Raw genomic sequence first — 72,089 nt, 5'->3', positions numbered from 1 at the left:
CGAAATGTGTTGGCACCCTATCAAAGTGGTTGAGTGCACGCATCTTGCCATATGCTCACAGCTATGTATTACAAGGCAGGACAGGTTAATGGCAGCAGCGCCTCACCGTGTCCAAGTCCAGCTCAATTCCCCTCTGGCAGGTCTTGCATGAGGATTAATGCGCCTGCTGCTTATGTGCTTAGCCTGGTTAAACAAGACCGAGTGCTGTGCTCACAGTGGTAAGTTTAGTCTAGTTTAACCAGGCTTCATTCATATGCATAGCCCATCTAATGAGATGTGGCCTTGTTCAGGTTCATTATGTTCTCTCTCTTGACTGAGTGCTTCTCTTCTGGTGTTTCTTTACCTGGTATGCACCCTGTGTGTTCTCACTAGGTGCACTTTCTGTGGTAACAATTTCTGTGAATCAAACCATCTGTGTAATCATGTATTGTGAATGCATTTAATAGCATCTTCTGGCACACCGTCATGCATTATTAGGCTTGCTATAAGCAATCGTAATTGCTTGCTGTTGTTTAAACGGCATTTATAAACACACAGCTATATATGCACTTGGCCCCTAGGTGGTGAAGATCATTATAAGCCTTGCTATAAACATTCATAACAGCTCATGACTGTTGTGTTGATAATGCAACACTGTTGTGTTGATTATGTGATTAATAGTGACTGTTACTTCAGCACATTTGTAGATGTAACATGGGGGGAAAAAAATCTTCATTATGCAACATTGTTGGAAGAAAGAGAGAGGGCTGTATGGACGGACGTTGCGAGGCGCAGTTAGCTGCGAATGTGTCCTCCTACGAAGCACACTCACCCAGCGCTCTCCACTCCTACTCCGTGGACCCTGGCAGTACTTGAGCGGGCCCGTAAAGCAGGAGAGAGGTAAACACCACCTGTCAATGACTACTGTGTGTGGAGGAGACTAGAGACAATGTCAGGTACTGACTCTCAAATGAATGTCAATGGCAGGAACTCCATACAGTATATGACTCGCTAAACACTAAACATTACTTGGGGAAACAAGCATATTCCTTTGAATAGATCAAACTGAATAGGTGTTTTCCTAAATGTAATGTGAGAGATTGCGAGACCAGATTCATGGGTTGCTGCTTGGCCTAAGGAAATATAAAGTCCTGTAAAGTATTGGTGGGAGGAGGAGGAGGAGGAGGGGAGGAAGTAGATTTACCTGCTGAGGGAGTCCTTTCTATACCATGGACCAAATGTACAACAACTTACTGTAGAACAATGCAAAATATGTTAGGATAATGTTTTTTAGTCCACATACAAAGGTAATGAGTCATGTCGAATAGGAGGGGTGGAGGCGAGCTATTGTCTGCCGGGCTGTAAAATTCCTGCCAAAATCTGCCCATATGTTCTTAAGGTTTTCAAGCATCCATTAATAAAACACCACATGCCACAGATTGACGTGTATTATATCTCCAATCAATGTTTGTTATGTTTGTTTACAGGTGTTGGGTTTAGGAATTGTAGAACGCATTATATTGTTCACGGTCCGTTGATTTCAAGATGGGTGTTGGCTCGAGGGCGAAACGACCAGCACGATGTTCTCCATGCTTACATCTGCTTAGTCTAAGCCTTAGAGCTTACCTGTCCTCCAGAATGTTATTTCTACAAGTACGCACGTACATTCAAGTGGCGTGAATCAGAATCGGTCTAACAAGAAAATCTGCGTTTTCTCCACAGTGTACTTTGGCCGGTAATTTGGGGGGGATTTGAGGCTTTGTTTTTGTCAATACTTTTGGATAGAGTCAGTAGTAGTGCTGTTGAAATGAGGGATAATCTGTGGTCTTTGTTTTGCGCCTTTATGTACTTAGTGTCTTTGTTACCCCAGACACAAAAGACGTATTAGTTTCATTTCACCAAAGCCACACTTGGCAATGGGAGAAAACGTCACAAACTTACTAATAGGCTTTTAAACACGGGGGGTTGGCTAGTTCTGCAGCTGCTTGGCTTTCCCACAATTCCCAGGCGTGTTTACCATAATTGAATAGGACAGGCCTGAAATATTCCAATGAAACTTTACAATGAGGTTAATGTTAAAAAATGTCTATTTCATTTTATTATGGCCTCAATTAACAACACATGTCCAACTACATTCCCTGTCCAGTGTCCATTGAGGCACACTCCCAAAATCTGCCTTCTGTCAAGGGTGTAGTGCATGAGCTAAACCTGTGTACACAATGTGCTAGTTGGAAGCTTAGTCAAGCTGTAACGTTGATGCATTTCGCTACTCTCGCAATAACATCTGCTAACCATGTGTATGTGACCAATAAAATTAGATTTGACTCGGGAGTCAGGAAGCCGGTGCAGTTAGTGAGTTTAACAATAATGAACGTTGAACGATGCGAAACAAGAGAAACGGCTGACAAGGAAACATAACCAATACTGCCTGAAGAGTGATGCTAGGGAGTGCTAGATAAAGGGGTAGTTATCTCGGTAGTTATGGAGTCCAGGAGTGCCTCATGATGGAGCGCAGGTGTGCGTAATGAGGGTTGCCAGGTGTGCATAATGATGGGTTGCCAGGACCGGTGGTTAGTAGACCAGCGACATCGAGTGCTGGAGAGGGGGCGTGGGAGTAGATGTGACACAAGCAGTATTCCTCAATGCAGACTGTGTATTGCCATGTGTGGTTCTCTCACTCAGCTCCGAGTGTAGGGGTTTGTATCATGTTCTTAAATTATGAATAAACTGGGTCAGGCTTTACTGTGTACTTTTTACTGTGTAATTATTCTTGGAAAGTGTAAAAAGTATTCACTCGTTACACTTCACTAGCCTTACACTAGGTAGGGTAAGGGTTAGAGCTCAGGTTATGGTTACAGCTGTATGTGAAAACGAGTAATTACAGTAGTTGTTGCACAGTACTTACGAGAGTAATTACACAGTAATAAGAACACTGAATTGTTACCCGACATGTGTTATTGTAATTAAGCATGGCCACTGTGTACATTATGACAGTATGACCAATACAAAAGTTTTTTTTACCACACAAGAACAGGTAAAGAACACAAAATCCAAAGCTGCATTCATTTTAGCACCACAAATGTCAAATACTGTACATCCTCAAATGCATCTGCGGGGCTGTTTATATTGGTCGAACTAAACTTCACATTGAAACTTCGCATTGCAGAACATAAGGCTACTATTTCAAACAAATACACAGACTATGCTATTGTGTGCCACTTCATCAAAGTCGACCAAGGCCCACCTTTCTCCCTGCGCTTTGTAGCCATAGAACACGTCCACTTTCACCAAGAGGTGATATCGTACGTAAACTAAAACAAAGAGAGGCATTCTGGCAGTACTCAGACACTGTTGACCCAAAAGGGATAAACAATGATTTTTCACTGTCCTCGTTTCTATAATGTTGTTGCCTTGATTTTTTGGGGGGTCTCTGTGTCTCCGGATTCACAGACACCCAAATATCAGCTGTGTATATTTTCACATGGCCTATTGATTAACAAGACACGTTATTTATATTTGTTATTTTGTGCCATAATTTGCCATTTAACCTTGAAACATATTATCATTCTAAATGTTTTGAAACAGATGATGATTCTTTTCTTACATTGTTGTGTCTCAATGAGCCACTAGGCGATAAATAGGAGCTAAGTGCAATGGTCAGGTCACTCTGAGGAGGTTACGCCTGCTCCTGCTCCCTCCCGCCGGCGCCGGCCTACTAACCACCGGTCCTGGCAACTTTTATTACGCACAGCTGCTCCCCATCGTTATGCATACTTGGTCATTATTTACTCCGTGATCACATCAGTCATTAGAGAGTATTGTTTTCTCTCATGTTCTGTCCGCTTCTCATGTTTCTTCATTGGTATCGTTTCTTTACTAAACTCACCTTCTGCACCTGCTTCCTGACAGCATATATGTGACACAATACTACCTCTAAAAAAATGGAAGCATCTTCCAGACAGTCAAGGAACATGGTCATCTACTCCACCAACACCACGACCAGCTGGCGCAACTGGGTAAGGCCATGGAGGAGGTCCTCCACATTCTCCACTGCCTCGACACCACCAGCAAGGCTCTCCATACCAGTCCTCCAGCCTACCCAGCCGTCCGTCCAGGTCAGGGATGCCCGAGTGTCCCTTCCAGAGAAGTATGAAGGTACTCCATCGAAATGCTGTGGTGTCCTACTCCAGTGCTTTCTCTCTATTTCGCCTATCAGACGGGAGCCCCCACCACAGAAGGTCTAGGATTGCCACGGTCATTTCCCTACTGACCAGGTGGGCGTTGGAGTGGGCTATGGCTGTCTGGGAGAGAGGAGGAGGAGGAGGAGCTGGGTTCCTATTGGAGGTTCATGGCTCTATTCAGGGCGGTCTTCGACCATCCTTCAGAGGGCAGAGAGGGAGGTGAGTAACTTCTCCAACTCCTGAGGAATACGCCCTCACCTATCGAACTGTGAAAGTCTCCAGCGGATGGAATGAGCCAGCGCTCTGCACTCTATTCCGGAGAGGACTGCGCGAAGAGGTCCAGTCGGTGTAGGCAAGTCGGGATGACAACCTATCAATGGACGCCCTCATCGTTGGCCATCTGTCTGGATAATCTTCTTCGGGGAGCGCCGGTGCCCACCTCACCACTCGCCTCCCTCCTTTGGCTGTCCGGATACTGAACCCATGGAGGTAGGGGCAACACACACCTCTCCTCGGCAGAGCAGCATCGCCGGAGACAGCTGGGGCTCTGTCCCTATTGTGGCCAGAAGGGGCACCAGCTTCAACAGTGTCCAGTGCGTCCTAACCAAGGGTCCACTAGAGCAGAGGGGCGGCCCCGTGATCTTCCGTCTCCCAGGGCAGGCCTGAGTATTTCATCATCATCATTTTCCGCCAAACCCTTTCTGGTACCCATTTCACTGTTGGCTGTCCCTCAGGTGTTGTTTCTACAGCTCTAGTGGACTCCAGTGCTGCCGGGAATTTCATCGACCAGGCCCTCGCCTCCTCCATGAACATAACTTCATACCCTCTCTCCTCTCCTTTTCCTGTCCAAGCCCTGGATAAGCGATCATTGGGATCCGGCACATCACACCTCCACTCACCCTCAATGTAGGACTCATGCACCAGGAAAGCCTTCGCTTCCTCATCATCACCACACCCGTACAAATCATCCTCAGCCTCCCGTGGCTTCAACTTCATAACCCCACTATCTCCTGGTCAAGGATGAGAATCACCGCCTGTGGACCAGGATGCCGGAGGACTTGCTTGCCCGCATCCTGTGAGTGTCCTCCAGCTCATCAATCTGTCCTCCTGTATAGTTGGCCCCGTGTTTTGGGACGTAGATGTGGACATCCGTCAGGCTCTGGAGAGGGATCCCGCTACTGCCCTCCAGAGCTTATCTACGTCTCCGTGGGGTGAGAGATCGGCTGTTGACCTGGGCACACACATCCCTCACCCCTGGACACCCAGGTATCATCGGCACCATCCAATCCCTCTCCGACAAATACTGTTGGTGCAGGACGTCACGCACTATGTCAACTCATGCTCCGTATATTCCCAATCAAAGTCTCCCCTGAACGCTCCAGCAGGGAAACTACTTCCCCTTCCCGTGCATCAGTGGCCTTGGTCACATCTGTCCATAGACTTTGTAATTGATCTTCCCCTTTGGTTCTCCACTATTATGGTTGTTGCTGACATAATCTCTAAATCCTGCTGTTTCATCCCTCTCTCTGGTCTACCTACCGCTCTCCAGGTCGCTGAGGCACAATTCCAGCAGGTCGTCCGGCACCCAATTTTACGTCACGGGTCCGGAAAGCCTTTATGGAGAAGCTGGGGGCCACGGTCAGCCTCACATCCGGGTGTCAGCCTCAGTCCAACAGGCAGGGGGACAGGACCAACCAGGAGGTGGGGAGGACCAACCAGGAGCCTAAGGAGTCACTGCCAGGACTGGCAGGGGAAGTGGGCCCGGTTCCTTCCCTTGGCGGAATACGCCCAGAACGCCCTTCATCAATCCTGCACCAAGCTGACTCCCTTCCAGTGCAGAAGGATCAGGTGGACCGCCACTGCAGTGAGGCGCCTGTGTTCCATCCTGGTAATTGCATCTGGCTTTCCACCAGGAACCCCCTGCTCCGCCTGCCCTGCCGGAAGCTGGTTTACGGGGCCCTTCAAGGTCCTTTGGATGGTCAATGAGGTAACCCATTGCCTAAAATTCCCCACAAACTACAGGATCTCACACTGCTTTCATGTTTCCCTCCTCAGGCCGGTGGTTCCTGGTCCCCTGTCTGATGCCGTCCCCCGCGACACCCTTCTGCCTCCCCTAGCGGGTACTGTGATGCTTGCTCCTGCTCCTTCCCTCCCTCCGTCACTCGACGTCATTGGTCTACTAACCACCGGTCCTGGCAACTATTAATATGCACACTTGTTCCCCATCATTACACACACCTGGTCATCATATACTCCGCAATTACTGTTATCTCTCACATTCTGCCCGCTTCTCATGTTTGTTTATTGATGTTGTTTCTTTATTAAAAATTCACCTTCTGCACCTGCTTCCTGACTCCCAGAGGAAGACATCGAAACGTCAGTCACCTGTCCACATCACAGTGAGCAATAAGAAATCAATCTCTGCCTTTTTTTTGTGTTGAGTGCTCCAACTCCATTTTATCTCGAATTTGTCCTTTTGGAAGTCTTGGTAAGCCCTTCTCATGATTTTTGTCATTGTTGTTGAGCACCCCTCCTTTCCTTTGTTTGCTGAAGTGCGAAGGCCCACCTGAACTCTGTGTTATTGTAATGTTATTCACATATTGGTCACAAGGAATGCATTTAGGTTAGAATTATACAAATCAATTCTTGGGAGTGCCTTAAAAATAGTGGACTGTACCAATATTGATTTTCAGGATTTATCTCTAGTTGGCCCGCTAGAGATGGGCACTTAAAAAATATATAAATTCAAAAAAATATATAAATAAGTAGCTACTGACTCTCGAGCAATCAGAATAATGTACTGTAAATGCACACGGCAAAGGTAAACAGCGGACATAATGCCTCCAGACAAACTAAACACCTTCTTTGCCCGCTTTGAGGATAACACAGTGCCATCGTTGTGGCCCGCTAACAAGGACTGCAACAACGACCCGCCCCCCCACATTTAAACCTCGCAAGGCTGCTGGCCCAGACGACATCCCTAGCCGCGTTCTCAGAGCATGCGCAGACCAGCTGGCTGGCGTGTTTACAGATATATTAAATCGCTCCCTATCCCTGCTGTCCCCACATGCTTCAAGATGGCCATCGTTGTTCCTGTAGCTAAAAAGGCAAAGATAACTGAACTAAATGACTACTGCCCCGTGGCACTCACTTGTCATCATGAAGTGCTTTGAGAGACTAGTCAAGGATCACATCGCCTCCACATCACCTCCACCTCCACCTTTGATGGGCCGCTCCCAGGTGGTGAAGGTAGGAAACAATATTTCAACTTCGCTGATCCTCAACACTGGGGCCCACAAGCGTGCGTGCTCAGCCCCCTCCTGTACTCCCTGTTCACCCATGCCTGCGTGGCCATGCACACCTCGATCGGGAGCATTCTGTCGGACTGTATCACCGTCTGGTACGGCAACTGCACCTTCCTCAACCGCGAGGCTCTGCAGACGGTGGTGCAGTCTGCACAACATATCACCGGGGTCAAACTACCTGCCCTCCAAGACACCTACAGCACCCGATGTCACACAGGAAGGCCAAAAATATCATCAAGGACAATAACCACCCGAGCCACTGCCTGTTCACCCCGCAACCATCCAGAAGGCGAGGTCAGCACAGGTACATCAAAGCTGGGACCGAGAGACTGAAAACAGCTTCTATCTCAAGGCTATAAGACTGCTAAACAGCAATCACTAACTCAGACTGCTGCCTACAAAGAGACTCATATCACTGGCCACTTTAATAAATGGATCACTAGTCACTTTAAACAATGCCACTTTAATAATGTTAACATATCTTACATTACTCATCTCATATGTATATACTGTACCTTATACCATCTATTGCACCTTGCCTATGCCTCTCGGCTATCCATATATTTATATGTACATATTCTTATTCCATCCCTTTAGATTTGTGTGTATTAGGTAGTTGTTGGGGAATTGTTAGATTACTTATTAGATATTACTGCACTGTCGGAACTAGAAGCACAAGCATTTCGCTACACTAACATCTGCTAACCATGTGTGTGTGACCAATACAATTTGATTTGATTTTAATTTGATTTTTTACGGTAGTTTGAAAAGCAACAGCGAAAGAGAAGTCAGATTTTCGCCATGATATAACTGACTCTGTTGCAAAAATGTTTTCTGGTGAGTGTTTTGCATTGTGTCAAGTTTTGTGGAAACTCTGTTAGGTGAGTGTCGTGTGATTGCTATTTGAAGTGAGGGAAATAGCATACTGATGTCAGGGCAGCCTGGAGGGAATGTAGTTTGTCAACTACATTCAAAAGTTTGTTTTATTAAATTAAGAATTTCAAATATTATGGTATGTCATTGTCAGTAAAAATGTCACAAGGATTATTCTTTATGAACACTCACTCAAGTAATTGAGTACTAACGTCCGTTCGGATATCCGGATATTCGATTAACCATGCCCATCCCCATTGCCCACTGCCAAGTTAAATGGGAGTGCCATTCAAATCTAGGAGCAAAGAGATGCAACTTCCACTTCAGGGGACTGCCAACACCCCAAGGGAGCCGGCCAGCAGATGCGATCATCAGTCTTTCTGATACAATCAACCAATATTGGTCATTGCCATTATAAACTGGGTGGTTCGACCCCTGAATGCTGATTGGCTGACAACCAATTGGCTGTATACCAAGGTTATGACAACTTTTCTTTTTACTGCTTTCATTACGTTGGTAACCTGTTTATAATAGCAATAAGGCACCTCAGGGGTTTGTGGTATATGGCCAATATCCCACAGCTAATGGTTGTATCCAGGCACTTTACGTTGCTTCATGCAGAAGTACAGCCGTTAGCTGTGGTATATTGGCCATATACCACACCCCCTCTGGCCTTATTGCTTAAATATATCAGTTGCTGTCTAACCTAACAGCAGCAGAAGGTGATGGATGGCCCCACTATCCTTCCTCCCCATTCTTACTGATGCCAGCCCTTCTTTAGCCAATGTGTCTGATAGGTGTTTTTTTAATAACACAAGTAATGTAATTTAATGTATACAATATGTTGACTGTAGCATGTACTGGCAGAGAAGGACTATGTCACACAGGCTTTCAGATTTGACAGATTCAAGGCAGTCCTTTCGGCTCAACGGTCTCTCTCACGAAGAGTAGAGTACAAACTGAATAAATGTTTTCAGGTTACTTTTCAAAGCATGTTCAGAGACATTTATACAGTAAGCCATCTCTCAAGTCTCCAGGCTGATTGTTGGATGAGATCGGTTTTATTTGCGGTATGAGGCTTTGTACGGTGTGACCAAAATCCGTTTGTCATCCACAGCATCACAATAAGAGCATTAAGAGTTGTGTTTTGTGAGACCAAAGGACACAGAGACACACAACAATGCTGCTGTTTGGTTACAGTTCGATGATCCCTTCGGGGGGGTCAAGGCTTGTGTAACAGTTTTGGGATCGGGGCCCTCACAGTGCGTGACATGACCAAACCCTTGAAATAACAACTGTCACAAAGCCTGTCCTTCAAACATCCCATGAGCTGGATACAGTACACAAAGGGACAGGGGTCACTCTGGAAAGGAGAGCGATAAGTGTTAGAGGTCATAGGCTGAGAGGGATATTGAGTAGTGCAGGTCAGCTCAGTGTCAGAGGGGATGCTTAAAATGAGCTCAGTGGAAAGGACCAGGTTAAAAGTCATAGAGATGGACATACAGTACCCGTGTGTGTGTGTGTGTGTGTGTGTGTGTGTGTGTGTGTGTGTGTGTGTGTGTGTGTGTGTGTGTGTGTGTGTGTGTGTGTGTGTGTGTGTGTGTGTGTGTGTGTCTGCATGGGTGCGTTCGGCATGAGTGAGAAAGAGAAAAGTAAGTAAAGCCCCCTACTCCTTTACTTAACAAAACAAATTAGGCCCTTCACCTAGATTTACAAAATTCTAAATAAATGATATTAACACTGAATGATCTGCATCCATTCCAAAAAAAAAAAGAAAAACAACATTTAACATGATTGACAAATACACCACATCCCCTAGAATCAACATGACAAGCTATTAATCACAGCCTGTCATTTTCCTGGAATACTTCACCTTAGTTTCAGGAAAGAATGTGCACTCCCACAACACATTCAAAGTCAAACAGATACTAACCTCTGGCTGTCTATGCCCTAAAAGCAAATGTACAAACACTAGGTCATCCACAAAGCAAAGGCGTTCAGAGTCATCCCTTGTACTTTGCACGACGATGTCATCTCTGTATTTTGGAGGACGAAACAATGCCTACACGCCAAATTGATTTGATGGACCCTGACAGGGGTGTTCATAGAATAGTCTGCAGACGGGGCAAGGGCCCCTAAAATACAGAAATGACGTGTAAAAAAAACCCACAGACAATGATGTTTTTCAGTGAGAGGAATGCATTGGTTGAACCACACCCCCCCTTAGACAAACTCAGTGGACAACCGTGCATCAGCACACTCGTAAACATGTTGGTTTCCATGGCCAATAACATCTGATAGCACAAAGGAAAGGGGCATGAATTCAAATTTCACCAAAGTACTGTATAATCTAGTAGCCCCATAGACAATCGTCTGGATTTATTTAAACCTGCACTGCAGTTATCCTGTGCCTCCAGAAATCATTTAGCACATCCCCAACTGCTCCTTTTTGTCATATCAAAACACGGTTTGTTGTGGTTAAACCAGTCAACACTGTCAACCAAATCACATTACTTGCCCATTAACAATGTTGAACCCTATACATAAACTCAGTGAGTCAGTAGCCTTTAGTAAAAGGTCTGGTCAAAAATAGAGCTTTCATCGTGATCATGATGCAAATGATTAATCGGAACCTACAAATCACACAATACGTCTTGCAAATGAAAAGAAGGTCAAAGGTGGGGTGAGTTATAGCGGGGTTGTTGCGGAACCACACTCGGTGATGAGTAACCTTGTCTGGGACCTAAAAACATACCTACTGTAGCTCAGCAGGCTAACACAGTCTTGTGGCAAGCAGGAGAACCAGGTTTGAATCCTGATCAAAACACACATGAACAACCACATTGCAGTATTGCACCGGCATAGCACAATGTTAATCTAAATATCTCCCACTGAATTAACCATAAAACCATAATGACATGAGTCATGTGTCTGGCTAGGCAGTTATACTGTCAATGCAGATAGGATGCAGAACACTACGTGATGGATGGAGGCAGAGTTCAATGAGCTGGGGACAGACGAAAGGATGGCAGTCAGGCTGCTCCGTCAGAGTCAGCCCTCACATGTCTGGCGGTTTCCATATAGTCAGCCAGAGAGATTTTGTTTTGCAAGGCTGATTCCTGTATGAATCAGCCTGACCTACATTAGATATCATTAGTGCCTGCTCTCTTCCACTTGTTCAAAATTACAGCCATCTAATTTGGCTTCTCCAGGGAGACGCCAGGGGCTGATTCCATGAGTCTGTTCTGGAACAAACCAACACAGCAGGCCAACAGATCCTCCATCACCAGGGTCGCATTCAGTGTAAAAGCGCATGCAATGGAAAAGCGCATGTAATGGAAAAGTGCATGCAATGGAAAAGCGCTTTGAAACGTAATCCAGTCCTGTTTCAGTCCGTTCTCTTCCATTTGGTACCAAATTAATACAACCAATGCAAGTAAAAAATCTGACTTATTGTCGGAATGTATATATTTTTTATTATAAAAACGAATCAACTCAAAATGTAAGATAGCATGTGAGAAGACCTTGTTTTCAAACGCAATTAACATTTAGAGACAGTCTCGACAATATCACTCTTGGAGGTCTAAAATCTAACTTGAGATGAGCTCACTCACTCCAAACTTAAATATGGTAATGCATCAAATGTCAATTGGTGCATATTTCAAGTAAGTAAGGATTTGACCCTCTATGAAATACTGTACCTTAAATGCCGAAGAGTTGGAAAATATCAAAATCAGCAAAAAAATATATAAGATCATTCCCCTTCTGCATACGATGCTGTGTGTCTTTCTTTGCGTGAGTGTGTTTCATCGTTGACTGATTGACATCACAGTATGCTCACTCTACTAGAGTGAATTTAAAAAAATAGGCACTCACAACAGGCACCCCCCCCCCCCATTTTGAAATAGGTCTCCAAAACGACAGAAGGGTATGACTGTGTTGGAAACAGTGCGGTTGTTTGAAAATAAAAATGAGTTTGAACCAAGCATGAGTAGAGTGCTGGAGGCCACATGACCGAGTGAAATGAAATCTGGGGGAACTGTGGTCGTGTTTTCCATTGTGCATCTCGTCCAAAAATCACATTACAAAGGTGGACCACTAAACTAACCTAGCCCCTCGTACACCCTACACATACACACATTGGATAATAAAGTTGTATTATATTATATTTTGACACAAACACATTCACGCCCACCCACCCACCAGGGCGCACACACACTCCTCCTCTCAGTCTATGCTGATATCAGTCAGAGCAGTGACAGCTTCCAGCCCCCCACCTCCCCCAGCCAGGAAAGCTAAAAAGGGTGCAAACGACAACACATCTGCACAAGTGAACATGGGCCTTGCATTCACTGCAGACAGACTCCCTACCACAGCAACCAAGCTGGGGACATAAGCACGTGATAAACGGTTTGTGGTCTGTCTAACATGTCTCATCATCACCATTGAGTTGGCGTTATCCAATGAATATCATGTTTTTATATGTTGTCTGCTTTCCAAGCAGAAAGTTACACGAACAGTTACGGCTCTGTTTTCTTAATGCTGTTATTTGGAGTATGTCTAGATAGTTTTTTTTCTGGAAAGCTTGCCATTCTTTCCAGTTACCATAGGAATGAATTCAGACCATGGAACAGTTTGGGAGTTTGATTGTACTGAATTTCCTTCCAAATCGTACGTTTCCAATGTTTGAACAGAAAATTGCCCTCTTTCATCTTTCAAATGCACTCTGCTGCTCTATTAAAACAATATGGTCTGTTTACATATAATATCACACATTTAATATATACACTACCATCTTGAAAAAACACAAACTTAAAAAAACGACTAATGAAACAATTCAATTATCAACACTAATATCCCATTTATGTCACTTCCTGCCTCCTCCTCTGATCTTGTTCTCTGAAACCCTCCAATGGGCATGCTAGTATCGGAGCGTAACCATAAACCGAGGGATAGAAGTCGAGCTAGTCTATAGGCTTACCCTACGCCTCCTACACACAGTCGGGTCGCCCTCCATCTCCCACTGCCTCAATTATATAACCTTAATGCAAGAGACAGCTTGACTAAGACATCACGGGCCCATCTTGTGATTGCAGTTTAATTCAGCATGCTTTGGAATTCATTCATTACCATGTTGAGGGAGCCGATGACCTGTGTGTTCGGGAGTGACTCATGTGGAAGGGGAGGAACTGGCCTAAGGGGGAGGCAGGCGGGCTCCCTCCCTCCCGCCTGCCATCCCTCCTTGCCAGCCTGCCCTGCTTGACTACATTAACCTCCAACCCCCTCCTCCCTCCTTTCCTCATTTACCCTCACCACCTTCTTTGTGCCCATGTACCATGCCCATGTGGGGGGTGGGCATATGTGTGTGAAAAGGGGGGGGGGTTAGGGTTGTGGGGTTCACGGTGCAACAGGTCAGCCCAGCCCGGGTTCTGTGTGGCAGATACACAATGGTGGAGGTGCGGGCTCCCAGAAACCCTTGGTATAGCGTCCGTTCGGGCAGAGCAGCGGGCAGAACGGGCGGACGCAAGTCGTCTCACGGGAGCCGGCCACAGGAGTCGGCGGTGACAAATAGAAGCTGACGGGTTCTGCCCCAGTGGCGTTCCCGATCTCCCCTCCGCTTTCTCCCTCAATGACACAGAGAAGGGAAGCACTATAGTCAGATCTCAGCAGCTCTCTGCTACCCAGGGCAAAAAGAAACATCTGAAATATTGTTCTCAAAATAAATAGTATGTAAATTCGAAAAGTGAGTCACATTTGAAACATCTTGAAGTACATCTAATGGAGGCTTCATTAAACACACTATACTGAACTAGTATTGTCTCTGAGGGTGCTCTTGCAAAACTCTGAAATGGACACAAATATTGTCCGTAAATTACCTCATTGGACAGAAAGGGCCAGACCGCCCCACTCATGAGCAAAATATTTCACAAAATCATTCAATCATAACATTTTACAATATAATTACATATCATATATATAGGTGACATAAACGTTATGCCACATTTGGCTAGGGCACACTAGACAGAAATACCTCGTGTCACCCTATCCTCTTTGTAGCAGTGTTTTGGCTAGTCTGCAGGGAGCTTGAGGGCTGCCATCATGGCTCAAACTCGAACACTTAGCAGAGCCAGTCACTCTCCAATTGGTGAAATGTAAATAAGTGACATAATCAGCAGCAAAATGTGAAGTCAGCGCTTCACAACACCCTTGATAACAGTGTAAAAATAGCCAAAAATATAATAAGTAGTCCTAATGTTGAGGCAGTGAACTGAAGTTGGACCAGACTGATAATTGATGGATCTTCTTTCAGGGATAATGAAGCCTGTCCTCTCCCTGGTCTCATGTTCATCATCCACTTTGTGTAGCGGACCCCTTACTGGGATTGTGTGTTTATGTGTTAGTGATTTAAGTTACTTTTTAAATGTGTGTGAATGCATTTGGTGTGTTTTTAAGTATAGGACATTGAGAGTATGTTCTGAATAACGTGCATGGACATTTCTTCTTTTTAATGATGGATAGTGTGTCTCTGTATAATAAACACGTGTATGTGGGCATGTGTGTGTGTGTGTGTGTGTGTGTGTGTGTGTCTATTAATAGCAATGGCAATGTCTCTTTGGGTGAATGTATGTGTGCAATGTGAATGTAGTTTATGAGGCTAGACAGGCTGAGACTTGCAGATATGTAGATTTATTTCACGACTAAGGTTGAAATAGATTGTCTTCACGCTAGATATTTCAATTAAATTTCAATTTCAAGTCTGCAGCTCGACAGCCAAAACAAGAGCATCCTTTTTTTCCTCCATTTTATAGACTGAAGGCTGCCATCTACAGGGCACAAGATAAACATACACAAGTCTCCACTGAATTATGCAAAAGTACTGTATCTTAAACAGTAGGCCTCAACTCCGTAAATCCTAAATAAATTAACACATGGCCAGCTTTTTCATAACGGTCTTTTCGTGAAGCTGTATAAAAAAAAATACATTCAAAAAATACAACGCTTTTAGAATTTTGAATAAGATGGAAGATGTGCTTAGGTGACACACACCTCTACGTCGACCCTCTTGCACACCATGACCCAAGACCCCTCCCCCTGGCTGGTGAGTTACCCTGAGGGGGAATGCCTGCGGGGACACCGAGTCTCCATCCCTGTTACCAACCCCTGACAACAACTCCAGGACAAATTATACAAGCACATTATCGACCACTGTTTGTTTCACCACCTGTCGCTATGGAAACAACAACACCTTCCAATAAAGGTCAAAGGTGAGGAGTATAGAAAGGGAGCCACACCAAAAAATAATTTCCAAACACGTTTGACCTACAGGGCAAGATACACAGTTTGGTGTGGTGGGTGCAAATTACTGGACAACTGCCCCGTGAGGTATGCTTCTGTCCGGATGAAATATTTGCGAATTGTCATGCATGGCATTTCTAGCGTGCTAATGGTGCTTGATTTAGGGCTTCGGAGTGTTGGACAAGTAACCAGCATTCTACTGGCAGCAGGGCTTTCATCCAGAGAAACTGCAGAATGGGAATATAATCAGTACATTTAAACTCAGATGTTCACAATTCCTGATATTTCATCCTAGTAAAAATCTCCTGTCTTAGGTCAGTTAGGATCACCACTTTACTTTAAGAATGGGAAATGTCAGAATAATAGTAGAGTAGAGAATGATTTATTTCAGCTTTTATTTCTTTCATCACATTCCCAGTGGGTCAGAAGTTTACATACACTCAATTAGTATTTGGTAGCATTGCCTTTAAATTGTTAAACTTGAGTCAAACATTTTGGGTAGCCTTCCATAAGCTTCCCACAATAAGTTGTTGTGAATTTTGGCCCATTCCTCCTGACAGAGCTGGTGTAAATGAGTCAGGTTTGTAGGCCTCCTTGTTCACACACGCTTTTTCAGTTCTACCCACACATTTTCTGTTGGATTGAGGTCAGTGCTTTGTGATGGCCACTCCAATACCTTGACTTTGATGTCCTTAAGCCATTTTGCCACAACTTTGGAAGTATGCTTGGGGTCAATGTCCATTTGGAAGACCCCTTTGCGACCAAGCATTAACTTCCTGACTGATGTCTTGAGATGTTGCTTCAATATATACACATTATTTTCCAACCTCATGATGCCATCTATTTTGTGAAGTGCACCAGTACCTCCTGCAGCAAAGCACCCCCACAACATGATGCTGCCACCCCCGTGCTTCACGGTTGGGATGGTGTTCTTCGGCTTGCAAGCCTCCCCTTTTTCCTCCAAACATAACGATGGTCATTATGGCCAAACAGTACTATTTTTGTTTCATCAGACTAGAGGACATTTCTCCAAAAAGTATGATCTTTGTCCTCATGTGCAGTTGCAAACCGTAGTCTGGCTTTTTTATGGTGGTTTTGGAGTAGTGGTTTCTTCCTTGCTGAGCGGCCTTTCAGGTTATGTCGATATAGAACTTGTTTTACTGTGGATGTAGATACTTTTGTACCTGTTTCCTCCAGCATCTTCACAAGGTCCTTTGCTGTTGTTCTGGGATTGATTTGAACTTTTCGCACCAAAGTACTTTCATCTATAGCAGACAGAACGCGTCTCCTTCCTGAGCGGTATGACGGCTGCGTGGTCCCATGGTGCTTATACTTGTATACTATTGTTTGAACACATGAACGTGGGACCTTCAGCGGTTTGGAAATTGCTCCCAAGGATGAACCAGACTTGTGGTCTGCAAATGTTTTTCTGAGGTCTTGACTGATTTATTTTGATTTTCCCATGATGTCAAGCAAAAAGGCACTGAGTTTGAAGGTAGACCTTGAAATACATCCACAGGTACACCTCCAATTGACTCAAATGATGTCAATTAGCCTGTCAGAAGCTTCTAATGCCTTGACATTTACTGGAATTTTCCAGGCTGTTTAAAAGGTACAGTTAACTTACTGTATGTAAACTTGACCTACTGGAATTGTGATACAGTGAATTATAAGTGAAATAATCTGTCTGTAAACAATTGTTGGAAAACTTACTTGTGTCATGCACAAAGTAAATGTCCTAACCGACTTGCCAAAACTGGAAGAAGAAATTTGTGGAGTGGTTGAAAAACTAGTTTTAATGACACCAACCTAAGTGTATGTAATCTTCCGACTTCAACTGTAGATAGAATCCAATGGACAATTGTCTTCTTCCTTTTTCCCCAACACCCCGAGACAGACAGATACACATTTTGAAAGCCACAGGATCAGTCGATGTGCAGCTCCCATGGATGGGGAGCACCAACCTGGTCTCAGGGAAATTCATAGGACTTGGTATGTTAATCTCTTCCCTCCATTAAGTACAGTGTATTTCAAACTTTTTCAGCAGGGATTCAATTTTTCCTGGCAGAATATCTGGGAACCCCATTTTAACCTCGAGAATTACTCTCAACCCTACCCCAAATCTAATGACACCCTAAACATCTGTACAATTCGATTTTTACATCAACAAATAACCTTCTAATCTCCTTTCAAAATTAAAAGAAACTAATAAATGCATTACTCAATCAAATTACATTTTTTCAAATATTCTTTCTTTAAAAAAATGATCTTGTCCCATATAGTAATCTGTACTGTTAATGTTTTGTTCCCGAAACAAATTACAGATTTGTTTATTTGGTAGGGGGGGTGAACACAATGCAGTTCAACCCCAACCCAACTAGGGGTCGCAACTCCACCTTTGAATACCACTAATTTAGTATGGTGTGTTAGGTCACATTATGAATTGAATAGGGGTCTTACAATATCATACGAATTAGAGGTATAGTATCATACATCTTACCTGGTCGTACAGTAGCATATACATTGGTGACGTATAGTATTATGGTATAATTTATGTAGCAGGTTAGGTGAAAAGGGTTAGCTAAAATGCTACAATTGTCCCCAATGTGACCCAAACAAGCAACCTTTGCATTGCTAGTCGTTTGCTGTATGTAAGTGATCAGAAATACTGTATGTATAGTATATTCCGCAGGGGCACAACTGTCACTGAAATTGCATTTTTGTCCCCCCAAAAGCTTTATCATTAGAATGTGATACAAAACGAGGCAACGGTATGGTTTAGGACCATGCCGACGCCTCCGAGCGGTCCGGTAGGCTGTTTGTGGAGTGTTTATCAGACTTAATAAAATGTTATGTCCCCCCCACTTCTAAAACCAAAGTTGCACCCCTGATATTTCATATGGCTCGGAGTCCAGGCTGGTTCTACAGATGGTCAGCCTCAGAAGGCATCCTACATTGGTCCATGTGCTGCATTACTTTTTATCCAATGATAAGAAACTATTAGTCATGATTAGCAAACAATGACTCACCTTGCGGTGTTCACATGAATGTGTGCTATTCAAAAGACCTCGATTCATAATTGGCTTATTGTCTATTATGGACGGATGTTGTTATTTTTTCTGGACATTAGCGCAGTAATAATTAGCACAGTGTAATTTGACCTTTACTTAAAAGGTTTTGTCATATTACGCAGGGGGTATGTTCTTTAGCGTGTTACGCAGGGGGTAGGTTCAACAGAGGAAATCCTTGTTCACCTACAGAATTCATATTGAAGATTTGGAGGCACTCTTTCCAGTTGTTTTCATCAGACTGTGTCACAAGGTACAAAGCTCGAGAATAATACTGTACGTTCCAAGATAATTATCTGGCAAGTGCTGCCTCCTGGTGTTTGGAAAGAGTGATTGCTTTTTGGGCAGCTGCTGCTGAGTTCATTACAGAGACCCACAGGCTGTGTTTACACTGGCAGCCCAACTCTGATATTTTCTGTAACTAACTATTTTGACCAACCAGATCAGCTCTGAAAAATATCTGATCTTATTGGTCAAAAGACCAATTAGTGGAATAAATGTCAGAATTGGGCTGCTTGTGTAAACGCATGAGTCGTATAAGTAAATCGTATGACCTGAAAGTCAACAGCTTGTAATACAGCCGTCATCTCAACGTCGGCTTACATGTCAGTTCTCCTCTTGTCAGAGAAGACAAGAGGGACATGGCCTAAATGGCAAATAATACACAAGCACAATGCAGTTAGATGAGCTTATTGATATTAGGGCTATAGGCTAATGTAAACTGGTTCAACTACAAGAAGGCTGCTATGCCAAGGGGGGTCCGGAACTCAGCACCTTTAATAAAATTAAAAAAAGACTAATAAATATATTTTCAGTCAACTTATCATCGAATACTAGGCTTGGGCGGTATACCGTGGTATTTGGAAATCGCCACAGGATGGTTTTTCCAATAGCGTCAATACTGTTGAAACTATAAAAAAATAAAAAATAAAGGTTTCTCTATACCTATTATTTGTAGCTACTTTTTAAGTAAATACCTGCAATCAACTTGTGCAATATGTTGGAAGATAAAGCAGATTGCAATTTTCAATTCACTGGTCACATTATTATACATTATGAAGTTGACCCCAGAAGAGTTGAGTCAGTCACGTCTGTTTGTAAGTTTCACAACTGGAGAAAGCAGGAGCAGGTGAATCCAGCTGTGAATTGACAGGGGTCCCGTTGTATATTGACAGACCAGTTTTTTGTTGTTGTTGCTTCAATCGAGTGATCAGGGACGTGCAACTACAGTTTTCCTTCACAGAAAAGACATTAGTGCAACACATTGTAGAGAAAATATCTTCAGTTATCAGATGACAACAGAAGTGCAACGCTATTTGTCTGGCAGCCACACAAGTAGGCTAAATCAGATTACAATGAAAAAGCAAGGATTTTTTTTTTGCATATTTCTGTTTATCATAGAAAGAATGTAGCCAGCTACTTTTCCCTAATGTTTTTCTTAAAGTTAGAAATCACAATAAGCATTTTAGATCTGCGTTTGCAAAACAAAGCAATATATTTCTTGTGAGTTTAATATTTTGTTTCCTGCATGAAAAATTAAGAATTCTGAAAGTTAAACTAAGTTATCTAAGTGGCTGAATTATTAAGGTGACGGGGGAATCATATTGTGTTGGTTTTCCGCCATGTTTGAGAAGTCAAAGCTCTTTGGATGAGTTATCTGTACAGCTGCCACTGCTATCTTTTCAGCCTGTCTGAAGTTTGCTAGAGAGCATTCGGATGATCCAGAAGAAGATTGGGAGAATGTCATATGATCAGATGAAAACAAAATATAACTTTTTGGTAAAAACTCAACTCGTCGTGTTTGGAGGACAAAGAATGCTGAGTTGCATCCAAAGAACACCATACCTACTGTGAAGCATGGGGGTGGAAACATCATGCTTTGGTGCTGTTTTTCTGCAAAGAGACCAGGACGACTGATCCGTGTAAAGGAAAGAATGAATGGGGCCATGTATCGTGAGATTTTGAGTGAAAACCTCCTTCCATCAGCAAGTGCATTGAAGATGAAACGTGGCTGGGTCTTTCAGCATGACAATGATCCCAAACACACCGCCCGGGCAACGAAGGAGTGGCTTCGTAAGAAGCATTTCAAGGTCCTGGAGTGGCCTAGCCAGTCTCCAGATCTCAACCCCATAGAAAATCTTTGGAGGGAGTTGAAAGTCCGTGTTGCCCAGCAACAGCCCCAAAACATCACTGCTCTAGAGGAGATCCGCATGGAGGAATGGGCCAAAATACCAGCAACAGTGTGTGAAAACCTTATGAAGACTTACAGAAAACATTTGACCTCTGTCATTGCCAACAAAGGGTATATAACAAAGTATTGAGATAAACTTTTGTTATTGACCAACTACTTATTTTCCACCATAATTTGCAAATAAATTCATTAAACATCCTACAATGTGATTTTCTGGATTTTTTTTCTCCATTTTGTCTGTCATAGTTGAAGTGTACCTATGATGAAAATTACAGGCCTCTCTCATCTTTTTAAGTGGGAGAACTTGCACAATTAGTGGCTGACTAAATACTTTTTTGCCACACTGTACACCTTGTTAATTTACCCAAAAACATAGTCAAACAGGTTAAATTGTGTTTATTTCAGCTAAATACTTCCACGTATAGAGGAAAACCGACAGAAATACAGCAGTTTATTCGTTTGTGGCGTCTTTGAGGCACACTTATAATAAAATCCTCCTATTGGTCTGTTAAATACACAATAAAATAACATTTATGGTTTGAATAAAAGCAAAACTTAATTAAAAAAATTATCTTCAAAAGGCACACAAAGACAATCAGAATATATACTGAACAAATATAAAAACGCAACATGTAAAGTGTTGGTCCCGTGTTTCATGAGCTGAAATAAAAGAGCCCAGAAATGGTTTAAATTCCTTTTTGTGAGCATTTCTCCTTTGCCAAGATAATCCATCCACATGACAGGTGTGGCATATCAAGAAGCTGATTAAACAGCATGATCATTACACAGGTGCTGGGGACAATAAAAGGCTACTTTTAAATGTGCAGTTTTGCCACACAACGCAATGCCACAGATGTCTCCAGTTTTGAGGGAGAATGCAATTGTCATGCTGACTGCAGGAATGTCCACCAGAGCTGTTGCCAGATAATTACATGTTCATTTCTCTACCATAAGACATCGTTTTAGAGAATTTGGCAGTACGTCCAACCGGCCGCAGACCACGCCAGCAAAGGACCTCCACATCTGGCTTCTTCACCTGCTGGATCGTCTGAGGGGGGAGGGGTGGAGTATTTCTGTCTGTCATAAAGCCCTTTTGTGCGGAAAAACACATTCTTATTGGTTGGACCTGGCTCCAGTGGTGCAGGAAGGGGTGCAGGCCCACCCTTGGCTGCACCCCTGCCCAGTCAAGTGAAATCCATAGATTAGGGCCTGTTAAATTTACGTCAATTGACTGATTTCCTTCTATGAACTGTAACACAGTAAAATCTTTGAAATTGTTGCATTTATATATTTGTTCAGTATACATAAAAAGGCATGCAGGAGTAGTCAGTTTGATATGATGTTACACAAAGTCAGTGTTGACGACAACTTTGGCATAAGTGTAGAAATCCCTTGTGTTAAAACATAAATAAAAAACCCCAGAGAGAAACAGTGTGAAAGGCGTGTGTAGATGTATAAATAGCTACTTGATGAAAAATAACGTGTTGCTATGGTAATCGGCCCCAGAGGTCAGTTCTCGCTCATTAAGCCACAGTCATGAATATTGCAATGTTAAGGCAAGCTGTTCTCATGCATGGGCCATTTTGGTCCACTGATCTTTACATCACACTAGGTTACACCAACTGCTCTGTTTGTTGTACACTACCAAAATATAAAGCATTGTGGATCCGATAGCATGTAACGGCTTGCATAAATCTGATTCTCCATTTTATGGGGGGGGAGCCCTTGATTTGTTGAATCAGGGGAGTTATTGCTAGGCTAGAACCAAAATGGTCCCCCCAAGGAATGGATTGAGAGACACTATCATAAGTGCATCCTTGACCATTACATTACCATTACTAAACGGGTCGCTGGAATATGATGACACTGGGTGGCAGAGACTAGACCCCTCCCTTTTCCTTCTCTTCGTGTTCTACTCTCAGTAAGGCTCTGCCTTCAAACTCCGATATAGACAGCAAGTAAACACCATCCCCACAATCTGAGAGAGAGAGAAGAGAGAGAGTAGATAAATACACACACACCACACACACACACACACACACACACACACACACACACACACACACACACACAGTTGAAGTAGGAAGTTTACATACACTTAGGTTGGAGTCATTAAAACTCATTTTTTCAACCACTCCACACATTTCTCCACAACAATTGTTTACAGACAGATTATTTCACTTAAAATTCACTGTATCACAATTGCAGTGGGTCAGAAGTTTACATTCACTAAGCTGACTGTGCCTTTAAACAGCCTGGAAAATTCCAGGCTTTAGAAGCCATGGCTTTAGAAGCTTCTGATAGGCTAATTGACATAATTTGAGTCAATTGGAGGTGTACCTGTGGATGTATTTCAAGGCCTACCTTCAAACTCAGTGCCTCTTTGCTTGACATCATGGGAAAATCCAAATAAATCAGGCAAGACCTCAGAAAAAAATTGTAGACCTCCACAAGTCTGGTACATCCTTGGGAGCAATTTCCGAATGCCTGAAGGTACCACGTTTATCTGTGCATACAATAGTATGCAAGTATAAACACCATGGGACCAAGCAGCCATCATACCGCTCAGGAAGGAGACGGCTTCTGTCTCCTAGAGATTAACTTACTTTGTTGCGAACAACAGCAAAGGACCTTGTGAAATGCTGGAGGAAACAGGTACAAAAGTATCTATTTCCACAATAAAACAAGTCCTATATCGACATAACCTGACAGGCTGCTCAGCAAGGAAGAAGTCACTGCTCCAAAACCGGCATAAAAAAGCCAGACTGTGGTTTGCAACTGCACATGGAGACAAATACCGTACTTTTTTGGAGAAATGTCCTCTGATCTGATGAAACAAAAGTGGAACTGTTTGGCCATAATGACCATCGTTATGTTTGGAGGAAAAAGAGGGAGGCTTGCAAGCTGAAGAACACCATCCCAACCGTGAAGCACAGGGGTGGCTGCATCATGTTGTGGGGGTGCTTTGCTGCAGGAGGGACTGGTGCACTTCACAAAATAGATGGCATCATGAAGCCGGAAAAATATGTTGATATATTGAAGCAACATCTCAAGACATCAGTTAAAGTTTGGTCGCAAATGGGTCTTCCAAATGGACAATGACCCCAAGCATACTTCCAAAGTTGTGGCAAATGGCTTAAGGACAACTAAGTCAAGGTATATGCGTGGCCATCACAAAGCCCTGAACTCAATCATATAGAAAATATGTGGGTAGAACTGAAAAAGTGTGTGCGAGCAAGGAGGCCTACAAACCTGACTCAGTTACACCAGCTCTGTCAGGAGGAATGGGCCAAAATTCACCCAAATTATTGTGGGAAGCTTGTGGAAGGCTACCCGAAAAGTTTGACACAAAGTTAAACAATTTAAAGGCAGTGCTACCAAATACTAATTGAGTGCATGTAAACTTCTGACCCACTAGGAATGTGATGAAAGAAATAAAAGCTGAAATAAATAATTCTCTCTACTATTATTCTGACATTTCACATTCCTAAAATAAAGTGGTGATCCTAACTGACCTAAGACAGGGAACATTTACTAGGATTAAATGTCAGGAATTGTGAAAAACTGAGTTTAAATGTATTTGGCTAAGGTGTATGTAAACTTCCGACTTCAACTGTACATGTTTCAGTTGGTGCCAGCACATTTCAACATATATGCCTGAGGCCACATAAGAATACACAAGTGTTTCAGTGTCCACATAATTCAGAATGAAACTGAAAAATGACTTTTGATTGCTTTACACTTCTACCATTACCCCTGAATTTCCAGAGACCAGGGCAAGGATTCTGATGTTTACAGTGGCCATCTTGGGTCATCTCTGTGCTGTCAAACAGTGAAATGGCAAATTTTTGCTCACCTGTACACAGGCGATGCCCACGCCCACTGCTCCAATGATCTTCAGGTGGTCCAAAATGAAGTTTTCCAGTTTAGTGATACAACCCCCCTGGAGAGAGAGGAAAGGTGTGTGTGACTTAAGGTGACTTTCAATCTTGATGTTAGCCACGGGAAGTAAGGGGGCTGAGGGTGCTGCAGCACCCCCTGAAAAATCAGAATTAAAAAGATATATTAACAAATAAAAAAAGATATACTGGTACTGTAGAATTGTTTTGTTTTACTAAAGTAGTGCACTGGGCCTTTACTAGTATCAGAGGACTGATATAGACGTCCGTAGCGCGGGAAAAAACCTATTGTCAGCATCTGGGCTTTGTCAAAAAAAGGTAGTTGTATAATTAAGAACAGTATCTTGTGGGCTTCAATAGTTGGAATTGTAATAGTCGTTGCCCTGTCTTTTCCTCTGTGATTGTCATTCTAATGGAATCCAGAAAGAACAAAACCCTGTCCTCAAACATTTTATTTACCTTTTATTTAACTAGGCAAGTCAGTTAAGAACAAATTCTTATTTTCAATGACGGCCTAGGAACAGCGGGTTAACTGCCTGTTCAGGGGCAGAACGACAGATTTGTACCTTGTCAGCTCGGGGATTTGAACTTGCAACCTCCCGGTTACTAGTCCAACGCTCTAACCACTAGGCTACGGCAGGGTGGGGCGGCAGGTGCAAAGTTGTGGGCAAAAGACACAAAACATCCACGTCAAATGAAATATTTTTCTGGATCAAATAACATGGAAAACAACCACGTTTTATGCAGTATTCATTTACCATCCTTACAAACCACTTAAAGTAAATGACTGTATTTCACATAGTCTGGTCATCTCGGTGTGTACCTGTATCACCATGAACAATGCACAATAGAGAAATTGAGTACAATGAGACATCAAGTGGTTTGTGATGATGTGGCTCAGTTGGTAGTGTGTTCGATCCCACATTTATGTACTCACTACTGTAGGTTGCTCTCGATGAGAGCATCTACTAAAAGTTAAAAAGGACTGAATAGACCATTTCAGTTTACAAATAGAAATAAGCTGCATTTGCAATGTATTTCAAGAAACTGGAAAACAGGCAAGTATTTTTATATTCCACAAGTATTATCAGATTTAGTGGTATAAAATACTTAAGTAAAAATACTTAATAGTACTACTTAAGTAGTTTTTGGGGGGTATCTGTACTTTACTATTAATATTTTGAACAACTTTTACTCCACTACATTCCTAAAGAAAATAATTTTTACTCCATACATTTTTACTCCATACATACACCCAAAAGTACTTGTTACATTTCGAATGCTTAGCAGGACAGGAAAATGGTCCAATTCACGCACTTATCAAGAGAACATCCCTGGTCATCTGTACTGCCTCAGATCTGGCGGACTCACTGAACACAAATGCTTCGTTAGTAAATGATTGTCTAAGTGTTGAAGTGTGCCCCTGGCTATCCGTAAAAATACAAATAAATTGTGCCGTCTGGTTTGCTATGAAATACCTTTTCCCTTTACTTTTGATTCTTAGGTATATTTAACCCCCCCACGAAAAAAATGACAGCACACCAACCCCCAAAGTACTTCCCGCAGCTATGATCTTGATACACAAACCTGAACTCAAGCAGAATTTGCACTATGAATTGCAAGCACTCTAACACTCAACAACACGAGCTGCTCCCTATATCGGACGCTCACCTCCACTTTGTAGATGTTTGATGGGTGGTCCCTGTGGCCGCAGCCCAGCGTCTGGGTCTTACAGCAGCTGTCCGGCACCAACCTGCCATCCGCCTCGTTGGTGCGGATCCACACGCTCTCGCCCCAGTCCGACGAGCTGTTGCTGCCACAGCACTTAAACTGGCGGGAGAGGGAGAGGAGAGGGCATTTCACAAACAGGGTGGTGCATGCTTTCCCAGTTGTCTTGCAGTTGTTTCAGAAGACGAGCTGAATTGATACTCAGTTCAGGAACCAAATCCTTATACAAAACAACGGGCTCTCTTTCAAATCAGAAGGTTTCATAATGACGAGTTACACGTAGGGCTAATAACATACTGCAACCATGCATAATGAAAACACATAATGAAAACACATATCAGTAAATAATAGTAGATTCAATGAAAGTAAACATAAAAAAGCTGAATATTAATGCACATTGGAGAAAAATCGACAAATTCCCGCATGAATATTCCCAAAAACTTCCAACCAAACTCCTCAAGTCTGCTTATGGTGCCTTCTCTTACCTCCTGCTGCAGCTTGTCCACTGCTTTGGTGATGTGCTCCTGCTCTGGCTGCCTGTACTTCTGCACAATGGTCTCCCGCAGGTTCTGTTTCAGCTCCTCATTGAGCTGCAGAGGAAGACGGGACACAGGGGATATGAGAGAACGGACACAGTAAACATGACCTTGGTCAGACTACAACACAGCTATCCAGCAGACGGTAGAAACAAAAGCATATACAATACGAGGAAGGGGCGCAGGCTTTTGTTCTAGCCTAACTCTAACACACCCTGTTGATGACTTCAATCAGGTATGTTAGCACTAAGCTGGAACAAAAAGGGACATTTGTCTTTCTGAATAGGACTAAGTGGAAGCATGCACATTGAGAATAAGGTAGTGGGAGAAGCAGACATAAGGTCACCAATGACTGTGAATCTTCCATCAGCAAAATAATACTTGAAGGAATGTAATGCATCTCATTGTCGATTTAATAGAATGGAATGATCCACTGTGTCAAAAGGTCCAGAATAGCTAAAACTGTAATTACAGAAGGAACTCCTCTTGAAAGAGGAAATGCTATACATAAAAGGTAAGAAGAAGTACATTTTCATTCATTTATAATAGTAGCGCCAAAGTTAGGCATGAGCATAGGCCTACGTCTAACTGGTCCACAGTTTCTATGGCAACCACAGAATGTCGAGCCAAGTCCGAATGTAAAAGGAGAGATAAAGGGAATAAATGAACGAGGGAGGGAGAGGAAGAGAGAGAAATATAATAGGTTTCTATTTGACCTGTTGACAGCGTGGGAAACATTGCAGCAGGGAGATGAAAACAGGGTGACGAGGCAAAAGGAACATGAGCAGACAATTACACAGAGAGAGTTCAAATGACACGCAACAAGCTTGGTAGGATAACATTCCTTCAGGTCTAACATCGACACAGCAGGGGTGTGTGGTAGTGACAGGGACGGTAGTGGGAATCACATCTTAGTGCTATTATCACACCACAGAAATGCTACAACAAGATGTGGCAGGCATGGGAAAGCAGAGTGGGAGAGAGAGAGAGAGAGAGAAAAGCAACAGATGGAGAAAGAGAGTGGGGAATTATCCGTGAACCTTTCCTTGTTTGGGTTTCAGTTTGTACAAAGAGACACTCTTCTGTCTCTGGACAGGCTCTGGGAATAGATAGGTGTTCCTGGCGGTGGAATCAGGTGGTGAATCAAGTCATTCATTACCTGCTGGTAATAGATGTAGGCCAGGACACCGGCGAGGATCTCCAGGAGGAAGATACACAGCAGCAGGACAAAGTACTGTGGGGAGACAATGAAAGGTAGGGGATTAGGTTGAAATGGATATCCACTGGCCCTCTGTTTATGGACTTCACAGGTAAAACAGGCAAATCTAATTTAGGGGGGGGTGCCAATGGAAACTTATCTACACCACAGACCTCCAAAAGAGCCGGCTAACATCTGACCAGGGGATGCCAAGGAGAAGCCTAGGCCAAACCTATGCCAAGGACATGAGAACTATTTCCACATCGAACAACATAAATAGGACGGGAAGACTAAATGTTACTGCTAGCGCAGAACATTCCTAAATAGTCAGAAATACTAGGATGTTGAGTTGTGGGTGGTGGAGGGTTGACGATCTATTGTTGTGTATCTGTATACTTTGAATAAAAACTAAAACAATGGATTTGCTCATCTTCTTTATACAATCTCTTTTTCATGCAATATAGGCCCATACGGCTAATGATGTATTGACCACTTGTAATTTGAAAAAAGTTAAATCATTGCTAAAGTACGAACATATTTGCTATTAGCTTGGGCTCATATTAAGAGGTCTTCACGGGTCAAACAGACCCAAAATTCCAAGATCCGACCCAGGAGCCGAGCGGGTCCGGGTTCTAAATGATGACTTTTGTTTCAGACCTAAGTCGGGTCTGATATAGTTGCCACGGGTCTCGGGTATGTGCAATTCAGATGTATTTACCGACTGGACCCGTCCTCTGTTAACTTAATGTGTGAGGTGATGAGAACTGTGCGAGCTTGTCGTCTGTGTCAGCCAATTGCAACTCAATAAAACGCATAGCTTATGTCCAGCTTAAACTGGTTCCCGGCTGAAATGCTTACTTACAGGCCCTAAACAAAAGTGCAATTTCTAAGTAAAAAATAGGTATTAGGTGAACAATAGATAAGTAAAGAAATAAAAAACAACAGTGAAAAAGAACAGTGGCGAGGCTATATACAGGCACTGGTTAGTCGTGCTAATTGAGGTAGTATGTACATGTAAGTATGGTTAAAGTGGCTATGCATATATGATAAAAAGAGAGTAGCAGTAGAGTAAAAGAGGGGTTGGCGGGACACAATGCAGATAGTCCGGGTAGCCAATGTGCGGGGCCACCGGTTAGTCAGGCTAATTGAGGTAGCATGTACATGAATGTATAGTTAAAGTGACTATAGTTAAAGTGACTATGCGAATATGATGAACAAAGACGAGAAGAATGTTGGCGAGGTCAAATGGATTGTGTGCAACTCACTATTCAGCTTTGATGCAATTTAACTCTATATTATTCTATGTTATTACTATCAATTATCATTATTATAGGCCTATTTAAGAAACTAAAGCATTTCTTTAAAATATGCAAAAAGTGTTTTGTTGTATTTTGTCGTAACATTTGTGGCTAAATTAAGTTTGAACTGTCTTTGCTACGTACTTAGGTTAAAAGTAGGCCTGTTGTAAATATAATTATAATACGCCTATTGTTGTCATTGTGGGGTAGGCCTATAGGCACTCGCCTTTGTTTAATTCCTGCAATATAGGCCTCTGTACAAAACTACTGTGAAGGTTTAAACCAGTTCTTTAAATATGGAACAATTGTTTTGTTTCATTCTTGAGCCATTTCCTTTGGCCAAATTAAGTTCCCGTTGTAAATGAAAAGGAAAAACCAAAGATGGCGAGATGCAAAACTTTATTTAATGCTGAAATATAATAACCTGTTCTTATTTTCCCAAAATCAACTATTTGATTTTATTAGGGTAATATCAAAAGCAAGAAACTTTTGTGATGGTACGTCTATTAAGCTTAACTAGTGCATGCCTATGAAGGCAGTGCGAACCAGCGCTCCAACTACCAGAGTTACTCCTTTAATCTAACAATATAATGTTCATCTTTATAAAATATTCAGATAATAAAAAAATAGAATTAGCCTCTATGCATATACAGTGCATTCGTAAAGCATTCAGACCCCTTCCCTTTTTCCACATTGTTACGTTACAGCCTTATTCTAAAATGGATGACTTTTTTTTTTTTTTTTATCAATCTGCACACAATACCCCATAATGTCAAAGCAAAAACAGGTTCGTAGAAATGTTTGCAAATTGAAGTCCACCAATGGTAAATTCAATTGACTAGACATGATTTGGAAAGGCACACACCTGCCTATATAAAGGTCCCACATTTGACAGTGCATGTCAGAGCAAAAACCAAGCCATGAGGTCGAAGGAATTGTCCGTTGAGCTCCGAGACAGGATTGTGTCGAGGCACAGATCTGGCGAAGGGTACCAAACAATATCTGCAGCATTGGAGGTCCCCAAGAACACAGTGGCCTACATTATTCATAAATGGAAGAAGTTTGAAACCACCAAGACTCTTCCTAGAGCTGCCCGCCCGGCCAAACTGAGCAATCGGTGGAGAAGCGCCTTGGTCAGGGAGGTGACCAAGAACCCAATGGTCACTCACAGAGCTCTAGAGTTCCTCTGTGGAGATGGGACAACCATCTCTGCAGCACTCCACCAATCAGGCCTTTATGGTAGAGTGGCAAGACGGAAGCCACTCCTCAGTAAAAGGCACATGGCAGCCTGGAAGATTCTCAGGTCTGATGAAACCAAGATTGAACCCTTTGGCCTGAATGCCAAGCGTGACGTCTGGAAAAAACCTTCCGCCATCCCTACTGTGAAACATGGTGGTGGCAGCATCACGCTGTGGGGATATTTTTCAGTGGCAGGGACTGGGAGACTAGTCAGGATCGAGGGAAAGATGAATGGAGCAAAGTACAGAGAGACCCTTGATGAAAACCTGCTCCAAAGCGCCCAGGAACTGCGACTGTGGCGAAGGTTCACCTTCCAACAGGACAACAACCCTAAGCACACAGCCAAGACCACGCAGAAGTGGCTTCGTGAAATCCCTCAAGCAGCTGATTGGTCGACTCCATGGCTAATTGGTGAGCTGACCCCGCCCCCTCGTCAAGACGCATCCGTCTCCAATTAGCCATTCCTTCTGAAGCTATATAAAAGCCAGTGTTCTGTTCGGAAGGGAACTCATTGTAGAGATATAAATTGCAGAAAGATTATTGCTGAGAGAGGAGGCTGATGGCTGAGGGTGATATACTGTGTTGGTTGTTCTCATAGGGAGATGATTCGTGTGTCCTGTATTGGTTGATTGAGAGAGCTGATTGGTTATGTCTGTGTGTCAATAGGATGCAGTGTTTTGGTTATTGAAATTGTTTGTGTTATTCTGTTTAATTTGTTCCCAGGGGGGGAAGGGGAAGGCACCTAGGGAGTACTTAGCCAAGAGGCCCGCGGGCATACATATACTCATAGTATTTTCACTGTCTAGGCACACTAGGTAAGACATGGGCGGACCACCCCCTTGTATTTTGGTTAGCGCACCAGTTGGTGCTAAGTTAGCTAGGTAGTGAGTAGGCAGGTTAGATAGGAGAGTGGGGGCTTTGATATTTACTTTCTTTGCTTTGGTTCCGTCCAGCCCCTTTTCCCCATATTACCGTGTGACGGAATACATTCCTTGTAAACGGTACCACATTCTGCCTTTTGTCATCCTTACTCGCAGTCCATACCTCTTTCACTTCACGGGGAGTTGCGTTGTAGCAGGGTGTTGTGTTCCCTCTTTACAGAGGCGTAACATAATGGGGGCTCATCTGGGATCATTCCAATAAACCCACCGCACCCTGCTGCTCTCTGTGATTGAGGTGTGATGGTAGGTTGTGAGTTTGGATAACTTATTCAGTTTGTATGTTTAGTAGACTGCATTGTACAAGATGGCTGCCTCAGCCATCCAAGTTTTTTGAAGCGCCCTCTATTGATTGTTTGAGGTTTCGTAAAGTAGACCTTCTAGCTGTCCATTGGTTCATTATCCCTGAGAAAGGCTGAGCTTTTGGTGCTAGTCAGGGTTTAGTGAGAAAAGGAATTCTCGTTGAAAGATGACGAGACGGGTAGACCTTCCGATGACAGGGCGGAGGAAGGGGTTGTTCGTACCCCCTTTACATTGCCCCCGATTTGACCCTTCTGCTTCAGGTCGTGCCAACCTTATGTTGGCACGACCTTATGATGTTCGATTTCAGAATGGGTCCAACTTTCTGGACCTCTAGTTCACATCTATATTGATAGATATATTTTGTTACAAATGCAGGTTGACGTTCGTTCTTTAGTTTAGCCAATGTTGCAACGACAGCCCCTCCAGGCAAAGATTTACAAATTTGTTGTTGACAAATGCCCCTCAGTTATGGTGTATAACATATTGTACCACATTCCAGGCCAGATGTCCCCTGAAGGATGTCAAAGAACAGACACATTCTGCAGACCATCTTTATGAGTTCCATGTGTTTACTGGAGATTACGAATTAGACTGTCGGCCTACGTGTGTGTGTGTGTGGGGGGGGGGGGGGGGTGTTCTTGATGTATTATTTTTCTAACAATTTTTCTACTGTGCCTTCAAAGTATTCACCCCATTTACTTTTTCCACATTTTGTTGTCAGACTGCATTTAAAAATGTATAACATTGACATTTTGTGTCACTTGATCTACACACAATACCCCATAATGTCAAAGTGGAATAATTTCTTGAATTGTTTTTATTATTAATTGTTCTGGCAAGCCTAAATAAGCACTTAACGAATCAGATAAGTTGCATGGACAAATTAAGTTCAATAAGTTGTTAACATTATTTTTTAATAACTATCCCATCTCTGCACCCCAATCGAGTAGTGGATTTAAATAACATTCAACCACAAAGACCAAAAAGGTTTTTCAATGCCTCTCAAAGAAGGGCACGGCGTAGTGAAGTTAATTAGGTTTTAGATGGTGCATAAATACACCCAGTCACTACAGGCATCCTTCCTAACTCAGTTGCTGGAGAGGAAGGAAACTGTTCAGAGATTTCACCATGAGGCCAATCGTGACTTTAAAACAGTTTAATGGTTGTGATATGAAAACTGAGGATGGATAAACATTGTAGTTACTCCACAATATTAAGATAAATGACAGAGTGAAAAGGAACCCTGTACAGAATAAAAAAACATTCCAAAACATGCATCCTGTTTGCAATAATGCATAAAATGTTGCAAATATTTGTCTGAACACCATGTTTATGTTTGGGGAAAATCAAACATCACTGAGTATCACTCATATTTTCAAGCATGGTGGCTGCATCATGTTATGGGTATGCTTGTAATTGGCAAGGACTACAGAGTTTCTTTGGTTGAAAATAAACAGAACAGAGCTATGAGCACAGACAAAATCTTAGAGGAAAACCTGGACCAGTCTGATTTCCAACAGACACTGGGAGATAAATTCAACTTTCAGCAGGACAATACCAAGACGTCATTGTGGCCAAGTTAGTTTCAAATGACATTGCCTTGAAAATGTCTGTCTAGCAATGATCAACAATCAATTTGATGGCGCTTGAAACTTTAAGAACAAATGGGCAAATATTGTACAATTCGGGTGTTCAAAACTCTAGACTCCTAACTCCTACTTACCCCAAAAGACTCACAGCTGTAATCACTACCAAAGGTGCTTCTACAAAGTATCGACTCACGGGTGAGAATACTTTCAAAAGACATTTAATTTAATACATTTGCAAACATTTCTAAAAACATGCTTCATTGTCATTACATGGTATTGTGTGCAGATGGGTAAAAAAAAATCTATATTTAATCCATTTTGAATTCAGGCTGGAACAACAAAATGTGGAATAAGTCTAGGTGTGAATACTTTCTGAAGGCACAGTAGCAATAACTGATTGCCCTCTTAATATGGGAATACAAAAATAAATCTTATCAAATCCCCTGTCCCTTTTAAGAAAGAAGCACAGTACTCGTCTGTTCATTTCGGGATGTAGCGGTCCAATCCCATTTTAAATCCTTAGTGCTTAACGTAAGATACAAAAATATCCCATCAACTCGTGTGTAGCTCTGGAAGGATTGATTAGGTACTAGCAATATGTTTATAGCTCTACCTTGCCCTCTAACAAGCTAGGTGGAATTTTCACTTGATACCCATCAAATCCTTACAAATCTACACAAGAGCCAAGATGGTAAAGGGTAAGATCCTAGGGGGGTCTGCGGCAGAATATTGTATGTGGTCCTTCAATGTGTGCTCTGCATTTGCCCTGCAAATGGACTACATTTAAATTGTACGGATGCCTTGTACTTTAAGGGAGGCCATTTCCTTTCAGTCAGAGAGTTAGATTAGAGTTTTATCTCCCATCTGATTTAAGCAGACACAGAGGTAGGGCATGGGTCTGCATTCACCGCCAAGTTCCTTTAGCATTAGACAGACGGGGGCGATAAAATCGGGGAAAACCTTGACCCAAATCTCCTGGCTCACCGCTGATCTTTGGTGTTAAGTGGAGTTGGTCTTTGTCTATTCTCAAAGTGGCTCTGATCTTGAATGCTGAGTAAGCAGACTGATCAATGCCTGTTGACGCGGTCACAATGGTGTTGAAGAAACACACACAAAACACACTAGGGTTGGGCGATATCACGATAGCGTTAGGCTAAACCCTCGTCTGTCATCTCACAACGTCGTCACCGTCGACAATGGCCGTCAATCATCGCCGATGGCAACGACATCGTGATATGACAGACGATGGCTGGCGCCCTGCAGTAAAGAACGGTGTCTCGCAGTGCAAAGCAGGGCAGCACACAAGTGACGTTCTGAGTAATTTGACTATTCCTACTTGCTATAACCTTTTTAATATGTGACACAGAATGCTAGAGAGCAATGTAGGCCAGACAGAGCGGAGAAGTCTGCCAAAGAAGCGCAAAATGTCCAGTCAGAAAACATCTGTTGGATGCATGGGCTTTAGACTGTAGCCTAAACTTTTTTTTAATGTATAAATGTACACTCCTTAACCATCTTGTGTTAAGCCGTTGAAAAATAAATAAAACAAAGCCTATATTCTCTTCTCTCTCCATTCGATAGGCAAAATGAATATGACTGAAAGCTACGCTTCATCGATTTATGCACGGCTTTCTCCCCAAAAGTTATTTGAATAGCCTAAAAACGTAACGCAGACAGGGGACTAGTAATGATAGAGAACAAACAATAGCCTATAGTAAAATCTAATCAGGTTGCGAGCTGGGAAAATCCCTCCAAGTGTGGTTGATAACCAAATGGCCAATAACCTATCATAAAAGCTTTAATTCAGGTTAAAGATATGAACAGTTGGCTTGGGCGGTATACCGTATATACCTTATACAGGGGTATTTGGAAAAAAGCCAAGGGATAGTTTTTCAAAACCATCAAGACAACGTTTTTCAATAAATTGGAATATTTGTAGCTACTTTAAGTTAATACCTCCAGTTAATACCTCCATTAATTTGTGCAATAAATTAGGCGATAAAGCAGATTGGGTTCTTCATTTGACCTGTCACATGATTTTATATTAGGAAGCTTACCATAGTTCCCCAGAACCGTACATCCAGTCGTGTTTGTTTATAAATAGCACAAAGGGAGACTTGTAGATAGCACAAAGGGAGATGGCGGAGTCTGTTGTGCAGTGCACATAAGGTGATGAAGTACTTGTATGGTTTTCTGCCAGAAGTCAAAGAGCTCTGGATGAGTTATCTGCACAGCTGTCATTCTTTCCCTGTGCTTCCAACTAGCGTTTTATTCCTCCTCTGCTCCGTGTACACATGCTGCTATTACTCCAGAAAAGCTTCATACTTTGCAGTCTCCCTCTTTCAATTTCATTTGTAAAATGTCCACACTCACCGAAAACGACATTCGGCAGCTACTAGCTATGCTTGCATAACTTTATGAGCTGGATTTGCCTGTCTTTATGTTCGTTTACGCTCGTTAGCATTTAGCTAACAGCGTCTGTGTGAATTCGCTATTAGTTTTTGCTAATTTTGTTAGCATTCTGGTACTAGAGGCACAATGGGCTTTTGCCGGTAATAACATAAATCCTGGGATGAGAGAAGGACAGTATGACGATATGAAAATCTGGATATCTCCCAAGCTTAATGAGCAGTTGTGTATTTCCCAAATATTCTAGCCTATAGTTGTCCTAAAGTTGTGACTTTCAAAAATAACAATGAAAGTCTATAGCTTAGGCTATTCTCAATAAAAGCTTTATGATAGAACAAACAAAATTATTTGTCAAAGAAAATAAGGAAAGTGCTGCTATGGTACACAATAATAGGTCTTCGTAGATAGGTGCTTTTGGTAAAAGGGGTCAATTTGTCATCAAAAAGAAAGGAGAATCAAGGCACTCTTCATATAATTCATTAAAATACCTTTATGTGTATGGCATGTTCAATGGAACAAAGATTTTCAAACTCCAGTGCGGTTCAGCTGCATGGCCAAAGATACAATGAAACAAAGTCTTCTTTTGAACAAAGCATTTTTTGATTGAGGAGGGAGTGGTCACAGAACAGCCAAAATTCATTCCACAACACCTAGTAAACAACAATGTACATTCAAAAGTGAAAAAAGGTATGTTATCAAAATGCACATCAAAATCAGAAGCATTAGAACCACTAGAAGAAGGAAAAATAGTTCTAGCCTTGAATAGAAGTGGGCCAAATAGTGAGAAAAGGTGAGCCATACATTTCATACACTGAACAAAAACAAATGCAACGGAAAGTGTTGTTCCCATGTTTCAAATAAAAGATCCCAGAAATGTGGTTCTCTTTTCTTTTATGAGGCAAATAGCAATAAATATTCAGTTCTGAAGACGGTAGACCAGTCATATATACAGTTGAAGTCAAAAGTTTACATACACCTCAGCCAAATGCATTTAAACTCAGTTTTCACAATTCCTGACATTTAATCCTAGTAAAAATCCCCTGTCTTAGGTCAGTTAGGATCACCACTTTATATTAAGAATGTGAAATGTCAGAATAATAGTAGAGAGAATTATTTATTTCAGCTTTTATTTCTTTCATCACATTCCCAGTGGGTCAGAAGTTTACATACACTCAATTAGTATTTGGTAGCATTGCCTTTAAATTGTTTAACTTGGGTCAAACGTTTCAGGTAGCCTTCCACAAGCTTCCCACAATATGTTGGGTGAATTTTGGCCCATTCCTCCTGACAGAGCTGATGTAACTGAGTCAGGTTTGTAGGCCTCCTTGCTCGCACACGCTTTTTCAGTTCTGCCCACACATTTTCTATAGGATTGAGGTCAGGGCTTTGTGATGGCCACTCCAATACCTTGACTTTGTTGTCCATAAGCCATTTGCCACAACTTTGGAAGTATGCTTGGGGTCATTATCCATATGGAAGACCCCTTTGCGACCAAGCTTTAACTTGTCTTGAGATGTTGCTTCAATATATCCAAATAATTTTCCTACCTCATGATGCCATCTATTTTATGTAGTGCACCAGTCCCTCCTGCAGCAAAGCATCCCCACAACAAGATGCTGCCAAACATAACGATGGCCATTATGACCAAACCGTTACATTTTTGTTTCATCAGACCAGAGGACATTTCTCCAAAAAGTATGATCGTTGTCCCCATGTGCAGTTGCAAACCGTAGTCTGGCTTTTTTATGGCGGTTTTGGAGCAGTGGCTTCTTCCTTGCTGAGCGGGCTTTCAGGTTATGTCGATATAGGTCTCGTTTTACTGTGGATATAGATACTTTTGTACCGGTTTCCTCCAGCATCTTCACAAGGTCCTTTGCTGTTGTTCTGATTTGCACTATTTTTTTTCCTGAGGTCTTGGCTGATTTCTTTTGATTTTCCCATGATGTCAAGCAAATGGGCACTGAGCGTGAAGGTAGGCCTTAAAATACATCCACAGGTACACCTCCAATTGACTCAAATGATGTCAATTAGCCTATCAGAAGATTCTAAAGCCATTACATCATTTTCAGGAATTTTCCAAGCTGTTTAAAGGAACAGTCAACTTAGTGTATGTAAACTTCTGACCCACTGGGATTGTGACACAGTGAATTGTAAGTGAAATAATCTGTCTGTAAACAATTGTTGGAAAAATGACTTATGTCATGGACAAAGTACATGTCCTTTCCGACTTGCCAAAACTATAGTTTGTTAACAAGAAATTTGTCGAATGGTTGAAAAACAAATTTTAATGACTCCAACCTAAGTGTATGTAAACTTCCGACTTCAACTGTATACTGCAGATACGGGTCTGCGGTAGATTGCTTCCATCCAGCCCACGTCACTACGGTAACACAGCCCATTCCTCATCAGACAGTTACTGCTCCATCACAGTGCACCACACTTACACACACACGCTCCATGCTAACACTCATCCACCAGAAAGCAATATTAGAAAAGATGTGCCTGCACTTAGCCTCTGCCCAGGCTTTCAACAACATTATCTTTCGTTCAGTTACATTCGATTTCCTCACTGTAGCCCTAATTTAATTTTAGCCGTTTTTTTCATACTTAGAAATATATAATTTGGGGAGGTTGGCCAATAGGGGGTGATATCATCGTATATCACAATGTTTTATTGGTACATGATCATGATAGGAAAAGACTGATATTGCCCAACCCTAACACGCACACACCTGTGATATACATTGAGTTTGACAGAAAGCCGATATAGCTGCTGAGTCAAACATCGGAGGTAGTTCACACAGATTCGACAGCAGTCTTCTCGCCTCTCGTTGCCAGGGTTAAGTTATACACACACACACCTTCCTCACCATCTCTCCCCTCCCTCCTGACAAGTTAATTCCTTCAGCATGATTCATCGGCCTAATCTTAACTCCTTGGGATGCACTCTGCATTCCAACACACGCACTTGCACACAAAAGCCACAGCATATGTTTGGGATCAAAAGTGGACATACAGCAAAGGCCCATCTAGAACAGGAGCAGATAACACAATAGTTTGAGAAGCCTTACCCAAAGTGAATGAAAAATACTGGATTAGGCCGTTTCAACTACTCCTCCCTTGTCCCTTCACTAAGGAATATAATGCACAAAAGGTCAGGGTAAGGACTGGATAGAGATCCTATTATTACTAAATAACTAAACTCATTGAGGTTTTAGTATTGGTTTCCTCAAAATTCCAATTTGATATGGGAAAACAAATTGTCCTAAGTGAATACCTAGATATCACTTAAATTCAAATTTTTGCATGCAGGTCATCGCATGCCAAAACTACACACACACCATACAGGCTCCGTTTACCTAGTGTCGTGTCTCTGACTGATTAAATTATACGACATGCTATTTTATCAAATCGATTACCTAACGTTTGATTGATCACGTGATTGAATTAAACCATGCAACAATTAACTCGTTAATAACCTGGGGCACCACAGTGGCATTAGTTTATTAGTTTATCTCCCAAATCCACTCTAAGACCTTTTATATCAATAGCAGTCAATTATTTATTGTCACCTGGAAAAGGACAGATTCAGTCACCAGTCTCATCTGAACGTCGTAAAATTCTTGGTTATCATCACGAACCATGTCTAACGAGTTGAATCAGCCTTTCAAAAATTGGCTTAATTATTTACTAACTACCTAAATAATCACACAGATTTACATATACACAGGATGGATCATACATCGATTACTAATCATGTCATAAAATAAAAAGTCCCTGGCGGACGAAACCGATATGAATGCTGGTTACACAAAGAAAGGGTGTTGGGTTTGAATGAAAGAGCGGGAAGACTGAGGTACAAAGGAGTTTGGGTCTCTATCGGACCTTGAAAAGCTATGCTTACGTAAATACAGAATCTTATGCATTATAATAACCGCCCATGCGGAAAAGGAAAATGCAAGATATATATTTACACTGAGCTGCACTTCGATAGATGGGTCGAAGATGGAAGACTGGTTTGACCAGCGGAGATCGCCTTTGTCCTTTGTAGAATCTGTCTGGGCTTAGCGGATACGTTGTACCCTGTCTTCTCAGGAGATTGTCTGTCCTTTCCTAGGCCACGTACGTTTACAGCTGCAGCTGATTACATCCTAGAAGTTGAGTTTCAATTCTTCATTAGTGAATAAGAGTTCAAAGTTCATACCATTTTGCCATACTCAGCTAGTCCTGTATTCCGGCTGGTCTTGTCAGAATTCATCCTTCCAGCGTGGTGATCGTCACCTCCACAATGAAATTAGCCCTTTTAAACGTATGGGACACCAGTCCTCACGTCGTCGGTAACTAAGGTTTGACTCCCATCAACGGCTTTTGTATCGGGGGAGAGAGGAACATGCTTCATAGTTCTCAATCAATGTCTGTTCACTTGGGCATGGCCACTGAGTGAGCATAGTTTACTTTATGAAAACAATTCTCTAATTTAGAAGCTAAAAATACATTTAATCTTTTCACAAATAGTTTCATATTTAAACATTTAAATTGCACAATAATTCCATGTGAATCTGATAACTAGAATGTGTAGACTTTCCAAGATACAATTTATGTCGTCCTATCATCAGATATGTCCAAGACACCAACTGATCGGACATCATATTTTTTAAGTACCAAGGACACTTTCAACTGGTTGGATTACAGAAATATTGTACCTTTCCCAAACCTTTTGATGTCACCATACTCTATGTTAACAAAGGGATTTTCAAGAAACAATTCTGCAGAGTGGAGAGAAGGGGGAAAGGTATTTATGGGGGTCATAAACCTCCCCCAACAGGATAACGTCATAACACTAGTTATGTTCCTCACCGAATGAAAATTACTTGGCAACATGTTGTCTGCAGGCATTGGTGTAGACATAATTTACACCATGTTTAAATAAAGAAGAAAAAAAGTCTACAGGGTATTCTTCTCATTCTGAGACAAGGGCACCTTACCAACTATTACTTTAGAGTAATCAATGTGAATGTTAGCCATGGCCACCACAGGCTAAGTAATGAAAGTGTTATTGTAAATTACAGTCATTCATATTGAATTACTTCAAAAGGTGAGGAAAAGAAGAACAAATGTAATTTGGGTGCACTACCCCTTTAAGTTTGGCTCAGCTTCCACCACAGTTCAGCTGCGTCTATGACAGCCTTGTAGGGCTCTGGTCAGTGAGTGTGCGGTCAGTTTCTCCACTCATTGCCTCTGGGGTTTTATGACTCAGCCGTGGTATAAATTGTGTCTGTTTGGAAGGGAAACAGGTTCCCTCCACTCTCTGTGCCACCTCTCTTTCAATTCTGCCCCAGAACAATGGACAGTGCTCATACCAAACCCCTCTCTCTCCTTCTGTGAGCGCTCGCTCTCACTCCTTCTGTGCTCTCCTTCTGCGATCTCTCTAGCCCCCCTTCTGTGCTCTCCTTCTGTGCTCTCCTTCTGTGAGCTCTCTCCTTCCATGCTCTCCTTCTGTGCTCTCGCTCGCTCTTCTCCTGCGCTCTCAGTCTGCGAGATCTCTTCTTTTGTGCTCACCTAGGAGCTTGAGCTCCTTCTGCGCTCTCCTTCTGCGCTCTCCTTCTGCGCTCTCCTTCTGCGAGCTCTCTCTCCTTCTGCGAGCTCTCTCTCCTTCTGCGAGCTCTCTCTCCTTCTGCGAGCTCTCTCTCCTTCTGCGAGCTCTCTCTCCTTCTGCGAGCTCTCTCTCCTTCTGCGAGCTCTCTCTCCTTCTGTGCTCTCTCTGGCTCTCCTTGTGCTCTCCTTCTGCAAGCTCTCTCTCCTTCTGTGCTCTCCTTCTACGAGCTCTCTCTAGGCATAGGCTAAGATGCAATAGATAGTGTAGAATACAGTATAAACACAACAGTTCAAAAGTTTGGGGTCACTTAGAAATGTCCTTGTTTTTGAAAGAAAAGCACATTTTTTGTCCATTAAAATAACATCAAGTTGATCAGAAGGCCAGAATCCCGGAGTCACCTCTTCACTGTTGACATCTATTTTGTATCTCTGACAGAGTAGAGATATTCTTCCAATTTGTATTCTCTTTTGAGCAATTTAGTTTATTCTGTGTTTTTGTTACATTTTTCAAATTTGTCAAATAGGAGGTCATGACTTTGGTTCTGGTAGTTTTTTTAATTGTGTGTTCTAATGAGCTGAGTTTTTCTTGCATACTTTTTTGGTTTAAAGTAAAGTCTTCTGATGGAATTATTCCATAGAGACTTTCAAAGTGATCTTCCCAAATGTTGCCATTTTGAATGGCTAAGTTGTTTCTCTATTTTCCATTTCTCCCAGAACTGGTTTCCATCAATGGAGTCTTCAAACCTCTTTCAGAGTGTTCTCAAAATATCTTCAGTTTCTTACATCTTAGGTTTTGTTTGGATTCTTTCGATGTGTCACAATATTGTTGCCGAACGTCTCCATCTTGTAGCTGGTGATGTTTTCTATTTGACAGAGATCTAAATAAATAGATGCACTAACACCTTTCCATTGTTGTTCACTACCTGGTCAGGGCTATTTCTATTACTAGGGATGGGAATCGGGTATAAGGAGGAATGTCCGAATATACAGCATGTCTATTACCCTCAAGGTCTACACATTCAGGTTCAGAACCTGTTCTAGCATTAAAATCCCCATACAAAAGCACATTTCCCTCCGCTTCAAAACTGGTTTGTATCTTTCTGGTGAATATCATCAGGGAGAAGCATACACCACAACTAGAAACTAGAAAGTTTCTTCAAGTGCAGTCGCAAAAACCATCAAGTGCTATGACGAAACCTGCTCTCATGAGGACCGCCACAGGAAAGGAAAACCCAGAGTTACCTCTGCTGCAGAGTGTGACGACCCTCCCACTCTGTCTGTCGTATTCTTTCTCTTTGCTCTTGTTTTCCTTATTAGGATGTCGGTGGTCGCCCACCGACATCCTAATAAGGAAAACAAGAACAAAGAGAAAGAATACGACAGAGAGTGGGAGGGTCATCACAAGAGGACATGTTAGAGTTACCAGCCTCAGAAATTGCAGCCCAAATAAATGCTTCAGAGATCAAGTAACAGACACATCTCAACATGAACTGTTCAGAGACTGAGTGAATCAGGCCTTCATGGTCAAATTGCTGCTAAGAAACCACTACTAAAGGACACCAATAAGAAGAAGAGACTTGCTTGAGCCAAGAAACACGAGAAATGGATATTAGACTGGTGGAAATCTGTCCTTTGGTCTGATGAGATTTTAGATTCCAACCGCTGTGTCTTTGTGAGACGCACAGAGTAGGTGAACGGATGATTTCCGAATGTGTGGTTCCCATCGTGATGCATGGAGGTGGTGTGATGTTTCCACTAAGCGCAGCAAAGCACCATTTGTTTTTCAACGGGACAATGACCCAACACACCTCCAGGCTGTGTAAGGGCTATTTGACCAAGAAGGAGAGTGATGGAGTGCTGTTTCAGATGACCTGGCCTCCACAATCACCCAACCAAAACCCAATTAGGATTGTTTGGGATTAGTTGGACTGCCGAGTGAAGGAAAAGCAGCCAACAAGTGCTCAGCATATGTGGGAACATCAAGACTGTTGGAAAAGCATTCCAGCTGAAGTTAATGGAGAGAATATGCCAATGGTGTGCAAAGCTGTCAAGGCAAAGGGTGGCTACTTTGAAGAATGTAAAATATTTTTGGACTTGTTCAACACTTTCTTGGTTACTACTTGATTCCATATGTGTTATTTAATAGTTTTGATGTCTTCACTACTATTCTACAATGACGAAATTAGTAAAAATAAATAACCATTGAATGAGTAGGTGTGTCCAAAAGTTTTACTGGTACTCTAAGTATTAAGACCCTTTACTCAGTATTTTGTTGAAACACCTTTGGTAGCGATTAAAGCCTCAAGTCCTCTTGAATATGATGTTACAAGCTTTGCACACCAGTATCTGGGGAGTTTCTCACAATCTTCTCTGCATATCCTCTCAAGCTCTGTCAGGTTGGATGGGGCGCGTCATTGCACAGCTATTTTCAGAGATGTTAGATCGGGTTCAAGTCCGAGCTCTGGCTGGGACACTCAAGGACAGTCAGAGACCTGTCCCAAAGCCACTCTGGCATTGTCTTGTGTGTACTTAGTTGTTGTCCTGTTGGAAGGTGAACCTTTGACCTAGTCTGAGGTCCTGAGTGCTCTGGAGCAGGTTTTCATCAAGGATCTCTGTACTTTGCGCCGGGATCTCTGTACTTTGCTCCGTTCATATTTCCCTCGATCCTGACTAGTCTCCCAGTCCCTGCCGCTGAAAAACATCCCCAATGCATGATACTCCCACTACTACATGATGCAGGATACTCCCACTACCACGGGACACTTGGCATTCAGGCCAAAGAGTTCAATCTTGGTTTCATCAGACCAGAGAATCTTGTTTCTCATGGTCTGAGAGTCTTTAGGTGCCATTTGGCAAACTTCTAGTGGGCTGTCATGTGGCTTTTTACAGAGGAGTGGCTTCCGTCTGGCCATTCTACCATAAACACCTGATTGGTGGAGTGCTGCAGAGATGGTTGTCCCATCTCCACAGATGAACTCTAGAGCTCCGAGTGACCATTGGGTTCTTGGTCACCTCCCTGACCAAGGCCCTTCCCCACCAATTGCTCAGTTTGGCCAGATCTAGGAAGAGTCTAGGTGGTTCCAAACTTCTTCCATTTAAGAATGATGGAGGCCACTGTGTTCTTGGGGACCTTCAATGCTGCAGAAATGTTTTGGTACACTTCCCCAGATCTGTGCCTTGACACAATCCTGTCTCTGAGCTCTACGGACAATTCCTTCGACCTCGTGGCTTGGGTTTTGCTCTGACATGCACTGTCAATGGTTGGACCTTATATAGACATGTAAGTGCCTTCCAAATCATGTCCAATCAATTGAATTTACCACAGGTGGACTCCAATCAAGTTGTAGAAACATCAAGGATGATCAATGGGAACAGGATGCACCTGAGCTCAATTTCAAGTCTCAAAGCAAACAGTCTGAATATTTATGTAAATAAAATGTTTTTTATTTTTAATACATTTGCCCAAAAAATCTTAACCTGTTTTCTCTGTCATTATGGGGTGTTGTGTGTAGATTTTCATGGATCTAATCCATTTTAGAATAAGGCTGTAACGTAACAAAATGTGGAAAAAGTCAAGGGGTTTGAATACTTTCCGAAGGCACTATATATTATTTGGTTAGAGTAAAATACATAGGAAAATAATACACAAGCAAATATATAACAGGACAATCCAAATGTGTGTGTGAGAAACCCCACCCAAAAAACTACAGAATCTTATTTTTCATTTTAGATAAATCAAATAAGAGGTGTGTGTAGAATAATAATTTCAAAAAAGGTTGTGTGAGAGAAATACAAACACAATAAAGGGTTGTGTGTGTGTGTGTGGTTGCTGCACACCCACAGTACTTAGACTAAGCTCACCAACCATGCCCAATGCAAGAGTAGATGTTGTGCTGTGTGTTTTTCCAACAAAGAGCATTCTTTAGTAGCAGGAATGAAATTATATAAATAGTAAACAATAAAATTATAACAAGTGTTGACTATATCTACATGTCATTTTAGCTTATAGAATGAATGTTTTCTGATAAGGTCCAATACATTAGCTTTTGCCTATTCTTGGAGTTTGCACATAAGCTTCAGCAGTTGACGCACCGCTCCGATGGCTGAAGGGTCGATATGCACTTAAATAGCGAATGGAGGCAGTTTTCCCGTGGTTTATTTCATGCCAGCAGGTAGGCTATAGTGTACTTGTAAATATATGTGCTTAATATTAGGAAAGTTGAGAAATAAATATTGTAGTCCTAGCCTATAGAAAGCGGATCCTCCTCTTTTTACTAGAGGCCATTAGCCTATTGGAATGTTGCGCAACATGAGCTTATGGACTCATGAAGGGTTTGAATAGATTTTCAAGTACATTTGCATTGATGTCAGAGTGATTAGAAGGACAAGAGTGCTGAGTACCAGGCAGTTAGCAAGTTTGGTAGGCTACTAATGACCATCAGCAGCATCAGAGCTTGGAGAAGCCTAATTACCGTAATTAAACGATCATGTGGCATTTGACTGCCTTCATGACGACTGGTGTGGCAGTGATACGGTCACCAAAACAGCCCTAGTAACAACACTTCTGCCATGCTGACCCTCAACATGGGCCTGCCCTGGGGTGTGGGCTTAGCCCCCTCCTGTACTCCCTCTTTACCCACAACTGTGTGGCCAAGCACGACTCCAACATCAAGTTTGCTGATGACACAGTGGTGGTATGCCTGATCACCATCGATGAGACAGCCTACAAGGAGGAGGTCAATGACCTCTGTCAATGCCAGCAAGACCAAGGGGCTGATCATGGACTACAGGAAGCAGTATGGGTGTACACCCCCATCCACAGGGCTGCAGTGGAAAGGGTCAAGAGCTTCAAGTTCCTCTGTGTCCAGATCACTGAGGACCTAACATGGTCCACTCACACCAGCACAGTTGTGGAGAAGGCAAAGCAGTGCCTCTTCTCCCTCAGGAGGCTGACACGATTTGAAATGGCCCCTCGGATCCTCAGGAACTTTTACAGCTGCACGATCGACAGCATCCTCGAGACTGGTTGTAACACCGTCTGGATTGGCAACTGCACCGCCCTCGCCCGGAAGGCCCAACAGAGGGTGATGCGAACGACCCAGCACATCACTGGGGGTGATCTCCCAGTCATCCAGGACACCCATGCCAGGTGATATCTGAGAAAGGCCTGAAAAATTGTCAAAGACTCCAGCCACTTGAGACATGGACTGTTCTCTAAGCTCCCGTCCGGCAGGCGGTACCAGTGCATCAAGGCACAGACCAACAGATTTTATCCCCTGGCCACAAGACAGGCTAACACAATGGCTAACAACTACTGCTCTCCCTCTCCCCACTTACTATGCCCATCCACAGGTCTCTACCCATTTAGACACACACATTCACTGTCACTCACACACACACTCACACACTCAATACTGATGCTTTTCAGACCTGTTTCTATGTATATCCTATTAGCAGTCACTTTATGTATAAACCTACCTCAACCACCCCAGTCACCCTGCACATTGAATAAGGTACTGGCTCTGACATGTATATACTTGCATTCTTATGTTTCTTATATTCTCGATTATTATCTATATCATTCCTATCACTACATTGTTGGGAAAGAGCTCTCAAGGTAAGAATTTTACACCGGTTGTATCCTGTGCATGCCGCAAATAAACTTTTATATGTGTTACGGTGTGGAGGATTGGAAGTTTGCGCCCCGGTTGGGACAGAATTTCCACTTGTGTCACACGTGTGTGTGTGTGTGTGTGTGTGTGCATGCAAATGTCTGTGCATAATTGAGGGTCACCACTCACCACTCTCAGCAGCCTCCTCTGCTCCTTGAAGGTGGCGCAGCAGCCCAGCACTCCCGTCACCATGACGATGGCCCCGGCTAGGATCAGAATGTAGGCGGAGGCGGCGTAGGTCACGGAGGAGAGCAGGCTGATGTAGTCGCTCTTCTCCACCAGCGTCCAGATGCCCACCGCCATCACCACGCCCCCTGCCAGCTGGGAGGACAAAGATATCACATTGTAGAACTGCATAAGCGTTGCTCTCCACTTTCTGGAGGACTGAGTTATGAAATCAGTGCAATCAAAATTCTGGCGTTTGATTGCAAATATGCAGACGGAGTCGAAAAGAGAACACACAGAAGACTGTTGTATAAAACACCTGTCTCCGGATTATATATTCAAACTAAGGGCAACCATGGCATCCGTGACAGAGCGGGAGAAGTGTCCATCCATGTATACAGTTAAGATAGTCATTTTCATTTCAAGTTAAAGTGTACTATTACCTAGCTAGCTAAAGTTAGCTGGCTGGCTCGCTAGCTAGCTAAAGTTACATGTGTGATCTGTGTAGTTATATTATTCGTATCACAGAGCCATTTGTATTGCTAGTTATAGCCTAATGTTAGCTAGCTAACATTGAACCTGGTTGGTTAGTTACCTGCAGATTCATGCAAGGTAGTAACGTTATGAGTTGGGATTATGGTTAATGTCTAAACAAAAAAAGACTCCACTATGCAAGTAACCATTTTAATACAAATAGAATGTTCATGATGTCACTGCGACAACTGCCGATCGACGTAGCTGGTAAATTCGCTCTGGCTATCTACTCAGATTTCAGAACACTCTCTTCTGTTGCCAGAGCGCAGAATAAATTACAAATTTACAAACGCTTAACATCCATTGAATATGGCCAGTGTCAGTAAACATTGGCAAAGAAAGCGTAATTAAATTGTTGCCAGCAGCACAGTTACAGTCACCAATGATCTGGATAACATAAAAACAGCCTAACCAGCTCTGCTAGGGTGAGTAAAATGGTCAGAGTGAGCTGTTCTCTCATTTGTGTCTGGAAGTAGCTAGCAAACTATCCAACATTAGCTAGTTAGCTTGGGTGCTGTGGTTAGGTCGGCCAGATGTGAATCCTTAAAAAGAGATGGGTGGGACTAAGGCTTTAAAGGGTGTGAACGATGGTGAATGGTTGTTGACAAAGAAGTACTCTCCAGTAGGTGCTGAAAGAAGACAAAGAAGTGCTCTCCAGAAATACATTTGCTGAAAGATCTAAAATCCTGTTTTTGCTTAGTCATTATGGGGTATTGTATGTAGATTGTTGAGGGGAAAAAACAATTTAATACATTTTAGAATAAGCCTTTAACATAACAAAAAGTGTAAAAACGGGTTGGAATACACTCCGAATGCACTGTATGCTAGCATGGAGGTTTAAAAAAACGACAGCTGCATTTGCATATTAGCCAATACATATGACATAGCCTACACATATAGCATACCTTGCAATAAAATATTCTCTAAAAACTGTTGTACAATGGGCTCTGCAATAACATTCTAAATTCTAAACCAGAGAAGTCCTCAAATAGCAGCTGGCCAATACCATGGTGGGCATTGCATGATGTCGGATGCATTGGAATATAAGGAATAGAGAATGATTAAGAACCTGTGGGATTATAGAAAATGTAGTTAAGAAACTAATGTTTGAGTTTCAAATACTAAAATGATTACATGCCATAATCAGTTTAATATCAAATGATTAGTGTGCATTAGTCATGTAGACACCTTACTCTGCTAAAATCACATATGGTCATGATCGAAGTAAGCATATGCTGATTAAAACCTGCTTTTCTGAGCAATCTTTTGAATTATTAGGACATGTAAACACCTAAATCAGGGTTACAGTGGCTTGTGAAAGTAGTCACGCCCCATTTGGCATTTTTTCCTATTTTGTGCCTTACAACCTGGACTTTTTGGGGGGTTTGTATCATTTGATTTACACAACATGCCTACCAACATGCTGGTGTACATCAATATTTAAGTCATACCACAGATTCTCAATTGGATTGATGTCTGGGCTTTGACAAGGCCATTCCAAGACTTTTAAATGTTTCCCCTTAAACCAATCGAGTGTTGCTTCAGAAGTATTCTTAGGGTCATTGTCCTGCTGGAAGGTGAACCTCCATCCCAGTCTCAAATCTGTGGAAGACAGAAACAGGTTTCCCTCAAGAATTTCACTGTATTTAGAGTCATCAATCATTCCTTCCATTCTGACTAGTTTCCCAGTCCCTGCCGATTAAAAACATCCCAACAGCACGATGCTGCCACCACCATGCTTCACTGTGGGGATGGGGGTCTCAGGGTGATGAGAGGTGTTTGCTTATTTTTTTCTTTAAGCAATGACTTTTTTTTGTCCACTCTTCCGTAAAGCCCAGTTCTTTGGAATGTACGGCTTAGAGTGGTCCTATGGACAGATACTCCAATCTCTGCTGTGGAGCTTTGCAGATCCTTCAGGGTTATCTTTGTTTCCTCTCTGATTAATGTCTTCCCTGCCTGGTCCGTGAGTTTTGGTAGGCGGCCATCTCTTGGCAGGTTTGTTGTGGTGCCATATTCTTTCCTTTTTTTAAATAATGGATTTAACGGTGCTCCATGGGATGTTCAATGTTTCTGATATTTTTTTATAACCCAACCCTGATCTGTACTTCTCCACAACTTTGTCCCTGACCTGTTTGGAGAGGTCCTTGGTCTTCATGGTGTCGCTTGCTTGGTGGTGCCCCTTGCTTTGTGGTGTTGCAGACTCTAGGGCCTTTCAGAACAGGTGTATCCGTTATATTGGGTTTATCACAGTAGGACTGGTGAGGTTAATGTGTAGAGTCGTGGCCAAAAGTTTTGAGAATGACACAAATATTAATTTCCAAAGTTTGCTGCTTCAATGACTTTAGATATTTTTGTCAGATGTTACGATGGAATACTGAAGTATAATTACAAGCATTTCATAAGTGTCAAAGGCTTTTCTTGACAATTACATGAAGTTGATGCAAAGAGTCAATATTTGCAGTGTTGACCCTTCTTTTTCAAGACCTCTGCAATCTGCTCTGGCATGCTGTCAATTAACTTCTGGGCCACATCCGATGGCAGCCCATTCTTACATAATCAATGCTTGGAGTTTGTCAGAATTTGTGGGGTTTTGTTTGTCCACCCGCCTCTTGAGGATTGACCACAAGTTCTCAATGGAATTAAGGTCTGGGGAGTTTCCTGGCCATGGACCCAAAATATAGATGTTTTGTTCCCCGAGGCACTTAGTTATCACTTTTGCCTTATGGAAAGGTGTTCCATCATGCTGGAAAAGGCATTGTTCATCACCAAACTGTTCGTGGATGGTTGGGAGAAGTTGCTCTCGGAGGATGTGTTAGTACCATTCTTTATTCATGGCTGTGTTCTTAGGCAAAATTGTGAGTGAGCCCACTCCCTCGGCTGAGAAGCAACCCCACACATGAATGGTCTCAGGATGCTTTACTGTTGGCATGACACAGGACTGATGGTAAGTGCTCACCTTGTCTTCTCCAGACAAGCTTTTTTCCGGATGCCCTAAACAATCGGAAAGGGGATTCATCAGAGAAAATGACTTTACCCCAGTCCTCAGCAGTCCAATCCCTGTAACTTTTGCAGGATATCAGTCTGTCCCTGATGTTTTTCCTGGAGAGATGTGGCTTCTTTGCTGCCCTTCTTGACACCAGGCCATCCTCCAAAAGTCTCACTGTGCTTGCAGATGCACTCACACCTGCCTGCTGCCATTCCTGAGCAAGTGCTGTACTGGTGGTGCCCCGATCCTGCAGCGGAATCAACTTTAGGAGACGGTCCTGGCGCTTGCTGGACTTTCTTGGGCGCCCTGAAGCCTTCTTCGCAACAATTGAACCGCTCTCCTTGAAGTTCTTGATGATCCGATAAATGGTTGATTTAGGTGCAATCTTACTGGCAAGAATATCCTTGCCTGTGAAGCCCTTTTTGTGCAAAGCAATGATGACAGCACTTGTTTCCTTGCAGGTAACCATGGTTGACAGAGGAAGAACAATGATTCCAAGCACCTTTGAAGCTTCCAGTCTGTTATTCAAACTCGATCAACGTGACAGAGTGATCTCCAGCCTGGTCCTCGTCAACACTCACACCTGTGTTAATGAGAGAATCACAGTCATGTCAGCTGGTCCTTTTGTGGCAGGGCTGAAATGCGATCATCTGATCACTCTTCATAACATTCTGGAGTATATGCAAATTGCCATCATACAAACTGAGGCTGCAGACTTTGTGGAAAATGAATATTTGTGTCATTCTCAAAACTTATGACCACGACTGTAGAGCAAGGGACTAGAGCGCACGTGATCTTGCGAGAGCACTCGGCTTGGTGAAGTTCAAATTATAACGTGTAATGTTTTGATAAATGAGGTAAAACAGGTATACCTTGGGTTACTATTGTGATGTGTTTTTGTGAGTGTTTTGATATTCCCGGGTACTTAGAAAATACGAGGTAGGATTGGATTTTTGGGACCGTGTTACATAGTTAGATAGGAGACATGGGTACTCCGTAGGTAGTTTTGCACATTTAGATAGATGTAAGAATCTGTACCACAGTTATCGCAGCAGGCGATATCCCAGTGTGGATACAACACCCGTTTTGGGACCACTAATTAGGCAAAATGTTGATAATGGTATGGGTTTCCCTGTTCATATAGACAGGGTTTGATATCTGAAAACAACGCTAACTGGTTTTTCCTCTTGTCCGTCTCATTATTCCCATGAACGTTTTTTTGGGTTCCACTGGGAGTATGGCGATGGAGTCATTGAAAACGCACATGGAATGGTTCATGTGAGTACCTACAATTTACTACGTTATACATGGACTTTGTACCCGAACCAATTCAACTATAAACGCTTATGGGATTTTCTCTGTCCGGGTAATACATTTAAATAAAATAGCCCATACGGCTAGATTTTTTTTCTCTCGGGCCAATAAGATGATTACCGGAAAGGGTATCTCCAATTGTTTACTTTAGGTGTCCATTCCACTTAATGGAACACCATTATCTGATGTGTTTTGAGTAGGATTCTTTCTTCCAGGATTTATGAAAGTCCACTACAGTATGTATGTTAAGGGAGCTCCCACATTAAATAAGGCCTGGCAATTTTTTTGTTTTTACCCTATATTATGAATATTTTATTGTTTTTAATGCCATATCTGCCTTATTGTGAGGGGTCCATTTCATTTGGTTTTAGTGGGTTTTCACATATTACAGCTGAGGCATCTAAAAGGGGCACACAAATTGAATTTTATGAAGTTTTAAAAAAAAAGACAGTAAAAAATGGTGTAAATTGAACGTGAATTCTTTGATAAGAAATGACTGTAACCTGGGATACGAAATGTATGAAATGTATGATTGTTTTTAAATAAATTTGTCTAATAGGGAAAGAAATGCTTATTTGAAGGGTTTGAATGACCTCTGACGTGACTTTCTAGTGTGGTTTGATCGCCCTCACTGGAAAGCCAAGAGACATTGGTTGATGATTTAAAGGTCATATGTAATACTGATTTGAAGGTAATTTGTAATACTCATAATTACAGAGAAGTGTATAATTAAAAGTTATCTGTGTGATTCAGACCACGAAAAGGATAGACCTGTCTCTCGTCTATTTTTCTATTCCCTGAATCAAGTTATGGGTATAAAAAAAAGATTTAATGAGGGACTAAATTCTAACTACGAATTCTAATTTGATTTGCAGTGTTGGTTTTTAAACATTAATCACGTTGTGAGTCATGTGTCAAAATGGGGGAATTACCAGTCCTTCAAGGTTTTTGGATTGAAGTTGACACCTCGAGTGATATATAGAAGTGTATCGAGTGATATATGAAGGAGTGTATGGTTTGTTTGTTTTGTTTCGACACAAATCTCACCAGATTGCAGCTGCTGGATGATCAGGATTTCTCCCTAAGGATTAGGCCTCTAACTCCCTGACCCCGTGACTCCGCTCTTAGGTCGACAGTGTGATAGGGGAGTATAAGCCCATTTGAGAAGGAAAATTCAACAGGGTTGTTATTTTCTTTAACATTGGTCTTAGAAATTTGCACAGAGAATATTGATAGTAGTAATAATTTGTCATACAGTAAATCATTTGTTTGGATTTCTTGAAACGGAAATGCCTAAACTAAAATTGTTGTTCTGATCTGTCCTGATCGAGATTATGGCGAAGGTAACTACAGATGGTATGCATGGAAGGGACCATTTGACCAAACCGTGTGGACCTAAAAAAAACTCTAACCGGCTGAGGAAATGGTGTTCAATATGTCCACGTCCATCGAGAGAGTCCAAGCCAGCAACCTGTACACAGCATGCAGTTGAAGCCATCAACTGCCATTTCTCTCACTCTTTTCTCCCAGGAGTGTGACAGTAGTCCACGTGGAGTGAGCATGGATAGAGATCCATTACAAAGCTTCTCATGTCGCTGGTATACAGGTTGTCAAATGGACAAGGCATAATGGGTAGTAAAGGTGGTGGCGGCTCAGGTGAGACATTGAAATTGGGACATTATCACCATGGTCCATCCACTTTGAACTGTGACGCTATCTGAAGAAGACAATGAAGAGACGCCAGAAGACCGAGTGCCCCCGGGGAAAGGGGGGGGGGGGGGTTGGTCAACTGTGCCTGTAATTGATTTAGACTTGTCCAAAATGGTTATTTAGGGGGTATCAGGTTGATTGTGGAAGTCTACACACTGCTAAATTTATAGAAATTTAGACTAAGAATACATTGAGATAATGATCTGTAATTATAGTCGTGATGAGAAAGTTAAATAGTAGAATTATAAGATTAATATATTGTATGTTAATATAACATGTATATTCTGTCAGCATGGATGTGTGTTAAATTGAGGGTTTTAACTTCGGTTCTACCACTCGATGTGAATCACTGAGCAAATGTCATCCGAAAAAAGTGGGTTGAATAATTGTGTTTTGATTATGATTTGGAAACGGAATTACTTTTAAAACTGACTAATTGATTTGAGTAAGTTGTTAGTATGGTAATAACTAAATTCAGCAAATAAAATAAATGTCCTCTCTCTGTCAACTGCATTCATTTTCAGGAAGCTTAACATATGTAAATTTTTGTTTGAACATAAGATTCAACAACAGACATAAACTGAACTAGATCCACAGACACACTGAATACGTTACACAGACATGTGACTAACAGAAATTGAATAATGTGTCCCTGAACAAAGGGGGTGGGGTCAAAATCAAAAGTAACAGTCAGTATCTGGTGTGGCCACCAGCTGCATTAAGTACTGCAGTGCATCTCCTCCAGATTTACCAGTTCTTGCTGTGAGATATTACCCCCACTCTTCCCCCAAGGCACCTGCAAGTTCCCGGACATTTCTGGGGGGGGAATGGCCCTAGCCCTCACCCTCCGATCCAGCAGGTCCCAGACGTGCTCAATGGGGTTGAGATCCGGGCTCAAGACATTCCTGTCTTGCAGGAAATCACAAACAGAATGAGCAGTTCGGCTGGTGGCATTGTCATGCTTGGAGGGTCATGTCAGGATGAGCCTGCAGGAAGGGTACCACACGAGGGAGGAGTATGTCCTCCTTGTAATGCACAGCGTTGAGATTGCCTGCAATGACAACAAGCTCAGTCCGATGATGCTGTGACACACCGTCCCAGACCATGATGGACCCTCCACCTCCAAATTGATCCCGCTACAGAATACAGGCCTCGGTGTAACTCCATGACGATAAACGCAAATCCGACCATCACCCCTGATGAGACAAAACCACGACTCGTCAGTGAAGAGCACTTTTTGACAGTCCTGTCTGGTCCAGCGACGGTGGGTTTGTGCCCATAGCCGACGTCGTTGCTGATGATGTCTGGTGAGGACCTGCCTTACAACAGGCCTACAAGTCCTCAGTCCAGCCTCTCTCAGCCTATTGCGGACAGTCTGAGCACTGATGGAGGGATTGTGCGTTCCTGGTGTAACTCGGGCAGTTGTTGTTGCCATCCAGTACCTGTCCCGCAGGTGTGATGTTCGGATGTACCGATACTGTGCAGGTGTTGTTACACGTGGTCTGCCACCGCGAGGACGATCACCTGTCCGCCATGTCTCCCTGTAGCGCTGTCTTAGGCGTCTCACAGTACGGACATTGCAATTTATTTCTCTGACCAAATCTACAGTCCTCATGCCTCCTTGCAGCATGCCTAAGGCATGTTCACACAGATGAGCAAGGACCCTGGGCATCTTTCTTTTGGGGGTTTTCAGAGTCAGAAGAAAGGCCTCTTTGGTGTCCTACGTTTTCATAACTGTGACCTTAATTCCCTACCGTCTGTTAGCTGTTAGTGTCTTAATGTCCGTTCCATAGGTGCATGGTGGCAGGGTAGCCTAGTGGTTAGAGCGTTGGACTAGTAACTGGAAGGTTGCAAGTTCAAATCCCCGAGCTGACATAGTACAAATCTGTCGTTCTGCCCCTGAATAGGCAGTTGTTCCTAGGCCGTCATTGAAAATAAGAATGTGTTCTTAACTGACTTGCCTAGTTAAATAAAAGGTTAAAAAAATATTTAAAAACTGTTCATTAATTGTTTATGGTTCATTGAACAAGCATGGGAAACTGTGTTAAAACCCTTTACAATAAAGATCTGTTATATGAGTGGCGCAATTGATGTACTATGGATCGATTGTGACATGTGTAAAGAAGTTGTGTACCAAAGATGTTGACATTATTCTCAGCATGCCCTGGTGGATGGAGAGGGTGAACGCCGATCCTAATCTATTTGACCTATATCCATTACCAAATTGCAATGTTTGATGATAATGATAATACTCAGGAACTATAGCAGGTTTATGGCACTGGGACATAGAGTCCATAGGTGGTGCCTTATGAATAGCGGGATCATGATGCTTGTCCTGGGTCATGTTCAATAGGCACTAACTTGAAGAAATTTTACTTAAAACGGTGGTCACGACCTGAATTTATTCAACAAGATAATGCTAATTTCAGTTTCTTCAGATGGTGCTATAGGGATGGAAATGCTATTTCTACCATGCTGACCAATGGGAGTATGCTCAGTATCAACATGATGATATTGTTTTATTCAGACTTACACTGCAGATAATTTCTTAGCGCTATTTTAAAATTTATTTTTAAGTTGAGGGAAGTCTCAAAATGGAGGATTGTAATAGAATAATCACTAAATTGTTTTAATACTGTTTATGGATCGAATAGCTATTATGAGAACTCTCTCATCTGTGTCTGTGGGACTGAGTTGGGCCTCTGGGGCTTGAGCTGATAGTTGACTTGGTGATAAAAACCTAAATTCGGGCATTCCATAGACAAGGTGTGGTGGTTGGAACTGAGATCGAGATAACCTGTAGGAGTAGAACAAAACCCTTATTGTTCCTCATCATCCGGTCACCTGGGCTGGGGGTAAAACAACACCAAGTGCAGATAACCACGAGATGAACCCAAAGTTTTAAGCATTTTTAGTGTCAGATATACAAGAACCAGGATTCCTCTGGAAGGTTAAGCTCTCAGCAACACACACTTCAGAGTGTGCGGGCGACCAGCTTCATTATTGCAATAATTAAATCGATGATAAATAAAAATGTATTGTTTGAATAATTGTCCAAGTGTCTCTCAGTATACATTAATTTTCACAACAATATATAGTACTTGTCAAAAGTTTGGACACCTACTCATTCCAGGGTTTTTCTTAATTTTTTACTATTTTCTACATTGTAGAAGACATCAAAACTGGACATCAAAACTGTGAAATAACACATATGGAATCATGTAGTAAGCAAAAGTGTTCAATCAAAATATACTTTATATATGAGATTATTCAAAGTAGCTACCCTTTGCCTTGGCATTCTCTCAACCAGCTTCATGAGGTAGTCACCTGGAATGCATTTCAATTAACAGCTGTGCCTTCTTAAAAGTTCATTTGTGGAATTTATTTCCTTAATGCATTTGAGCCAATCAGTTGTGTTGTGACAAGGTAGGGGTCTACAGAAGATGGCCCTGTTTGGTAAAAGACCCAAGTCCATATTATGGCAAAAACAGCTCAAATAAGCAAAGGGAAATGACAGTCCATCATTACTTTAAGACATGAAGGTCAGTCAATGCAGAAATATCAAGAACTTCGAAAATTTCTTCCAGGGTTCAGGCACAAAAATCATCAAACGCTATAATTAAACTTGCTCTCATGAGGACCGCCACAGGAAAGGAAGACCCAGAGTTACAGTGGCAAGAAAAAGTATCCGAACCCTTTGGAAATACCTGGACTTCTGCATACATTTGATCAGATCTTCATCTAAGTCACAACAATAGACAAACACAGTCTGCTTAAACTAATGACACAAACAATTACACGTTTTCATGTCTTTATTCTACACATCATGTAAACACTCACAGTGCAGGGTGGGAAAAGTATGTGTACCCTTGGATTTAATAACTGGTTGACGCTCCTTTGGCAGAAATAACCTCAAAATGTTTTCTGTAGTTGTGGCTCAGACCTGCATAACGGTCAGGAGGAATTTTGGACCATTCCTATACTGTACAATACTGTTTCAGTTCAGCAATATTCTTGGGATGTCTGGTGTGAACTGCTCTCGAGGTCGTGCCACAGCATCTCAATCGGGTTGAGATCAGGACTTTGACTGGGGCCACTCCAGAAGGCGTATTTTCTTCTGTTGAAGCCATTCCGTTGTTGATTTACTTGTGTTTTGGGTCGTTGTCCTGTTACATCACCCAATGTCTGTTGAGCTTAATTTTGGCGGACAGATAGCCTAACATTCTCCTGCAAAATGTCTTGATACACTTGGAAATTAATTTTTCCGGCTGTCCAGGCCCGAGGTAGCAAAGCAGTCCCAAACCATGATGCTCCCTCCTCCATACTTTACAGTTAGGATGAGGTTTTGATGTTGGTGTGCGTACCGTTTTTTCTCCACACATGGTGTTGTGTGTTCCTTCCATACAACGGAACTGTAGATTAATCTGTCCACAGAATATTTTGCCAGTAGCGCTGTGGAACATCCAGGTGCACTTTTGCAAACTTCAGATGTGCAGCAATGTTTTTTTTGGACAGCAGTGGCTTCTTCCGTGGTGTCCTCCCATGAAAACCATTCTTGTTTAGTGTTTTACGTATCAAAAACTCATCAACAGAGTTGTTAGCCTGTTCCAGAGATTTCTGTAAGTCTTCAGCTGACACTAGGATTCTTCTTAACCACATTGAGCATTCTGAGCTGTGCTCTTGTAGTCATCTTTGCAGGACAGCCACTCCCCAGGGAGAGTAGCAACAGTGCTGAACTTTCTCCATTTATAGACCATTTGTCTTACCATGGACTGGTGAACATCAAGGCTTTTAGAGAGACTTTTGTAACCCATTCCAGCCTTATGCAAGGCAACAATTCTTAATCGTAGATCTTCTGAGATCTCTTCAGTTTGAGGCATGATTCATATCACGCAATGCCTCTTCTGAATAGCAAATTCAAATTTTGTGAGTGTTTTTTATAGGGCAAGGCAGCTCTAACCTACATCTCCAATCTCGTCTCATTGATTGGACTCCAGGTTAGCTGACACCTGACTCCAATGAGATTTTGGTCATTAGCCTAGGGGGTTCACATACTTTTTCCAACCTACACTGAATGTAGACAAGAAAAATACAATAATTTGTGTGTTATTAGTTTAAGCACACTATGTTGGTCTATTGTTGTGAAGATCAGATGTGATGTCCAATGATTGCAGAAATCCAGGTAATTCAAAGGGGTTCACAATTTTTATTGCCACTGTAGCAACATGGTCTAGGAAATGGCGCCAATTCAACAGCGACCACTATCCATTGCGGGAGAAAGTGCATGTTATTATTTTTTTAATCCTTTGTATTAGTATTGCACCATTGTTCTTATGTAATATAACCATATACATGTCTCAGACTGATGTACACAGTACCATCCCCACGGCCTTCACAATGGAACAGTCCACTACTGCTTAACTAAAAAAGAATCTCAGCCTATTGACCAAACAATAAACCAGCCAATGGGATGAACCCTATAAACAATATGCAAAAACCAGCTCCTCCCTTGACATAGATCGATCATCCCGAATACCAAAGCAGAGAGCTTGTTACAGCACACCACCTACAGTGGCAAACAAATGAACCACTGCCAGCTTCACTCCTTATAGCCATTCATTCTTGTGTAGTATTAAAAAATGTGGAATAGTTCCCATGAGTGTTAATTGTTTGGTGTGTATTCTTTAAAACGCAACATAATCATTTCCTCTAGAAGTGTAGGCCTATATCAACTTAGAAAATACATCACCGTCCACCGTTTGAATATTATGACAAGTGTTTAAATCGACTGTATAATACATATACACTTGTACTGTCAGCAGATGTTGCAGCACTGCGCCAAAAACGTGTCCCCGTGCCAACTCAATCACTTACACAGATACTGATCTCCTTGTAAGGCAGGGCCATTAATGCACTAAGGGAGCAGAGGAGATGGGTGGCAATACACTCTATGTCAATGACATTCAGTCTGTGAAACATACACAAACACACGCGCAGACAGTCCTGCTGATGTTTATGTACTGTAAGACTGTTCCCGACCCCCCTCCTCCCACTGCCCTTCCATATTCTGCCTTTAAGCTTGTGAAGTTGCCAGTAATAGGCTACACCAGCAGTCCGCAACTTTTCAATTTCGAGGGCAAAGTTCTCGTACAATTTCTACTTATCAGAGTGCAAGTTCAGATTATTATTATTTATTTTTTTACCTTTATTTAACAAGGCAAGTCATTCTTATTTACAATGACGGCCTAACGAGGAACAATGGGTTAACTGCCTAGTTCAGGGGCAGAATGACAGATTTTTACCTTGTCAGCTTGGGGATTCAATCCAGCAACCTTTCGGTTACTGGCCCAAGGCTACCTGCCGCCCCAGTTTCATATGCACATTTTCGTGGAACACTTTGATTTATTTTATAATAAAGTCTTCATGACGCAAAATCAATGTCATGTGGTTAATCAAAATCCTATCTAAATGAAAACATTTCAAATCTTATAAAAAACTATTTAAACTTTATTTAACTAGGCAGGACAGTTAAGAACAAATTCTTATTTTACAATGACAGCCTATCCCAGCCAAACCCGGTTGTGATACAGCCCGGGATCGGACTAGGGTCTGTAGTGACGCCTCGAGCACTGAGATGCAGTGCCTTAGACCGCTACGCCACTCGCGAGCAAATTGCCCATATGTAAAAATAGCCCACATAAATATATCCTATAAATCACATTGGCTATCCTATAAATCACATGGCCTGTCTTCAAGGAACTTGAAACATAGTACAAAATATTCTGGGCCCTCAGAGAGTTCCAGACAGAAAGACACAGCAGTAGACTATTTGCGCAAGGGATAAGAAGTAGTCAGCGAGGCCTATTTTATGAGGTTTCCAACTGTTCAGAGCATGACATTTCTTTCCGCTTTCATGCTGAGTGGTTATCGAAAAGGAGAGAGCTGGAAAGATGGTCCAAATAGGCTACATTGAGGAATTATGGTCATTCTCAATGGATGTAAAAACAAACTTTGTTTACTTGCTGTTTGAGGCCCTATTTGGTAAACGACCAAGTACATATGGCAAAAACAGCTCAAATAAGCAAAGAGAAATGACAGTCCATCATTACTTTAAGACACGAAGGTCAGTCAACGCAGAAAATGTCAACGTTTCTTGAAGTGCAGTCGCAAAAACCATCAAGCTCTATGATTAAACTCTCTCTCATGAGGACCGCCACAGGAATGGAAGACCCAGAGTTACCTCTGCTGCAGAGTTCAAGTAACAGACACATCTCAACAACTGTTCAGAAGAGACTGAGTGAATCAGGCCTTCATGGTCAAATTTCTGTAAAGAAACCACTACTAAAGGACACCAATAAGAAGAAGAGACTTGCTTAGGCCAAGAAACATGAGCAATCTTGAGATTTTAGATTTTTGGTTCCAACCGCCATGTCTTTGTGAGAAGCAGAGTAGGTGAACGAACGGATGATCTCCACATTTGTGGTTCCCACCATGAAGCATGGAGGAGGAGGTGTGCTTTGCTGGTGACTCTTAGTGATTTATTTAGAATACAAGGCACACTTAACCAGCATGGCTACCACAGCATTCTGCAGCGATACGCCATCCCATCTGGTTTGTGATTAGTAGGACTATAATTTGTTTTTCAACAGGACAAAGACCCAAAATATACCTCCAGGATGTGTAAGGGCTATTTGACCAATGAGAGTGCATCAGATGACCTGGCCTCCACAATCACCCTACCTCAACCCAATTGAGATGGTTTGGGCATACGTTGGATCGCAGAGTGAATGAAGAGCCGCAAACAATACTTTTTGGTTACAACATAATTCCATCTGTGTTATTTCATAGTTTTGATGTCTTCACTATTATTCTAAAATAGTAAAAATAAAGAAAAACCCTTGAATGAGGTGTGTACAAACCTTTGACTGTTACTGTATGTGTACACATTCACACTAATGTGCATCTGTCCTGACTCTCTGAATTCCTAAACTAGACCTCATATCATCACGGACAACTAATCATCCGCAGCTTCCAATTGGCTCATTCTTCCCCAGGGTGTTGCTGTAGAAGAGAATATGTTCTTAGTCAATAAATACATATGTTACTGTCTATTGGCTTGGAATGCATGCATTCTGGGAATGCGTGGGCATTTGATTATAATTTGAATTAATACATTTACTTTTAGAAAAATATCTTGACTTTATTTTCCAGATATCCCGAGAGTCTAGACAGGCTGCATTTCTCAGATCATTTGTCAGCAACAGCCAAAGAAGAGTCTGATTTTCATCATGATAGAACCGACACAGTGTTTCGCATTGATCTGTTTCAGGTCTTGTAAAAACTACGTCAGGTAATTGCTATTGGAAGTGTGGAAAACAACATACCGATGTCAGGGCAGCCTGGAGGAAAGGGATGGGCATATCAAATTATTACAATTATTCAAGTAATATCATGAATTTTGAGAGGAAAGGGATGGGCATATCAAATTATTACAATTATTCAAGTAATATCATGAATTTTGAGGGGGGTCAGAAGTCCTGAAACTTGAAATGATCTTCTTTGAACAACTTCATTGTTCTTTTGTCTAATTAGGCCTAATTTATTATGAAGCTTGTCAGACCGTGTAATGAATACTAAGATGTCACATTCAAACTGAACAAAAACACAAAGTAAATTGCCGCTGGTGTTAGAGTCCAGGGAAAGTGGCAGTGCAAACTGCATGTACTCATGGAGGTCTTTTAGACCGAAAGCTTAACAAATAACCTAAAACTGGCATCGATTCTACGTGTGCACAAGTCTCTTTCCTTGAAGTGTGCAGGGTGCACCAAATCACATCTCATCAAATTGCTGCGATACAGCGTTGTAAAATAGCTGTGACGTGATAATAACATGAGATTAGAGTAATGGCCGACATCAAATTACAGCCACATGGTTCGCTTGTTAAAACTGCAATGTCAGACAAAACACACTTATTAAAAAGTGTCAGAAAATAATTCTCTCCATCCTCGTCTGCCTTTATGCAGATGAAAATCCAATGCACATAGAGGTTACTTTGAAATTAACAAAGAAAAGGAATTACTGTGGCTAATGTGGGTGTGGTAGGCTAAATAATTACAACCCGAATAGTCCAAACAAAAAAAAAGTGATAAAAGAATCGAAAAATGCTAGGCAGAGCATGTCTAGAGCTTGTGGCTAAGCAGTACCAGAACAAAAATGGAGCAGGAGAGAAGGCCGACAGCATTTGTGTACTAAATCTTTTAAATAATAATAAATACATATCTTTTTTTTACTTCAATGGGGACCTGCTTGCGCGACTCAGAAGAGGTGCACTCTGCCTGTTTCAGCACAGACGTGTGGGGGAGAGGTGCGGGAGGAGAAGGGCCAGTATGTCTGACACGGAGGGAGATAGAAAGAGAGAAAGTAGCCTAACCGACTCACGCAAGTTAGATAAAACTTGTTGCTGCGATAGTTTATCTATCATCTCATCTGGTAGTGTCGGTCACGACTGCATCAAATCGATTGAGGTTATTTTTGCTGCGTCCCTGTGTTCTTGTCTACAACATATCCATTTATATTAAACAGCCTACCTGTTGGTTGATCATTGTAGTCTACTCCTTCTCATTTATCCACTCCATATTGCATTGATTAGAAATCTCACTTGTTACACATGGAGCCTCTGACAGTAGTACTGTTTTGATTGACCAACAATAACAAGCTACACACGTGAAAAGTCTGTAGGCTACCGGTACATTTTTTTGTGTGTATTATAAAAAATAAAAAATAAAAAAATGGGGCACACTTACAAGAACTATCATAAAACAGTTGTTTTACAGATACAGTACAGATTTTACTGAGTTACAGATCATAAGGAAATCAGTCAATTGAAATCAATTTATTTGGCCCTAATCTATTGATTTCACATGACTGGGCATGTGAAATCACATGAGCATTCCTGCACGCACGCACCATTGACTGTATATATGAATGGCCAAAGTCATCAATCACGTGATAATTCATTCCTACGTGAAGACTCAAATGCACATTTGAAGTATGGTTAAGATGTAGTCTCATAGATACATAACATGTGCGGTTTGAGCTACTCCAGGTGACGCTGCAGGCTAGTTCGTGCTGCCCTCTCTCATCGAGTATCTCAAGTTGAAGGACGACTGAGGTACTGCAGGCTGCCATTGGAAACTAAATTATCATTATAACTTATACTGTGTGCAATTTTTAAATAAATCGGATCAAGGACATACACCTGATGTAATAGAAGCAATTATTGGTACCATGATTGTCTTAAATTATTTAAAAAAGATGTACACAAAGATTGCCATTTTCTTATTCACTATTATGGGGATCCTGTTTTCTGTAAACAATGCCTGCAATACCGCGGTCGGCCTTGAACTTTGTAGCTTAAATGAGGGCGGCAGTAGCTCTCTCCTGGCACACACACACACACACACTGGAAGTAAAGGTCATTTTAGACAAGCATCAACGCATGCTTAATAAGATAGTGTCTTGGACACACTTTTCTTAATATCAATACCATTTGAAGATTAAAGAGGAACGGAACCCCCAAAAAATATTCTCTGGTTGAAAACTGCCTAACTATAAATATATACAGTGCCTTCAGAAAGCATTCATACCCATTGACTTATCTCACATTGAGTTGTCTTACAGCCCGACTTCAAAATTGATTGTATTATTTTCTCAATCTACACAAAATAACCCATAACGACATGTCTCTAGAAATGTTTACAAATGTATTGAAAATTAAATGCAGAAATATCCAATTTAAGTAAGTATTCACACCCGAGTCAATACATGTTAGAATCCCCTCTGACAGTGATTACAGCTGTGGGTCTTTCTGGGTATTCTCTAAAAGCTTTCCACCTCTGGATTGTACAATATGATCACATTATTTCTTTTTTTATTATTCAAGCTGGTTGTTGAACATTGCTCGACAGCCATAATCAAGTCTTGCCATATATTTTCAAGTAGATTTAATTCAAAACTGTAACTAGGCCATTCCGGAACATTCAATGCTGTCTTGGTAAGCAACTCCAGTGTATATTTGGCCTTGTGGTTGAAGTCCTGCTGAAAGGTGAATTTGTCTCCCAGTATCTGTTGGCTAGGAGACAACCAGGTTTCCTTAAGAATTTTTCCTGTGTTTAGCTCTATTCCGTTTCTCTTTATCCCCCCCAAAAACTCCCTTGTCCTTGCCGATGACAAGCATGAACATAACATGAAGCAGCCAACACCCTGCTTGAAAACATGAAGGGTGGTCCTCAGTGATGTGTTGTGTGGAATTTGCTCCAAACATAACACTTTGTATTCAGGACAAAGTTTCATTTCTTAGCAAACATTTTTCGCAGTTTTACTTTAGTGCCTCGCAAATAGGATGCATGTTATTATGTACAGGCTTACTTCTGTTCAAGCTGTCATTTAGGATGGTATTGTGGAGTAACTACAATGTTGTTGATCTATGCACAGTTTTCTCCTTTAACAGTGATGGTTCTGTCAGAATATGTTATTGTTAGACATCAGGGATCCTATGGGAAGGAGAATGGCAACAGACTGGTACAAGTCAACAGGACAGCTGTGAGTTGGGGAGTAGTATGGAACTTGGGCAGAGGTCAGGTCAGATGAAGTGAGGGAGATCTGTCAAGCAACAGAGGTGTATTGCTGTTCAGATGTGTAAGGAGACTCAGCAGAGAAGAAAGGGTTAAATACCAGCACTTGTGTGAATAAACTTGGTCTGAGCTTTTCATAGTTGTCCGTGAGTTTTTTACTTTGTTTAATTAGAACCTAAAAGCCATTAAACGCAGTAACTGTTTTAAAGTCACCATTGGCCTCATGGTGAAATCCCTGAGCGGTTTCCTTCCTCTCCGTCAACTGAGTTAGGAAGGACGCCTGTATCTAGTGACTGGGTGAACTGATACACCATCCAAACAGTAATTAATAACTTCAACATGCTCAAAGGGATATTCAATGTCTGCTTTTTATATTTTTATCCATCTACCAATAGGTGCCCTTCTTTGCGGGTCATTGGAAAACCTCCCTGGTCTTTGTTTGAAATTCACTGCTCGACTGAGGGAACTTACAGATAATTGTATGTGTGGGGTACAGAGATGGGGACGTTATTCACAAGTCATGATAAACACTATAATTGCACACAGAGTCCATGCAACATGTTAAGCTCATTTTTATTTCTGAACTTATTTAGGCTTGGGGTTGAATACTTAACTCAAGACATTACAGCTTTTCATTTTTAATGCATTTGTAAAAATTTCCAATATCATAATTCCACTTTGACATTATGGCGTATTGGGTGTAGGCCAGCGACACAATCTCAATTTAATCCATTTTAAATTCAGGCTGTAACAACGAAATGTGTGTGTGTGTGTGTGGGGGGGGGAAATCAAGGAGTATGAATATTGTCTGAAGGCACTGCATTAGATATATTAAATAAGATTTCAGAGGAAATACAGTAGCTGCTGCTAACTTAAATATCACCCAGACATAATGTTATCTTGACACTGACGCATTGTAAAGGAACAGAATCGTAATTGTAGTCGAATTGAGATTTCCCTGGTGAATTCCCCCAGTGTGGCTGACTAGCTGTTCAGTCTAGTGGGCTGGGTAGCACAGTTGTGTGATAGTGAATGTGGGATGGAATGGCTGGTGGTGTTGTGTGGTCTGTGGACACCGGAAAGATTACAAAAGACCATATTTCTCAGAGGGGTTGTCTTCCCCAGCATGAAAGTCACATGCAGGCAGACAGACAGACTCACCCAGAAAAGGAAGTTGAATGTGAATAGGAGGTACTTAAGACAGACGGTCCCACATGTTTCCTTCTTCTCGTCGTACGCTGTTGGTGGTGCCCCCATGCTGCAGGTGAAAGAGAGAGGTGGATTTGAAAATGTTCAAACAGTTAACCTTGAATCTGTTGTCGTTTCTTTTTGGGCCAGTTTCCCCAGACACAGAGTAATCCTATTTTTTGCTATCACAGATCGTTCTGGCAATTCTCAAATAAAAACTTTATTGGAGTAAGGATGTTTAACATGCTTTTTACATTCGTATCCCAAACCATTATTGAGAAAATCAATTTTTTGACATATTACAGGCCTCCTTTAAGGCCCTATGATCCGTGAGCCATACATGGTAGGAACAACATCTTGGTGTCATTATACTCCTTATAGTGTGCTCTAAAATATAGAGTATGTTTATACTATGAAATAAAACATGTTAAATAAGATTTATTCAATGTAAAAAATATTATTAATAGCTCAAAAGTGAACTTTTTGATTTATGTCTTAAAATATTTTTAACATACTGCCCTAATTTTTTATAAAAATGTACATTTTTCATGGGAAGTTGTGACTTTAAGAAGCCATACACAAAGACCATAACACACACACACATTTCTATGAATTAACTGAGAGCTCATTCACATTTGCTGCACTGCTATTTTAGTTAATTAGTTCAACTTGACTTCCCTAAAGCCTATCTGAAGAAAGTTTCAAATCTCCCTCTCAACTGTTGTAATACAAAGGAATAAAAACAGAAACACCTGGGTGAATGATGACAATATAACAATGCCCCCATCAAAAGGTGCATGTGCAGTCACACAATAGTCCACCTTCTTGTCCCTCGTTGTTTGCATTTTTCTCTACCACTTGTCGATCTTCTATCCCTGAACCCCGATCTAATTCTTCTCTCTCTGCATCAACTACTACCTGTCCACTCCAAACGTCATGGAGTACAGAAGTTCTAATTGTTCCTAATCTTGACAGATGGCTAGATGCATACTTAAATCTTAACAAAAATACATGTATGCTTGTGTTCATTAAAATATTAGGGATATCAACACACTATCCCAATGTTTCAATGCAAACTGGGCTAAAGGGTAAGTTGCCCCAAACACACTTCTGGGCCCTTTATAAACATTTGCCTGGACATTTGTCAGTAACGCTACCCCAGACAGTTTTTAGGTTTCTGTATTTTTTAAATGTGTGACAAACAACGTCTATTTATCGTAACATAAACAACCACTGGCGTCTCTGCATTGAACTGCAAAATAAATTTGTTTAATGTAAAATGTACAAAATAAAATACATACTTTGTTCTAGCGCAAAAGCTCTTCCATATTCTCTGTAATCCATTGATACGCTGGCTTCGTGCTTCTAAGATTGATGATTAGAAGAGGCGGGACGAAGGAGCGTCTTACTATTGGATTCAAGAAAGAAGCCAAGACAACAGGAAGTAAACAAAGTAACTAATAGCTAGGCTAGTGGTTTCCGATCTCTGAAGTAAAGTAATAGGGGAATAGTAGTCGAGTTCTGAGTCACTTTAGGGAAGCAAGTAAGCAGCATATCTGGCCAAAAATGAGGTGCATTGTATCCAGGCGCAATAACATCCCATTTTCACTCTTTTCCTGTCCGCGATAGAGCTTTGTGTCAGGCATAGATGCAGTCCATCCAGCATCTTGATTATGGTGTAGATACGAACTCTGAAGTGATCCAACAGCTGCAGTTGTGATCATTTTAATCTTGGGACCGATTGAAACCGGGTTCTGTTCCCAACTGAGCCAATTGATCAGTTCAGTAATTGCTTAAATTCAATTTCAGCAATTTCCAAATGCCTGAAGGTACCAGGTTCATCTGTACAAACAATAGTACGCAAGTATAAACACCATGGGACCACGCAGCCGTCATACCGCTCAGGAAGGAGACGTGTTCTGTCTCCTAGAGATTAACGTACATTGGTGTGTAAAGTGCAAATCAATCCCAGAACAACAGCAAAGGACCTTGTGAAGATGCTGGAGGAAACAGGTACAAAGGTATCGATATCCATAGTAAAACGAGTCCTATATCGACATAACCTGAAAGGCCGCTCAGCAGGGAAGAAGCCAATGCTCCAAAACCACCATAAAAAAAAAGCCAGACTACGGTTTGCATCTGCACATGGGGACAAGATCGTACTTTTTGGAGAAATGTCCTCTAAGCTGATGATGAAACAAAAATAGAACTGTTTGGCCATAATGACCATCGTTATGTTTGGAGGGAAAAAGGGAGGCTTACAAGCCAAAGAACACCATCCCAACTGTGAAGAACGGGGGTGGCAGCATCATGTTGTGGGGTGCTTTGCTGCAGGAGGGACTGGTGCACTTCACAAAATAGATGGCATCATGAAGCTGGAAAATGATGTGGATATATTGAAGCAACATCCCAAGACATCAGTTAGGAGTTTAAGCTTGGTCGCAAATGGGTCTTCCAAATGGACAATGACCCCAAGCATACTTCCAAAGTTCTAGCAAAATGGCTTAAGGACAACAAAGTCAAGGTATTGGAGTGGCCATCACAAAGCCCTGACCTCAAGCCCATAGAAAATTTGTGGGCAGAACTGAAAAGTCATGTGCGAGGCCTACAAACATGACTCCGTTACACCAGCTCTATCAGGAGGAATGGGCCAAAATTCACCCGAACTTATTGTGGGAAGCTTGTGAAAAGCTACCTGAAACATTTGACCCAAGTTAAACAAAAAAACGTGGTTCGAGGCTCCGTATGGAGGGGTGTGACGCAATTGCAGAGCCTCCGGAGGCATGCAAAGGCCAAATTGAGCTCCGTACCACATCGCCGTGCGCCTCCCAAATTTTGTAACAATGTGGAGGGCTCCGCATTGACATAATTGTTTGACGGTAGGTGGGGGCGGGAGGTCCTGTATAAACACAAACTCACCTTCTTGACAACTTCCTTCACAACATCTCTGCACTGCTCCGAAGTGCAAGAAGTATGAATACCGTGACATCTGCCTAGGACGCATCACCGTAAATGCTGCACGGCCAAAGCAGACGTTGGATTGACCATACAGCACCTTTAACTCATCGGTCAAGTCTAGACCTGCCCTCTCCCCCTCCTCCGTCTGTCTCTCCCACACACACAGGCCGTACCAGAGTTTACTAGTCTAAGCTTTCCGCAATACAAATATAAGAGCCTTCTCTACACCACTCGTGCGCACACACACACTCAAATGCAAGACAGCCTTCTCAGAGCCTAATGTAACAGGCTACTGCCGGCCAGCATAGGGAAGAGGTTACAAAGCAAACAACAGCTGTGGAATGAAGACGCATTTGCATTGTGCTGTATTGAGCTGTTTGAATGGGCTTACATTCACTATAACACTGAGCACAGCAGCATCATGCGTTCTCATGCGTTCTCTGCATGATCCGACCATTACCGTCTTTTACTGTGAGAGTGCATACTTAATTCATGTGACCAGTAATTGATTTGGATTTATTTGATAAAAAGGTCATATCTATAACTTAATCTCTCTATATACGAGATCAAAAGTTGGCCTAAACCTATATAGTCAACACCCCAATGAGTTACATGCTTAGTCATTGAGTTCATTCGTGTCTGTGGATGTCCTTTCAGGTGGGTTGAGGAGCATAAAACCAGTGATATCATACAGAGTTATATCCACAGGCAAAAGGAGGGCATGGTCACCAAAAAATACGTTAAAGTATTTTTTTTTTTATAGTCACACACGGCCCACAAAAATGATGCGGGCATGAATAGGACTTGCTGACATTAACATCCCTATCACACTTGTGTGTCTCCAAAACCAAAATGTTATTACATACAGTAGCCAAAGCTATTTCTGGTGGAATAACTTTTCTGGCATCTAATATAGAGAACTCCATATCCAGCAACTTATTAAGTAAGCACACCATGCTTACATTTGGCATTAGCAGACAATGTAGATTACGTCATCAAGCATTCGTGGTTTTACAGTGTGTGTAGGCCTGTATTTGTGTGGGGGTCAGTTGACTGAACCTGCCCTGTGTCTGTTGACCATCTGTTAGGGTGGACCCTTTAGTGTGTCCCTGTCGATTAAATTCAAACAAACCTTTGACAGGAACTCATTCTTGTATTATGTACAGAAATGGTGCAGCTGAGTAAAGAAACAAATGTATACAGGAGGAGGACAATGCACTAGAGAGGTACAACTTAAAACTCCAAATCTGAGACACACAAAAATCAAAAGGCTCTTTCAATACACAGGGTTCAAAACACTGAGAACGTACGTGAATGTTCAAATTTTGAACACTGAAATCCCCCCTTTTCCTTCAGATCTTAACTGAGTCGCCTACCGCTCAATACAAGACCGCTGACAAGCAGAAATACCCCCAGACACACCACACCTGTATGAGTAATCACTGACTTCTCTCCTGTGACATGACAATCATTCAAGTATTTGAAGGCATTGAACCCTTCCAGTTCCAGACATGTTTAGGACTTGACAAAAGAAAACCATGTTCCTTCACATTCGCATACTTTTATATTGGCTATAGGCCTATATGTGTTAGTCAAACTATTATAAATTAGATTAATGATAAAATAAAAGACATTCAAATAATGAATATATAGGTTTTGGGTATTTTGCAAATGACTGGCATATTAAGAAATGGCGTTGAAGGAGATGACTGCCGTTTTACAACCAATTGTGCTATTGTCTATGTTTTTTTTGCGTTATTTGTGACTTATTTTGTACATATGTTTCTGCAATGTGTCTTATGACCGGAAAGAGCTTCTAGAATCAGAACAGCGAGCAACATTCACAAGGCCGCAGGGCATATGGATTATCAGGATGTGTACTCCGAGCATGCGCTGACCAACTGGCAAGTGTCTTCAGTGACATTTTCAACCTCTCCCTGTCTGAGTCTAATACCAACATGTTTCAAGGCGACCACCATAGTGTTCTTGGGCACAGGGACTAAGGTAACATGCCTAAATGACTACCAACCCATAGCACTCACATCTGTAGCCATGAAGTGATTTGAAAGGCTGGTAATGGCTCACATTAACATTATCCCAGAAACCCTAGACCCACTCCATTTGCATATCGCCCCAACAGATCCACAGATGATGCAATCTCTATTGCACTCCACACTGCCTTTCACACCTGGACAAAAGGAACACCTATGTGAGAATGCTATTCATTGACTACAGCTCAGCATTCAACACCAGTGCCCTCAAAGCTCATCACTAAGCTAAGGACCTGGGACTAAACACCTCCCT

The 72,089-nt window shown here is 42.0% G+C and overlaps 1 protein-coding gene across 1 annotated transcript; it reads right to left on the bottom strand.

Moving 5' to 3' along the window:
- Window positions 1–21,272: 21,272 nt before the first annotated feature.
- Window positions 21,273–66,900, bottom strand: LOC109895548 (CD151 antigen). Its single transcript, XM_031830619.1, has 7 exons — window positions 66,801–66,900; window positions 47,427–47,618; window positions 28,216–28,290; window positions 27,006–27,110; window positions 26,464–26,622; window positions 24,750–24,836; window positions 21,273–22,871 (listed from the first exon to the last, which is right to left on the bottom strand). Exons 1-7 carry the CDS (start codon window positions 66,894–66,896, stop codon window positions 22,812–22,814), a joined length of 774 nt encoding a protein of 257 aa, XP_031686479.1. The 5' UTR covers window positions 66,897–66,900; the 3' UTR covers window positions 21,273–22,811.
- Window positions 66,901–72,089: the final 5,189 nt, after the last annotated feature.

Source organism: Oncorhynchus kisutch, linkage group LG8, assembly GCF_002021735.2.
Source record: "Oncorhynchus kisutch isolate 150728-3 linkage group LG8, Okis_V2, whole genome shotgun sequence".
NCBI classification, from domain to species: domain Eukaryota; kingdom Metazoa; phylum Chordata; class Actinopteri; order Salmoniformes; family Salmonidae; genus Oncorhynchus; species Oncorhynchus kisutch.
This window is presented reverse-complemented; position numbering and strand designations above follow the sequence as displayed.

Coding starts and splice junctions, on each gene's coding strand:
- LOC109895548 (XM_031830619.1), bottom strand. CDS start 66,896: ATGGGGGCACCACCAACAGCGTACGACGAGAAGAAGGAAACATGTGGG. Junction 28,291..47,426: donor AGAGGAGGCTGCTGAGAGTG/GTGAGTGGTGAC, acceptor GTCTCCCCACAG/TACTTTGTCCTGCTGCTGTG. Junction 26,623..27,005: donor TGGACAAGCTGCAGCAGGAG/GTAAGAGAAGGC, acceptor CTCTCCCGCCAG/TTTAAGTGCTGTGGCAGCAA.